Genomic DNA, 72,089 nt, shown 5'->3' with positions numbered 1-72,089 from the left:
TCAGGTCATGATCTCATGGCTTGTGAGTTCAAGCCCCGCATCAGGCTCTGTGCTGACAGCTCAGAGCCTGGAGTCTGGAGCCTGCCTTAGATTCTGCGTCTCCCTCTCTCTTTCTGTCCATCGCCTGCTTGTGCTCTGACTCAATCTCTCTCTCTCTTAAAAATAAACATTAAAAAAATTTTTAAACATTTTGATTAACTGTAAAACTCTATTTGAACTTTGTGTTCTAATAATCACATTATAGGTTACACATATAAATCACATTATATGTGTTCTTGGATGTTAAACAAAAACATTCTAAATGAATTATTATCATGTAAAATTTACCTACCGTGCTGATCCTTCAAACTTGAGTAGCCATTGGCACGTTACCATACATCTCAGGGTCGGTATGAGGGAGTACACACTCCCTGATTTTAATTCTGGTCAAAGTGACTATATAAATGACAAATTGATATCACTATAAATTCATGATCCTCATCTTTAAGTGGACACCCGTCACCGCCAAGTGTATAATGACAAATCCATCACGGCCCCACTCTCGAGCTCTGACCACCCCCCACCCAACCATCCTTCTGAACAAATGATCCTTTCTCACTCAAAAAAAGGAAAGTGACCCCATCAGAAAGGAACTTCCTCATAGTTTCTCTACGCAACTCACCCAGCTACTCGTATCTATCTCAGTCCCTCCTTCCTCCTTCTTGTCATCATATACAAAGTGTTTGTCCTCCTGTTGAAATGGTATGGACCCTACTTCCTCTTGCCTTCTCAAGGACCATACTCAAGGTTATCATCTCCCTAATCTTCTGCATCCTTGACCTCCCCATCTTGAATGGGTTCTTCCATACTGCAGGGAAGGAAACATTCTTCCTCTACCCTTCAAGGTCTTTCAGTTGGACTAAGAATATGATTTACATAAGACAGGTTCACAGTAGAATAAAACACATTTTTATTACATACATAGGGAGGCCTAGTATTGAAATTGAGACCCAAGGAAATGACCAGGGAAGGCAGGCAGTTGTCATACCTTTTAGACAAAGACATCAAATTTGTGAGGAATTAATAGGATAAAGAAAACAGATGTTTAGGAGCTTTATTTAGTAAGGAATTCCAAGTGGAATTTGGGTTGAGGTAGCAGATTAAAAAAAAAAAAAGTAGCAAAACTTGTTTCTACAGCTTTCTCGGCTTTAAATTTCCTATCCCGGTGGTAAGGATGTCTTTTTACTTCTTAGTACAGGGAGAGTATCATATGGGAGATTTATTTTCTGTTCTCAAGGGGACAGAGAAGAGTCTGAGTGTCTTTCTTGCACTGTTGTGCTTAAGTAACTTTTATTTGAAATAATAAGTATACCAAGGTGGCACATTTGAGGGTGGCCTGCCCTTGGCCCCTACAGTACCAAATATATTTCATTTTAAAAAGCAGTCAACGGGCACCTGGTTGGCTCATTTGGCTAGGCATCCAACTTGGCCTTGACTTAGGTCACGATCTCACAGTTTGTGAGACTGAGCCCCATGTCAGGCTCAGTGCTGAGAGTGCGAAGCCTGCTTGGGATTCTCTCTCTCCCTCTCTCTCTCTCTCTCTCTGCCCCTCCCTACTCATGCATGCTCACGCACTCTCTCTCTCCCTCTCTCTCAAAATAAATAAACTTAAAAAAAACAAAAATAATTTAAAAAGCCATCAAAACAAACAACCCTCCCTTGACCCCATCTGCTGTGTCAGCCAACTACCCTCTCCATTATTTCCATTCGGATCCAAAGTTGTTCAGAGCTGTCCCTCAGAGAAACTCCATTTTCTCACCTCTCCTTGACTTTTACAGTTGCCTTTACACTTTTTCATTAAAATAATACATGTACATAGTTTCAAAAATTCAAATATTACCCAGTATATTGAAAATGTAATCTTCTGCACTACTCTCTACACTCAAGTCTGCTGAGAAGGACAAATAACTTCAATGCTTTTTGCTTTGTCTTTGGATATTGGTATTCATATTTCTAAATAATTTTCTTACACTTGGTCTCACTGGACCCAGTACATAATCTTCTGCACATCGAATGTTTGACTCTTTGTTACATGTGTGAGAGACACCCATGTAGTTACAATCATTTTCATTACATGTTGTGATGTGTCACATTTTGTTCAATAAATATACCACAAGTGTACATATCCTTTCTTTCGAGATTGGTCATCAGAACTGTTTCTGGGTTTTTGCTCTATGGACAATGTTACCGTGCACATTCTTAAACATTTCTCTGGGCCCGTGGGCAAGATTTTCTCCACATTCCTAAATATGGAACACGGGAGGATCATGAGATATGCAACTTGAATTTTTGTATTCTTTACGAAGCAGAGTTCTTAATGTTCAATTAGCATTAGAGTAGTCAAATTTGTCAGTGGTAACTTTTATGGTTTGTGCTTTTTTGTTTATCGTTTGAGAAGTTGTTCCTCATTCTAGAATCATGAAAATAATTCCTCCACATTCTCTTCTCAAAGTTTCTAGTTTCTCCTTTCACATTTAAGTCCCCAAACCATCTATAGTTTACTTTGGAGTACTGTGTGTGCCCATTTCTTCAAATACTCTGATCTGGCTTCCATTTCCATCAGTCAACTGAACAGTGCTCTAGGGAAGGTAACTGATGGCTTCCATATTGCTTAATCCGATTCTCCTTTACAGGCCTTGTTACTTAGTAATCACTCAATAGCATATGGCCCAGTGAATTACTCCTTCCTTCTTGGAAAATCTTCTTGCCTTGGCTTCCATGATACCATATCCTCCTCATTTTTCTTGAGCATATCCAACACTCGCTTTGGCATGAATCCATTTCCTGCCTCACCTCTAAATGTTGGCATCCTCCTGGGACTCCTCCTGGCTTTTGCCTCTTTCAGCCCTGTTTTCCTATGCAGTCTCGTCTACTCTCGGGGCTTTATGCTGATGATCCCAAGCCTACGTCTTCCTCCTGAGCTCCAACCTTATATCCCCATTTGGATATCTCCATGGCAGTCCAAGGTATCACATCTAAAGCTGAAAGTTGGCCTTCTGTTCCTCATCCTGCCTTCCCCAATTCAGTAAATGTCACCTATTGCCCTGTCATATGCCACCTCTCTGAGGGTTCATCCTTGATCCATCCTTCACCCTTCACCCTGACATCCAAGGCAACAAGTCTTACCTAGTCTCACACTTGGAATCTGTTTGCTTCTCTGTATTGTCACTATTAAGCATTTACTATTTATCACAGATGACAGTAATGGCCCCCTAATAATTCTGTCTGCTTTAACTCTTATTCTCTTTCAATTTATTTCTCCAAATGGAAGTCAGACTGTTCTTACAAAAATGTAATTGGATCCATGTTAATCCTCTGTACGAAACCTTTCAACACTTATTATCGTCCTTAGGATGAAATCCCAATCCCTGGACGTGGTCGACAGGGTAGTTGGCATGAAATGGCCCCCACCTCTCTCTATATATAATCCAGCGTACCTTAGAGTCAGCCTGGAATACTCTTCTCCAGGTTTGTGGTTTGTGTTTTCTTCCCTCACTTCTCAGGATAAGTGTCTAATTTCTGACACCCTACCCCCATTACATGATCTCACACTAATATACTTTCCTTTACATCATCTAACGCATTTTGAGATGAGATGTTTGTTTGAGCACTAACTCATTATCTATATTCCCACCAGAACCTGAGTTCCTGGGAGCAGGGATTATGTCTATTATTATATATACGTTGGTGCCATTACTATTATTATTGTTATTATTATTATTCCCCCCAGGACAGCCCAGGCCAAGCACAGTGCCTTGCCCATACTAGGAACTCAATAAGCCCATGGTAAATGCTGAGGGCCCATGGAGGAAATGATGCCCCTTTTCTCACTGAGAAGGCTGCATAGTCTTGTGGGGTTCCCAGTGGATGTGACTCATGATCTCTGGGGGCCCTGATCGTGTTTCTAGGAGGCTGATGTTGGACGACTCACTCTCTCATGCCTCTGGCTCTCGTTTTCATCATCTGGAAGCTTCCCTGCTCTCGTCCATTACAGCCCCCCGCTCCACCCCATGATTCCCACTATAATCTCTTTTAAAGCTAAGATCTCTTTCTAAGGGGGAAGGCAGCAGAGAGGAATAAGTTTTCCCCCAAAAGAGCCTGCCCAACTATACAGGTTGTAAAGGCTGATTATTATTGTTACTTCATTGTTTTTTAATGTTTATTTTATTTTTGAGAGAGAGAGAGAGAGAGAGAGAGAGAGAGCAATCAGGGGAGGGGCAGAGAGAGAGGGGAGACAGAATCCAAAGCAGGCTGCAGGCTCTGAGCTGTCAGCACAGAGCCTGTGGCGGGGCTCGAACCCACCAATTATGAGATCACGACCTGAGCTGAAGTTGGAGACTCAACAGACCGAGCCACCCAGGCGTCCCAATTATTGTTTCTTTAAAGCAGAAATGTAATTAGTAGAGCAGTACTTAATTGTATCCAAGACCATGAGTAGCATATAATCCATTCACCTAAGACTATTCTTGATGATTTGGACACAACAATGCCAAGTTTAATACTATTCCAGCATCGCTGTGGTGTTATTGCCCCCTGGTGGTGATGATAATTACATAACTGTGTATGTTTGAAGAAGCTGCTGTTTAAGAGAGGTGCACAGATTTTCCTGGAGATGCTGGTATTTATTTCTCTCCAAGTTAAACTAGAGACGAAAGCATCAGAGTATGTTCTTGATAAAAACTTCTGTGTTGACTCCACCCACACCTCTTTTTAGGACCTACCAATCTACTCGTTTTGCTCCCCATGCCTTAGGAGACATTTTGTCCCGTCTTAGGAAGGCAACCACCAGAGCCATGAAACCATTTGGTCTCAAAGAACAAAGGGGACCCCCATTTTAGAGAATATCTGTGCAATATTCAGGGTCTTAGACATTCAGGAACAAAAGTTTGTCAAATGTATAAAAGTATACCACTGCTGACAATCAGACATGAAGTTAGGTACATTCATTGCATATAATAATTGCATGCTAAGGCAGTGTCACCTGTACACGTTTTCATGTCTCCGTGCATTTTCACTCCCCAAATCAGAAACTTACTCATGAAACACAATCCAACTGCTCACAACTATGCAACCTGGTTCCAGCCTTTAAGACAAAGTAGGGGAGAGGTGGGTATGGGGAACAATGTTTCCAATTGATAGAAAACGGTTTGGCAGAGTTGGAATAGACATACACACACGTATACACACACATTTACACACTGGTAGATATACCAGTTTTTGCTATATGTTCTTTCCAACGAGAGCATTTCCCAAAAGCTGAAGACGGCTGCATTTATCCTTAATGGAAACAATTCAATAAGAAATGACAAGCTGTTCAAAAAGCAGAATTAGCAGTGGAAACACAGATTCTGCTGATATCTGCCTTCCCATTTTTTTTTTCCTCCAGAGCACTGGATTTAGAATTAGCTCTGAGTCTGAGGCGCCTGGGTGGCTCAGTTGGTTAAGCATCCAATTCTTGGTTTCGGCTCAGGTCATGATCTCCCGGGTTCGTGAGTTCAAGCCCCGTGGTGGGCTTTGTGCTGACAGTGCGGAGCCTGCTTGGGATTCTCTTTCTCCCTCTCTCTCTGCCCCTCCCCTGCTTGCTCTCTCTGTCAAAATAACTAAATAAACTTTAAAAAAAAAAGGAATCTGGCAGCTCTGGGTCTGAATCTTGACTCCTCCCTTATTAGCTGTGTTACTTTCGGCAAGTTATATAAGACTTCTAAACTTCAAAATCTTCTCTTTATCTGTAAGATGGGTATAATAACACCTACCTCATATGCTTGTTGTGAAGATCTAATGTGATATTGTGTGTTAAATACTGTGCAAAATGTCAGGCTTAAGCATTCAAGAAATGGTCGCTGTTATTGTTACTATAATTATTCTTAAGATTATTCAAAACCTTCTGAATGGTCTCGAGGAAGACAATAATATGAAGCCAATCAAAGCTAATTCTTTGCATCCAGGAACAATATTCAGTCACTTACAAGAGATTATGAGTAACAAACGATTGACAAATCATACCCTTTCCTATGCTGCCCCTCAGTGGGGCAGGCAGAACTCTAAGATGGCCCCTAAAATCCCAGGACTCTGGTGGATACCCCGCATATCATCCCTTCTCCTTGAATGTGGTGGGCTCTGTGATTATGATGGGGTGTCGAGGTCATGATTCAGTTATGTATTGGGCCAAGGTGAAGGCATTTGCGGATATAATTAAGGTTCCACATTGGTTGATTTTGAGCTCCTCAGAACAGGAGTTATCCTGGGTGGGCCTGACCAAATCAGGTGAGCCGTTTAAAGGAGGGTCTACGGGTCAGAGATAGACGTAGTAGCAGTCTTTCCTGTTAGCCTTGAAGAAGCAAGGTGAAATGAGTTCCACAGCTGCCAGGAAGTGAATTCTGCCAATAACCACATGAGTTTGGGAGAGAATCCTGAGTCCCAGGTGAGACCTCAGCCAATACCTTAATTACAGTTTGCGAGATCCTAAACAGCAGATCTAGGCAAGGCATGCATGGACTCCTGACCCATGGAGACTGTGAGATAACAAATATGTGTTATTTAAAACCACTAAATTTGCGGAGATCAGTTACAGAGCCATGGAAAACTAACACACTCCCCAATTACTGTTAATAATTACTTGCCCAAAATACTGTCATGATACTCACTGATGTTTTAATTTCCCAAAGAACTGGGTAAAGAAACCAGATGTCAAGCATCTTTCTTTTAGTTCTTTGGTTGCCTCTTTGACTCAGGGATTACTTAGAAGAATGTTATTTAGTTTCCAAATATCTGGGGGCTTATCCAGAGACCATATTATCAGTTTTTCCCAAATGCGCCCAATATACTTCCATTTCTCCCCTCCTGGCCTTTGGGCTATTATTGCTGTCATACATGGTACTTTTACATACAACATAAACCCCACACGGCATTGTTATTATTTTTGCCTAAACACTCAATTATACCTTAAAGAAATGTAAACAGTAATAAAATCTCTTACCTGTTTATGCATGTAGTTACCATTTCCTTTGTGTAGATGCATATTTCCATTGGGTTTCATTTGCCTTCTTCCTTCAGGACTTCCTGCAACCTTTCTACAAAGGGGTCTGCTGGTGATGAATTCTTTCAACTTTTGTACACCTGAAAGGTCTTTGTTTTGCCTTCGTTTTTGTTTTCTTCTTTATTTATTTTGAAAGGGAGAGAACACAAGTCGAGGGGGCAGAGAGAGAGAGAGTGACTCCCTAGCAGATTCCACACTGTCAGCAGCGCAGAGCCTGACACGGGGCCCGAACCCATGAGCCATAAGACAATGACCTGAGCTGAAGTCAAGAGTCAGACACTGGACCGAATGAGCCACACAGGCGTCCCATGCCTTTGTTTTTGATAGATATTTTCACAGGGTATAAAATTATAGGTCACCACTTTTGCTTGCAATATTTTCAGATGCTTTCAAAGTACTTCCAATATACTTTAAAAGTTCCTCTGCACATAGTAGGTTTTCTTTCTCCATCTGCTGTTAAGATTTTCTCTTTATCACTGCTTTTTTAAAGATTTTATTTTTTAAGTAACCTCCACACCTAATGTGGGGCTTAAACCCACAACCATGAGATCAGGAGTCCTATGCTCCACCAACCGAGCCAGCCAGGTGCCCCCTCTTTATCATTGGTTTTAAGCAGTTGATTATAACATACTTTAGGGTAGTTTTATGTTTCTTGTGCCAGTTTCTTTGAGCCTCTCGGATGTGTGGCTTTATAGTTTTCATCTAATTTGGAATTTCTTCAGTCATTATTTTTTCAAATATCCTTCCTATCTTCCCCTACCCCTTTCTCTTTCCTCTCCTTTGGAAACTGCAATTACAGGTATTTTAGGTTATATGAGGTTGTTTCTGATGCTCTGTTTATTTTTCAGTCTTTTTTCTCTGTATGTTTCATTTGGGATAGTTTCTATTGCTATGTCTTCAAGTTCACTAGTCTTTTCTTCTGCAATGTCTAATTGCCCATTGCAATAGACTGAGTGCTTGTCTTCAAGTTCACCAGTCTTTTCTTCTGCAATGTCTAATTGCCCATTGCAATAGACTGAGTGCTTGTCTTCAAGTTCACCAGTCTTTTCTTCTGCAATGTCTGATTGCCCATTGCAATAGACTGAGTGCTTGTCTTCAAGCTCACCAGTCTTTTCTTCTGCAATGTCTATTTTCCCATTGCAATAAACTGAGTGCTGACATTCCCCTCTCCCACCCACCGCCTGCCCCAAATTCATATCTTGAAACCCTAACCCCACGATGGGATGGTTTTAGGAGGTGGAGCATTTGGGAGGTGATCAGGTCATGAGGGTCGAGCCTTGTGAGTGGGATTAGTCCCCTATACAAGGGACCCAGAGAGCCCTCTCACCATCTTTCCACAGTGAGGACACAGCAAGAAGTCTGCAACCCACAAGAGGGCTCTCACCAAAACCCAACTACGTGGGCACGCTGAGGTCAGACTTCTAGCTTCTAAAACCACGAGAAACAAGCCTCCTGTTCTTAAGTCATGCAGCCCGTGATGGTTTGTTACAGCAGCCTGAACAGACTAGTCCTAGCAGTAACCGCATTCAGTTCATTAAAAAAAAAAAAAAACCTCTCAGGGGACCCTGGGTGGCTCAGCCGGTTAAGTGTCCGACTTCAGCTCGGGTCATGATCTCACAGTTCGTGAGTTCAAGCCCCACGTCAGGCTCCGTGCTAACAGCTCAGAGCCTGGAGCCTGCTTTGGATTCTGTGTGTCTCCTCCTCTCTTCCCCCTTCCCCACGCATGCTCTCTCTCTCTCTCTCGAAAATAAATAAATATTTAAATTTTTTTTTTAAAAACTCTCAGACATTATAGTTTTGTTTCCAAAAGTGTAATTTGGGTCTTTTTAATAACTTTCATGTCTCCACTTAATATGCTGTCTTTCTTCTAGCTCTTTGAACACACGGAATGCAGCAACCCTAAATTGTAATGTCCTTGTCTGCTAATTCTAACATCTGCATTCATTTTAAGTCAGTGTGGACTGATTTATTTTTCTCGTAATTGTGGATCATATTTTCCTGTTTCTTTGCATGCCTGGTAAGTTTATTATTATTATTATTATTATCATTATTATTATTAGATGTCTGGTATTATCAGTTTTGCCTTGTTGGGTCCTGGGTAGTTTTACAGGTATCCTGTAACCATTCATTGTGACCAGAAACAGAGTCTCCCAGGACGATGTTACATCAGGAAAAAGGGAAGATGGTGATAGATATCATTTTCCAGAAATTCTTAAAGCTATCTAGGTATAGGATAATCATACCATTCTTCTGTGTCTCACTCTGTTTCCTTTTATAGAACAGATTGAGGAAAGAGGACAGGTGAGATTCCTCTTTTTTTCTTTTATGGCAACTTTAAAACGTTCTTTCCTTTTTTTTTCTCTAACAGAACAGAAACTAAAAGAATTTTTAAATTGTTGCTTAATTTAATTCAACCAGCGCCAAAATGATAAGAGAATAACAAGCTGAAAAATTCCTTCTAGCGGTATTCAGTGATATCACATCTATTCCGAATAATTGAAAGTGCAATTTGACTACGTTGCTTAGTGCCCTTTAAAAGTAAGATTCTCGGGCGCCTGGGTGGCGCAGTCGGTTGAGCGTCCGACTTCAGCCAGGTCACGATCTCGCAGTCCGTGAGTTCGAGCCCCGCGTCGGGCTCTGGGCTGATGGCTCAGAGCCTGGAGCCTGCTTCCAATTCTGTGTCTCCCTCTCTCTCTGCCCCTCCCCCGTTCATGCTCTGTCTCTCTCTGTCCCAAAAATAAATGTTGAAAAAAAAAAAAATTTTAAAAGTAAGATTCTCCTGGGACGCCTGGGTGACTCAGTCTGGCAAGCATCCGAGTCTTGATTTTGGCTCAGGTCATGATCTTGTGGTTTGTGAATTTAAGCCCCTCCTTGGGCTCTGTGCTGGCAGCGTGGAACCTGCTTGGGATTTTCTCTCTCTCTCCCTCTCTCTCTGCCACTCCTCCATTCACGCTCTCTCCCCCTCTCAAAATAAATAAGTAAGCTTTAAAAAAAAGTGTATCTTTGCTAATGTCACCAAATATCTCTCTCACTGTGGACTGTTCAGCACTTAGCTGGTAAATACTCAGTCTAATTAATAGTCAGTTAGGATTAACTCTAGAGGCGAACAAGAATAAGCTCACTGGGAAGGTTTTAGGCCTGCCCACCATGGATGGCTGTTCAATTCCTCCTTTTTGGTCTTCAGACACTGTGCTCAAAGGGGCCGATGGTGCTGTTAGCTGTAAAACCTGTCAGGGGAGAAGAATGCTCCCTGCTGCAATGTTTGCTGGGGCACATGCCTGTCTGAGCAGCATCCTGGGTGTGCCATTTGCCCTGAAATACAATATCATCCTCCGTTGAGTGCCAGGGAAACTCTACGAAGGGAATAAGAAACGGCAAGATCCACGTAGGCAAGGCAGACTTGGAAGCCCTGAATGCCACCACATCCTGGGCCTGTAGCTCCAAAAATTATCTCCCTTTCTGGGGCACCTGGGTGGCTGAGTTGGTTGAGCATCCAACTCTTGATTTCAGCTCAGGGCATGATCCCAGGGCCATGGGATCAAGCCCCACACTGGCCTCCATGCTGAGCATGGATCTTGCTTGGGATTCTCTCTCCCTCTCTGTCTCCCTCTGCCCCTCTCCCTGGCTCGTGTTCCTTCTCCCTCCCTCTCTCTCTCTCTCTCTCTCTCTCTCTCTCTCTCAAATTTAAAGATTTTGTTTAAAACGTAAAAAATTAAAAAAAATATTGTCCCCCTTTCTGACCCTCAAGCACTCCATACAATGGGTACAATAATACACAACCACCTCTAGAACAAAAACTAGAGTGCATGCCTCTCAGAGGGTGCCACCCAGTCCAAAGAGCAATGCTGCTGACATTAGGTGCCTCTCTGACCTTGTCCCTCTCTTGTCTCCTCGGCAACCACCCCAGCCCACACCCTCTCCTCCATACGTTCCAAGGATGCTTCAGCACAGAGCATTTTTGTTTCCTGTTCCCTCTCTACCCACCTACATCCCTAAGGGTCATTTCTGCTCTACCTTTCCAGGTGGTTTCTATTTCTTTCCAAGTTTGAGGTTTTTTTTTTTTTTTTCTGCATAGCACTTTCCACCACCTCCTGTGGTCTATGTCTACTTATCTGTTTGTTCTGCTGACCCTCTGTAAGCTCCATGAAGGCAGGGACTTTGTTTTGGTCTCTTCCTTACCCCTGGCACGTGGGGCAGTGGCTGATGCCCAATAAATGTTTGTTGAATGAATAAATATGCAAGCATTTAGAACAGAACCAGGCTAACTAGTGTGAGTGGATCTTTGGGAAATTGGCTTGACTAGACCAGAGTAGCAAGTGATGTTGGCCATAAATTAAAATGTGACACGTCAGGCAATTGGAGATATTATAGGGATCCGTGGGTATGGGGGGAGGGGCATATCTAGATAGCCATCTAGGAAGGTGATGAGGGAGGATCCATAACAATGGGGCAGGTGGGGCCTGAAAATCTCCCGAAAGAAAGGATTAGAAACAAGCCTTCAGCTGGTTCGGCGGCCCCCCCTTGGTTTCCGCTCAGGTCATGATCTCTCGAGTTTGTGAGTCAGCACAGAGCCTGCTTGCAATTCTTTCCCTCCTCTCTCTCTGCCTCTGTCTCTGTCTCTCTCTCTCAAAAATAAAACGAATAAACGTAAAAAGAAAAAAGAATGAGGGACTCCTGGGTGGTTCAGTCAGTTAAGTGGCCGACTTTGGCTCAGGTCATGATCTCGGGGTTCACGAGTTCGAGCCCCGTGTGGGGCCCTGTGCTGACCGCTCAGAGCCTGACACCTGCTTCAGATTCTGTCTCTTTGTCCCTCCCCCGCTCACACTCTGTCTCTCTCTCTCTCTCTCAAATAAATAAATAAATAAATAAACATTGGGAAAAAATGGAATTAGAAACAAGAGCCACTGGAAGAACAGAGACTCAACCGCAGATACCGCGAAGCGGCCCGCAGCGGGCTGCTGTCGGCTTCCCAGAGAGGGGGCCCGCACCGCCTTTCTGTGACCCACACGGTTAGCCAATATAGCACCCGGAAGCATGGTGACAAGTCACATAGCTAATCAAAAGCTGTCAGCCGCCCCTCGGGACGACTTACAAACCCGAGCTAGAGTTTGGCATTAGCACATTCCCCTTCCACGCTGGCATTTCTAACACAGACTTTCCAAAGAATGCCCATGTTGTCATTAGGTCCACAGCCTCTGCCCGAGTCCTCTGTTCTAACGGTCGGGACTATGAGAACTCCACCTGCAACGCACAGCCAAGAGGTGAGGCCCGACACCGACGTTTCCACGGGCCAACCATGGGCCCTGCAGAGCGCCTCACCCTTCACAGGTCCCCAGTCCACGAAATCGAGCCATTTTGGCACCGATGACACAGGTGCCCTCCTGGACGAAACCCGTTCAGGGCCAGGGAAGTCGAGGCACTGAGTCCCTTTTCCCAGGGGAGGCCAGCCGGGGGCACACCCAACACCTCGTCTGTCTGGGAGAGCTGTGACTTTATAAACAGGCTCAACGATCCCACTCCCTGTTTCTCTCTCCGTCTCCGTCTCCCTCCCTCCCTCTCCCGTCCCCAACGGCCAACGACTGTGCTTGTGCATGAGTCTCAAGTCTTCACAGCAAGAGAGAGAAATCCACAGCAGCCTCCCTGGGATGGTTCTCCTGGCAAGACTCAGCAGACTCCTCGGGGAGAAGAGCTATAATTTTGCTCCAAGTGATTCCGCGAAGCCCTCGCCCTCTCTCTGTAAGAGAACAGAGAACAGGCAGCTTGCTGTAGGGGCTATAATTGCAGAGCCTGTCGAAAGGAAGACAGAGGGCGGGAAGGCGAAGCCGGGAATCGTGGGACTCACGTGAACCCCCACTGTCCGTGCTCAGAAGGGCCTTCGCCACAGGAAAGAGCACGGGCAACATCCACAGCAGCCATGCTTGCATCTGGTTCGTGGTAGGTGACACGTGACACTTGTACTCTTTGTTTAGTTTTTCTAGAGCTTTGGGGGCCTGATGCGTCAGGTGAAGGCCGGCTGAACTGTCCTCACTGGTGTCAAAATGAGATGGAATCAAATGCGTGGTTAAAAAAAAAAAAAAAAAAAAATCAGGGGCGCCTGGGCGGCTCCGTCGGTTGAGTATCTGACGTCAGCTCAGGTCGTGATCTCACCGTCTGTGGGTTCGAGCCCCGCGTCGGGCTCTGTGCTGACGGCTCAGAGCCTGGAGCCTGCTTCGGATTCTGTGTCTCCCTCTCTGTCTGCTCCTTCCCCGCTCGTGCTCTGTCTCTCTCTCTCTCCCTCTCTCAAAAATAAATAAACATTAAAAAAAAAATAGGTCAACCTTAACTACCAAAATGTCGCCAAAGTCCTCTTCGCTCCCATTTACTGCACAATCACGGCAAGTACGTGAAGTACCTCCCGTGCCTTTTTTTCCTCAGGATTATTTTTTCCCAGGAAAAACTTACGGAGGTAGGTACCATTGCTCTCTCCTATTTTAAAGATGAGAAATAATTTCCCAAAGGTCAGAGGTCGGTCTCTCCAGAGCCCAGGCTCCTCTTGCCCTCGAAGGGTGGGAAGCCTTCCCGTACACGTGAACAACCCAAGAAGCTTCCTGAAAATACAGATTCCGGGGCAGCCTCTTCGGAGATTTCTGATCCTGTGCAGGTGTCCCTGTCGCCGGGAATCTGCATCGATGACCGGGCAGCAGCCTGCATTCTGAGACAGGTGCTACGGTACCTCACTTTGAGAACCAGGGCTCCAGGCAACTACTCAGCATCTCCTGGTCCGGCCCCTTTATTAGGAGAGTGAGAGCCCCCCCACCCCACTCCCGCCAACAATGAAATAACTTCCTGGAGGGTGGTCCACTAGCCCGGAGAGGGACCTGGGTCAGAAGGGAGCCAGCCCGCCCAGCATTCTTTCCACCGCATTCCAGTGGAGAAAATAAATCCAAGTCTCTCAGCAAGCTTTGTTCTCCGCCTAGACTTTCAGTGCTGCCAGCAGCCGAACTCCCCTGGAGCGTCAAACAATACGTTCAAGGCCAGCACGGAAAAATCACACCGCCAATCCGAGAAATCTCAGGGCTCTGTGCCCACGTCCTGCCAAAATTGGAAGCAGTGAAAATCATTTAAATATTACTTTTCTTTACTTGTGAGAATATCAGTGTGTGAAAATTGTCACGGGTAACCTCAGGAGTTGTTACAGCTTTCTAAAAAGCAAGCTCTCCTTTCCAACTGCCATTCAGTGAGTATTGTTTCTACTTTTACACATCCCGTTAAGCTCTCAGCCCCGTATTAGATCCACATAATACCTAAATGTGCTCCAGACCTGTTCTTAAGGTGGATGTAAATGGACGTCTCATAATTCTATGAGGTTATTACTGCTAAATTTACTGTTAAGGGGCCGTCCTCTGAGCTAGTACCCTGAGATTGGTGTTTTCTCTCTGTTTTTACCCAGTTTGTGTTGAACGAGCAAACGTCAGGATCGTTGGCTTCATGTCAAAGTTTGGCAAACAATTCTTCCCCTGTTTGGGGGCTTATTTATTTATTTCTGCATGCACTCTGCAAGAGCCTGTCATACCAAGTCCTTTATTTGTTTTTAATGTTTATTTTTGAGAGAGAGAGCATGAGCAGGGGAAGGGCAAAGAGAGAGGGAGACACAGAGTCCCAAGCAGGCTCCAGGCTCTGGGCCGTCAGCACAGAGCCGCACGCGGGGCTCGAACTCACGAACTACGAGATCATGACCTGAGCCGAAGTCGGACGCTTAACCGACTGAGCCACCCAGGTGCCCCTCACATCAAGTCCTTTAAAGGATCCCTAAGATGTGCCTGTCTTCAGCACTTTGGGGCAACTCCGTTCGTTCATTGCTGGTGTTATTACAAGCATCGGTACACAGGGAGCAAAAATCTCGATTATGCAAATGTGTTGCTGTGTCTTTTTTGTGTGTGACGGTCTTCTGGTCCAATTCTTTCTCCTTTCCTAGTGGTGGTTTTCTTTATCACACAACTGTTCATAGACAGGTTCGTGAGGTTTCTAAATGTGCTTGGTACTGTTACTGAGGCAACCCGTCCCAGCAGATGCCAGAGGTATGAACTTCAGAGGCCCCGCACATCTGAGCGACACGGTGTGTGTGTACAAGAGGGGACTGTTTTCCAGATACACAGGGTTTGGGTTGGAGTGTCTGACAAAGGAGCCCACAAAACCAGACCGATATGGGGTTTTTGAATTAGGTCTTTACATTCCAGAAGACGCTCAAAATGCCGCCCCTCTTTTCTGACAACCTGGTGCTCTCTTTTCTTTTTCCAGAAGCCGCAACGCTCCCTGTACTGCGTCCCAGGATACAAAACAGCACGTCGACACAGCAAGGTGGTGTTCCCCACCTCACAGCCTTCCTGTTGAACAGGGTGCTCCGGGCGAAGCATGGGGGGTGGGGGAGCGGGGGTTAGCGGCCCAATGAAGCCACTTAACAAAATGGTTTAGAGGCCTGGGAGTTCTGTTAGCTAATGAGATAAATTCCCCCTGTGTGGCATCTACTCCCCCGGGAGATTTTTGTCTTTCTGGAAGGGATACAAAGTCTTCCAGGCCATTAGGGTTCCACACAGTTATTTCAGACCCTTGTGGGAATTACTTTATCATTTTAAATCATAGACCAGCAAACATTTTCCATTAAAGGCTAGATAATAAATATTTTCAGCTTCGCAGGCCGTATGGTCTTTGTCACTCATGGCACAAAGGCAGCCCTAGATAATATGTAAACAAATGGGGCTGATTATGTTCCAATAAAACTTTATTTATGGACACTGAAATTTGAGCTTCGTATAATTGTCACAAATTACTAATTAATGTTCTTCTTTTTAAAAATTTTTTCCCATATTTTTTTTCACTGTTTAAAAGTATAAAAGCCACTCTTAGCTCATATGTCTGATAAAGACAGGCGTGTCTGTCTTTATCAAGATCTGGACTGTGGGTCATAGTTTTCCAATCCATACTTTAAGCCAATAACTGACTAATAAAATAGCAATAAAATAGAAATACCAACAGAGCCATCAGCTTCTCTCTCTCGTACCTAATTCTTAGCAAACACTCAAAAATGTCAACCATGGGGCTCCTGGGTGGCTCAGTTGGTTAAGCATCTGACTTTCAGCTCAGGTCATGATCTCATGGTTCATGGGTTCGAGCCCCATGTGGGGCCCTACGCTGACCATGTGAAGCTGGCTTGGGATTCTCTCTCTGCCCCTCCTCCACTTTCCCTCTCTCTCTCTCTCTCTCTCTCTCTCTCTCTCTCTCAAAAATAAATAAATAAATCTTTTTAAAAAATGTCAGCGGCGCCTGGGTAGCTCAGTCAGTTAAGTGGCCAACTTCAGCTCCGGTCACGATCTCCTGGTTCATGGGTTTGAGCCCCACATCAGGCTCTATGCGGACAGCTCGGAGCCTAGAACCTGCTTCGGATTCTGTGTCTCCCTCTCTCTGCCCCTCCCCTGCTCACGCTCTGTCTCTCTCTCGCTCAAAAGTAAATACACATTAAAAGAAATTTTTTTAATGTCAGCTATGATTATACTAATCAGTCTTTGGGACATGTTTGGGAATGAAGGTCCGCACATAATTTTTCTAGTCACTGCAACCTGAAACCTTGCAGCCGCCTGGTACCTACCCTACCCTCATGCACTAATGCTCTGAGTGCCACAGAGAGACACCTAACTCTGCCCTCTGGTTTACCCAGCATCCCTGAAAAGGTAACTATCTCAGAACGAACAGAAGAGGAAAAAAATCTAACTCCAGAGCTTGGGTGACAGCAAGTAAGGATTTTCTTTTCTTCCTCACCATAACCCAGTTACTCACAGACACCCGTCGTGCACCAGAGAAGAGGGATGAGAAGGAAGCTGGTCGTGTTCCTAGTTTGCAACTTTATGCGTAAAGGTCCTTCCCAGATGGGAGTAAAATGAACTATGGACTTCGTTGTCACTGCCTCCAACCCTAACCCTAACCTTAACCCTAACCCTAACCCCTAGCCCCTAACCCCTAACCCTAACCCTAACCCTAATTCTTTCTCCTTCCTTCCACTTTTCCTTTCTGTCTTCTGAAGTAACGGCTCAACATCCACGTGTGTTCTATACCTTTCCTACTCCAAGCGCGACCCTCCATCAGCAGTGGCCTGGAAGCTTGTTAGAAAAGCGGTCTTTGGGCCCTGCCCTAAACCTACTGAATAGGAATCTGCATTTTTGACAAGGTCTCCAGGGTGTGCACATTATAGTTTGAGAGGCACCCGTCCTTCCCATATCCTCAACCAGTCCTTCCAATATCCTCAACAGCCCAGAGAAGAAAGAGCTCAGGTCAAACCTCAGGCTTAAATTCCATAAAGAAATGGAAAGCCAGGGGCGCCTGGGTGGCTCAGTCGGTTAAGCGTCCGACTTCAGCTCAGGTCACGATCTCGCGGTCCACGAGGTCGAGCCCCGTGTCGGGCTCTGGGCTGATGGCTCAGAGCCTGGAGCCTGCTTCCAATTCTGTGCTTCCCTCTCTCTCTGCCCCTCCCCCATTCATTCTCTGTCTCTCTCTGTCTCAAAAATAAATAAACATTAAAAAAATTTTAAAAAAAGAAATGGAAAGCTGGCCGTCTTGAGATTATTCAAAACTGAAGAGGAAAACCAAGGCTGGTGGTCAAACTTTACAATGGGCAAGTGATGGGGCACCTGGCTGCCTCAGTCTGTGGGGCATGTGGCTCTTGATCTCGGGTGGTAAGTTCAAGACCCACCTTGGGGGTAGAGCTTACTTTAAAAAACTGGGCAAGCAATATGGCCCTGTTTTGTTGAAGATCAAAGGCTTTCTCACACAGCCTACAAAGTGGAAACAAGTTATCCAAGACCAGAGAATGCTCATTATGGGCCAGCAGCACAGAGCCTCAGTGCAGAGCTCCAGGGTGAAGGGGGACAGAGAAATGATATCCACATACCTCCCGTGGCTGGGGCTGGGGGTGACCGAGGTCACTTCACTGCAGAAATCAGGGAAGGATAAGCAGAGCAGAGCTATTCCTTGGTGTTCTGGAATATAAGGGAAAAGGCAGTGGTGTGCTGATGGATGTTTAAGAGCCAACTCCAGGGGCCGGAGGTGGGGAGGCAGAAAGCCCTGATTGGTAGCTTTTATCAGTTTTCACGGTGTCTGTATTCCCACCTTGACTGATTTCAAACTACGGAAGAGATGTCACCAGATGTGGAGTTGGAAAGAGACCCACAGTAGCACAGCACACAGATATGGTAAATATATTCAGAAGTGTAAGAGTGAATTGTTTTTTTTTTTAATTTTTTAATGTTTATATATTTTTGAACGAGAGAGACACAGAACATGAGTGAGGGGCAGAGAGAGAGGGAGACACAGAATCCAAAGCAGGCTCTAAGCTCTGAGCTGACAGCACAGAGCCTGACACGGGGCTCCAACTCACTAACAGCGAGATCATGACCTGAGCCGAAATCCGATGCTCAACTGACTGAGCCATCCAGGTAACCCTGTTTTATTTTTTTAAGTCTGTTTATTTTTTTGAGAGAGAGAGAGCAAATGCACGCAAAGGGGAGGAGCAGAGAGAGAGGGAGAGAGAGAACTCCAAGCAAGCTCCACACCATCAGCACAGAGCCCAGCATAGGGCTTGAACTCACGAGCCGTGAAATCATGACCTGTGCCAAAGTCAGACGCTTAACCAACTGAGCCAGCCAGGCGCCCAAGAGTAAACTGTAGTAAAATAATTAGGAACTGGTGAGTTGTGTTCGTTACCTTCATTTTAAATACAACTAATTTAATTGTATGCATTACATATTATTATTGTATTACATAACTTCATTTTTAATAATGATCGTATTTTAACAGCTAGGCCCAAATATTCCTGACAATCAGCTCTCATGAGGCAGTACACACAAGCTCTCGCACGTTGCTAGAAAAAGAGAATTTTCACAACTGTGGACCGCAGTTAGAGGATGCTTCCAGACACACTTGCACAACACATGTGGGTTCCACCCCACTTATTCACACCCATGTCCTATCAAGTCTCTGTTCACAGGTTGCCTTAAAAGAAAAAAAAAAAAAACTCACACAGCCCATCCTGTAAACTTTCACTAAACTTTCTCGAGAACATTTCTTTGGTGTCTTGTGTTGGCTTATTCTGGTTGAGAGTTTTTCAGTTTCCAGCTGGAACGTTTCATGTGACTTGTTACACCCATGAGTTCATTCTTGCAGAGAAAGAACCCCAAATGCCATCTGAGCCTTGTTTCAACTCTTCATTCACAAATCTGTAATGCTCCTTGCTCAATAATCCTAAGGCTTTGATTGATTTTCATCCCATATTTCCTCTTTTTTCTCAATGTTAGCAAAAGGAAAATTGATGGGCAACATCGTCCAACCAGTAAAGAGAGGCAGCGAAAGGAGTTTAAACGCTATAACCCAAAGAATCAGCACCTGTAACAGAACGGACCAGTCATTTCCCTGGAAGGATCCAGGATTTTGACATTTCCAAAAATTCTTACTAGGATTTTCCTGGTGTTGCTGATTCATGGGACTGAGTCAGGCTGTTGTAGGGAACCCTCCCTAAGGAAAGGGAAAAAAAAAAGACCTCAAGGCAACCTGGTTATACGCATATGTGACAACATCCATCACAACCCTGTAACATGAGACCACTTAATCAGACTACATATTTGTGTGTTACCGTATGTGGGAGACAAAGAAGTAAAAAATATATTTAAAAAACTAGGCCACCTGGCTGTTGGGAGCTCAGTTCTTAGGGTAGGAACCCAACCAAGCGGTGCTGGCTCAAATAAAGTTGCTTCCTGGAAAGAAAGGCCTCCGTGTCCCGACTCCCTGTGTCAGAATCCTGCCACCAGGCCACCTGGTTCCTGGTTCCAGATCCCTCGTTGACTAGCCTCCCCACCCCGATCTGAACCACTCAGTCTCTCTGAGCCTAGGTTTACAGCCTGTAAAATACGGAGTTGGTAGATGATGTCTAAGATCCCTCTCACTTTTTTTTTTAATTATTGAAAATTGAAAAAATAATCAAAAATAGGACAAAAGGGTGGGGGGGATCCAGGAAAGGACCTGTTGCTCAGTGCGGCAGTCTTCCTGGTCCACCTTGTCTGGTGGGTTGCGGCATTTTTTATTTAGTTCTCTGAGAACGCACTTCCTTACCATGTAGCAGCTCACAAAATGTGGCTTCCATAAAAATGATTTGCATGACCCATTTCGGGGCCGCTGAGCTGTGAGGGTCCCAATGCCCGCTTTTCTTCACTGTGCAGGTTTCTGTTTGTGTGACCGTCCTCCCCGAGGTGGGCCTGTGACACTGTCGTCTGAGGCTGTCCGGCCAGCTCCACGGCCCCCCTTCGCTCAGCAGCGGCCGGCCACACAGTCCCCAGCCTCCGCAGCACAGAAGCAGGAGGGTCCCACGGTGCCTTAGAAAGGGACAAATAACAGGTCCCGCAGGATGCTTAAGACTACGGTTCTCTGAAGACTAATCGCCCGGCAGTGAGCGCCCCTCACCCTTCACTTTTCAACGGAGAGGGCTGCAAGTTGCGTCCTAGGTGTGATTTAGACGCCTCCGGCCTTCCAGTTTCCAGTTACAAAAGTCCCAGGTCCGCTGATGCGGTTTATTGTGGCAACAGTTCCCGGCAACTGCCCAGACGCCGAGCGCCTCCAGCCCAGGCTTTCAGTGCGGCAGGTGGGAGAGGCGGAGAGTGCTGGGGCGCAGGGTGCAGGGGCGCTGGGGCGCAGGGTGCAGGGGCGCAGGGGCGCAGGGGCACCGGCGCAGGGCGCAGGGGCACGGTGCAGGACGCGGGGCGCAGGGGAGGGGGCGGCGGGGTGAGGTTCAGGGGCGCGGCAGGGAGCGACCCCCGGGGGCGCACCTGGAGGCCCAGCCGGAGGTGGAGCGCGCGCGGCATGGGCTGCGGACCTTCCCAGGCTGCTGAGGACCAGACACGCGTCCCCGCGCCCAAGAAGGGCTGGGATGAGGGATTTAAGGTAAAACCAACAAAACAGACAAGCAGGCACAAGGCCTTTTGCCAAGTTTGGCGGGGGGGGCGACTGGAGTGGGCTGGAGCTGGGTCCGCAGGGGCCTCGCAGCCCTCCCCGGTGGGTGGGCACAGGGTGGGCGGGATGGGAGCAGCTGTACCGGTGGTCTGTGTTTCACTGCTGTCGTGTCCAGGACCCCGCTGCTGTAGGACTAGCTTTGAGAGCCTTTTGTGTGTCAAGAACCTGCGAAGTTGGCCACACCCTAAAAAGTAGAGCCATGGGATCTGCACAGAGCTGGGGCCGGCGGGGATTCTCAGGGGAGGGTGGGAGATCCTGGGAGGTGCCTTATGATTACCCGCTTCCGGAAAGTGGGCCCTTTGAGAATTACGTAAGGGCTCAAAGACACGGTAGAGGCCTTCCATCTGGCTGAGCCCTCTTGCTTCCCACCTGAGGACCCTGGGGCCCAGAGACGAGAACGCCTTGCCTGAGGCTGCACAGCTTGTTTGGGGGCAGAGCTAGAGATAGAATCTAATTTTCAGAGTCTCATTCCAGTACTCTTTCTGCTCCCTCTCTCAAGGTTGCCATCCCGGTAATTCTTCTGCAGGCATGAAGGGGAATTTTTTCCAGGGTGGGGCATGGAGGGATGGGTTGGTCCAGACAGAAATGAGGTCCAGGATTTGGTCCCATGCTCACCACGGTCAGTATTCCACAAACCGAGCTGGGAAGGCACAACGGTACCCCTTGGAGAGGGGTCACCCAAAGGTAGTAATACCATATAACTGATCACCAAAAGCAGAATACTTTTAGGAGCGAAAAGGAAGGCTATTAATAAATTTGCCTGGTCTGATTTAAGCCCATATTGTTGGCAGAAAACCAGGATTTACGGTCACCCTTCCTAAAGGGCATTTTTGGAGCTACTGTCTCAAGAGCACACCTTTTTTTTTTTAGCAGACAATGTGCAAGGTGCCATTTGGTGCCACTTACAGCACCTACCGTGTGTTGGCGGGGGGGTGCATGAGCACACACACCCCCACAGCACACCTGCTGGGTTCTTGGAGTACATCAAAAAACAAACTGGAAGCTGGTAAAGGCTGAAACTCAGGCTTAGGACCTGGCGCCCTTGTGGATGCCTGTGCCCAGGTGCCTATCCATCTTGACACTGTTTTTTCTGCTTTTGTTGTTGTTGTTGTTTGCTTACTTATTTTGAGAGAGCGAGCACAAGCAGGGGAGGAACAGAGAGAGAGGGAGAGAGAGAGAATCCCAAGCAGGCTCAGCACCGCCAGCGCAGAGCCCGAAGAGGGGCTCACACTCACGAACCGTGAGATCGTGACCTGAGCAGATGCTTAACCCACCGAGCCACCTGGCGCCCCTGTTTCCTGCTTTCTGTTCCAGCCACCTCTGTCTGAGTTCCGGGCCCTATTCCCTCTTACTGGGTCTTCCTGCCTCCCCCGTGAGCACAGGGTACTCTCTGCCTCCCACACTGCCATCTGTCTTCCTAAGAAAAAATTCTCCGGAGCACGCAAAACCCTCTACCCGTGGTCCCACCAGGCTTTGTAATGTCGTCCTATCCAGCCCTGCACACTAGAGGACTCTCGGGTCTGCCAACGCGAGAATCTGCAAGGTTCGGTCCCACCAGTCACCGACACAGTCCATGCTGTTCCCCATGTCATTCCATCCTCCTGGAATGCCCTCCTCAGGCCCCATTCCCAGGTCCCCTGATGCAATTCCTGCTTGTCCTTCAGCACTGAGCCCAAACACCACCGCTGTGCCACTCGCTTCTCACACAGCAAGTGTGTGTTTAAAGCTCCTCCTCCCCCATAGATTTACGGGCTTCTTGGAAACAACTTGGTCCTCTTACTTGCTCATTACTTCTGCTTTGATTAATATGTAGGAATACATTTTTCTCCCTTTCTCCAAAAACTGTACGAATATGATTTAAAATGTTAACCCATTGCGCTTTTCTCTTTTTTGCGCGAAAAAATCTTTTTTATTTACTTGACTGGTGCGATTACACTTGAGACTTCCAGAGAAGGACATTTTCACCATTTGTGTTTCTTATCTGGCCATTATCATTTGTTTCATTTCAAGGTTATTACTGAAAATGACTGTTGCACAGAGCAGGAGACAGTGATGAGAAGCAATCCTCTCTGAGTGTCAGATATGCTGGGTCCCTGGAAGCCAAGCTTCCCTGGGTTTGGGAGGGTTTCTGGGTCTCTTCCTGAATTCCCTGGGCATGAAAGTCATCGCCTCTCTCCTGGGTTTTTTTTTTTTTAACGTTTATTTATTTTTGAGACAGAGAGAGACAGAGCATGAATGGGGGAGGGTCAGAGAGAGAGAGGGAGACACAGAATCTGAAACAGGCTCCAGGTTCTGAGCTGTCAGCACAGAGCCCGACACGTGGCTTGAACTCACGAACCGCGAGATCATGACCTGAGCCGAAGTCGGACGCTTAACCGACTGAGCCACCCAGGCACCCCATCTCCTGGGGTTTTGACAAGTCTCCTAACTGGTCTCCCTGGGTCCTTCCTCCTCTGCCCACCCCCACCTGTGCTCCAGCTCCGGGCTTCGCATGACCTCCAGAGCCATTGTTCTAAAATCTGGTAATGTCATCCTCTGCTAAAAAAAAAAAAAAAAAAACAGTTCCTAAATCATTAGGTAGGCACACACACCAGGGGTCAAAGAATGTGACTACCTCAGTTATGATTTCTGGGTTCACTGTTTGTTTCAGCTGTGTGACTTTGGCCAAGTTATTTAACATCTCTGTGCTTTGATTTCCTTATCTGTAAAATGAGGGAAATAATAAGAATCACAGTTATGCTACAGAGTTGCCACAAAGGTTGGTGAATTTAATTCACATAAAATGATCACATCAATGCCTGGCACAGAATAAGTGCTCAATATGAGTCAGTACAATTGTTATTACAGTGATTTATGTAAGATAAAGTCCTGACTCCTTAGCACATCTTACCAGCCATCTTTTAAAAAAAATTTTTTTTTCAACGTTTATTTATTTTTGAGACAGAGAGAGACAGAGCATGGACGGGGGAGGGGCAAAGAGAGAGGGAGACACAGAATCGGAAAGAGGCTCCAGGCTCTGAGCCATCAGCACAGAGCCCGACGCGGGGCTCGAACTCCCGGACTGCGAGATCGTGACCTGGCTGAAGTCGGACGCTCAACCGACTGAGCCACCCAGGCGCCCCTTACCAGCCGTCTTTGAGCTGCCTCCTGGCAAATTCTCCAGGTTCGTCTCTTCCCACACTCATTGCTGGTCAAACCTCACTACTCGTGGCTCCCCAAATCCATTCCGTTTCTATCTCCATGCTTTTGCACCTGCTGTCTTCCCTCCTTTCAGACCTTTCCCCGTCCCCATCCTCCGTGCTAGGCCACATGCAGATGCGTACCCATCTTTCAAGACAACTCAAGACCACTTTCCTGACCCTGCTCCCCACCCCGCTAGGCTACCACACTGGCAGACCTTATACCTTCTCCTACCATATTTCAAAACATCGTATTGTATTTATTCATGTCTGTGTTTGCTTCCCATCCTGAGTTGTTATTATCTTCTTGAGGACAGAAACTGTTCTTTGTCTCTGCAATCCCCCCTGCTTACTACAGGGACTGATAAAGACCAGGCACTAATGACCATTTCTTGAGGGACCCGGTGTCCCTCCCACTCCCTCCGATCCTTGGTATCTTCTTGTCTCCTAGTTGCATAACTAGACCAACGACAGTCAGCAAGGAGTAAATTCAGTATTAAAATCACCTGAAAATAGGGGAGTCTGGGTGGTTCAGCATCTGACTCTTGACTTCGGCTCAGGGGGTGATCTCAGCTCAAGCCCCATACCCGGCTCCGTGCTGACTGTACAGAACCTGCTTGGGTTTCTCTCTCTCTCCTTCTCTCTCTGCTCCTCCCCTGCTCACGCTCTCTCTCTCCCTCTCTCTCTCTCTCTCTCTGTCTCTCAGAAATAAATTTTAAAAAATAAAAGTTAAAAAAATTATTAAAATAAATAGCCTGAAAATAGACTCAGGGTCGATTCACGCATATACCTCCTTCCCCACCCCAAGTGGTAGACTTTGGAAATCTGATCCAGCCAAGGCGTAATCACTAATGAAACGCTCTCTAGCTACCAGACAGTGCTATTTTTGCTAACTTCCTAAATGTACAGGCTGAACGTTCAGTGGTTCACCAGTGTCTTTAAAATGAGATGTACAGGTTTGCGTGCATGAAATATTTATGTGTCTTAGTGGCACAACTTTTAAAATATTCCGAATCAAACTTGTCAAGACTACTGACTTTGTCTTCACTTTTACCCTAGTCTAACATGGCAGGTAGACATGATAATAAAATAATGCATAATAAGAAAAGTATGGGGAACTTTTCTCAATGAGGGAAATGTTCTGTATGATGAACTCCGAGTTTCTGTCTTATTATGAAAGGGAACAGACTAGATTGGAATAGACAATCCCTAAGGACCCCTCACAGTTTCCCCCTAACCTTTGACAAGAAAGTTCTGGCTTATCATCAGCAAAAGGGACTAAATGACTTCTTCAAGTCCTAATTTTTAAAACAGGGTATTTTTGAGTGTTTTTGGAGGGTTGCTAGTTGTTACAATATTCGTTAGACATAAACTAGAAAATCAAATGCTGAAGAATGCATTTTTTCCTATATGTCTACAGACAAATATATTTATAAAATACACCTGCCAATAATGTGATTAAGATTTCAGTCCAAGGGAGACATGACAGATGACTCCCTCCAAACTATTTGGCAAATGTGTTTCCCAAAAGCTTTAGAACAGAACCTATAACACTTCCAGACCGAAAACAAATATATGAAACACAAACAAAAAACAGCCCTGTCTGTAATTAAAAATAATACCTTTTTTGGAATGCTGATGATTCCCATGCATAACTGTTAGCTTAGAATTCACAGCTTTTCAATTCTAAAACTAATAAGATGGTATCCCCAAGACAATGAAGCATAAAATAGAATTGACACAAAATATAAACATATCGAATCTCTACTTCTTTTTTTTAATGCTTATTTATTTTTGAGAGAGGGAGACACAGCACGAGCAGGGGAGGGGCAGAGAGAGAGGGAGACACAGAATCCGAAGCAGGCTCCAGGCTCTGAGCTGTCAGCACAGAGCCCGACGTGGGGCTCGTACTCATGAACCGCGAGATCATGACCTGAGCTGAAGCTGGATGTTTAATCAACTGAGCCACCCAGACGCCCTTCGAATCTGTACATTTGCACAACTTCATCTCCAGGAAACAAAGCCAAACCTCCCACCCACCTCCTGATCCCCTCCACGGCAGATAGACTTCTCATTGGTGTGAAAATATAAACCCTGCATGCATAGAAAGAATAAGAAAACTGTTTTTGCGATGCCCCCGAGAGGCATAGGTATAATTAATTTGTCAATATTTCTGGCCTCTGAACTGTGTCTGTTCTCAAGTCTAGATTATGAAATTGGGTTAAAATTTCCAGAATGTGTTGCACATAGATAAGATATTTGAAAGACATGCTTAGTTTTTCAGAGAGAAAAACCTTACATTTCTGCTCTAGAAACTGAAGCCTGGTATATGTTATCTTATACCCAAAGATTGTGCTTCATTTGCTGCCATTTAAGCTTTGGTCACTAACAGAGCTTGAAGGCAGACGGGATCTAAGTCAGAATAAAGGGGTTAAGATTCTTGGTAAGGCCTGGATTCCTCACTTTGATGAAACCAATGAGGGTCACATAATTAAATGTGGAATTTAAATATATTCTGACTTGTGGGGTGCCTGGGTGGCTCAGTCGTTTGAGTGTCTGACTTCAGCTCAGGTCATGATCTCAGGGCTCGTGAGTTCAAGCCCCACATTGGGCTGCTATCAGCGAAGAGCCTGCTTTGGGTCTTCTGTCCCCCTCTCTCGCTGCCCCTCCCCCCTAGCGCGTGTGCTCATGCTCTCTCTCTCTCTCTCTCAAAAATAAATAAAAATTAAAAAAATTAAATCTATTTTTCTGGTTTGTAGATGACAGAATATCTTTGTGAAAAGCCGCCTTTTAGATTGAGAATATTCGTGTGTGCTCTCAGCTGCAATGTGGACGTGTTTTTGTTTGTTGTTGCTAAATTTTCCAAGGTCTCTGATGGGAAACGTTAGATGGCAAAACTCGTCCCTATGTGTAACTCAGTGCCCTGCTATGTTCAAAAAACGAAGGCCTGCAAGACACAATGAGCTTGTGAAATTGCCTGCTTCACCGCCATTGCAGACATCGGTTTTCAATAGTTTATTTGGAAAGGAGGTCAAGAATACCTAACGTGATCTTTGCTCTTTTTTTAAAAAAAGTTTCTTTATTTTTAAGAGAGTGTGAGTGGTGGAGGGGCAGAGAGAGAAGGAGACAATCTGAAGGCGACTCTGCACTGACAGCAGTGAACCAGATGCGGGGCTCAGGCTCATGAACTGTGAGATCACGACCTGAGCCACAGTCGGACCCTTAACCAGCTAAGCCACCCGGGGCTCTGTGATCTTTGCTCTTTCCCGTCAGCATGGACTATGAGCACCTGAAAAAAAACCATCAGAGTCTCCTCGTCCTTTGTTATATGTAACAACATATATTTTTATATATTATATATTTATATATATATAATAACAATATATATTTTATATATCTGTAAATGTGTGTGTGCACATGAGAAAGACCCTGTCTGATATAGTAAGATTATTATTATATAATAAAATAATAGCACGTAATATACACAAAGACTTTTCCTGGGTCAGCTTACCGTACAGGGACTACATGGCAGTAACTGTGTCTATGAAGAAAGACAAATGGAGAGAGATAGAAAGAGCACATAAGAGCTCTGATACTTTCTCCGTAGGCCATTGGTATTTCGGATCTGTCGACTTTTTGTTGGCCGACTTGTTTGTTCAGTTGGTCGTGTTTTCATACTTTCCCATGCAGCCCTGAAGCACAGAGCTAATTAACCCCCAGCACAATGAACTGATGTTGATTAGCTGCAGCCAGAATGTTATGTAAACACAGTGATAAGGAGCTACGTGAGTCTCCCCATGAACATTCGAACACTCGAGAAACCGTCATTGAATGACAGGAACCTGAGGGTGGGTGTTGGAGCCGCCAGGACCTGGCTACTGTGGTTTCTACTTAGCCTCTGAGGGATTTCACAGCTCTTTGGAGAGCTTTCAGAAAGTGAACAAACGTGCTTAGGTGTTTAAAAATCTGTGTGATTTTTATTGTGAGATTACCAAGGGTTTAATGCTGATGTCCTATTTGTCCCTCCTTTAAATGGAAGAGCTGGGGGGGAGAGGGTGTCTGCTGTCTTCCTTTCTAATGTTTCTTCCATCCCTTTCCCCCAGTTTCACTGCCACTGTCCTAGGTCACGTTCCATCAGAGCTCACCTGGACAATTGCAATCATTGTAATTGGCCGCCCTGCTCTGTCCCTTCCTTGTTTCCTTCAGCCCCCCTCATTTAAATGAACCCCAGTGATCTTTCTAAAACACATGACTGATCATTTTATTTTACTTCCATACACAAAAACCCTACAAAGGATTCCTGTTGCATTCAAAATAAAACCAAGCCCCTTTACTCATCACAAAAGACTTCCCTTTCCCACTCAGCACCCACCCCGTTCTACCTCCATCTTTCTGCTCCCCTGGGATAATTCAAGTTCATATGCTCACAATATTGTTTCGTACCCATCTTTGTGTGTGCTTAACCTCTCTGTCTACAATGACAATTTCTCCTTGCCCACTGGAAACTCATTCATCAAGAGCCAATTCAAGCATCTTCTTGAACACCTTCTGCTGCCCCAAGAAGCTACAACCTGGTACAAGTGTACCAGGGAATTACTGGGAACCATGGGGCCTTGGAGGTACAGTCCTGGGGACCTTCTAATACTCAGGGGAGAAGAAAATCACCCCTTGGATCAACAAACATGAAATCAATAGACATGAGGAGAATAACCGGAAGGCGAAACTCTGTAGAAGTTGCTTATGTGCTTAGGTCTCCTGGGGACACTGAGGGGGCTTCACTGGTATGTGTGATGGAGAAGAGGTTGGCTGATCAACCCAAGCAAGGAAGGAAAGGCCAGCACTAGGAGAAAGGGGGCAGGGGAGTTAGCGAGGATCGGAGAAAACTTTTCCTGAACATACCAATATTTAGAACACGCGGCCTCTCCAATAGCCTCTCCAATAAATGCCAACTCTTTAAATTGAATTAATTTAACTTTTTGGAACACTCACTACATTTTTCTTCTTTTTCTTCTTTTGCTGTGGGACTATGAAAAATTTGACATGGGCCAGCATTTTGGAGTCAGTGGTTTACTAAATCACGTACGGACCCTTTTTACAGTGTATTGACGTATTTACAATCAGTGGAACTGGTATGGAAGAATAGAGATTCATAAAAGGAAGGGGTGGGATTGAAAGTCAGTGCAAGATTTATGGAGGGCCCTCTGGAAACACATATTAATAGAAAATGTGTACATCTTTAGATGTAGGGATTTATTCTCATGGAATGATGGGGTGAATTCACACTGATATATATATGCACATATATTATGCCAGCATAGTTCATTATATTGCAGACATATACAGAAACGCATATAGAAGCATATATAGAAACAACCAAGATAGCCGTCAGTAGGAATTGGTTGAATAAATTATAGTATATGATATAATAGACTACACTACAGTCATCAAATAAATGACTACTCCCCACCGTTAACTAGAATGAGGTAGACCTATATATATTGACGTCAGCAAATGTCCCTGACATATCCTTAATGGAAAAAACAGGTCATGGAAATATTAAATACCATTTAATATAGAACTTGATGTATATTATTTATATATAGCTTTCTTAAATATAATCCACATATTATACAATTCACAGTTGTCACCACAATCTAATCTAATAGAACATTTTTATCCCGCCCACAAAAGAAACACTACCCATTAGCGGCCAACCCCTACTTCCTAAGCAACCACTAAATCTACACTCCGTTTCTATTAATTTGCCTATTCTGAGTGTTTGGTAACTGGAACAGTCTTCGCGTCTGGCATCTTTGACTCGGCAGAATGTTGTTAAACGTCATCTCTGAGCAGCATGCAATAGTACTTTCTTCTTATTGCCAGATAAAATTTCCTGGTCTGGACATATCACATTTTATTTATCCATTCATCAGTTGATGGGTGTCTGGGTTGTTTCTACTTTTTAGATATTTTGAATGTGAATTCTGAACATTTGGGTGCAAGTTTTTGTGTGGATGTATGCTTTCATTTTGTGTGGGCGTATATACCTAGAAGTGGAATTTGGGGGTCATATGCTAACACTCTGTTTGATTTTTTTTAGAAATTCTCAAACTGTTTTCCAAAGTGGCTGTACCATTTTACATTCCCACCCCACTGTACGAGGGCTCCGATGTCTCCACACCCCCGCTCACACTTTCTGTGTGTGTGTGTTTTTTCATTATAGTCATCCTGATGAATGTGAGGTCGTATCTCATTCTGGTTTTGATTTGCATTTTCTTAATGTCTAATGATATTGAGCATCTTTTCATGTGCTAATTAGCCAATTCCAATTTGTTTTTAAAGATTATATTTCTTTGAGCAAACACATCTAAGAAGTAATATACTAAGATGTTATTAGTGTAGAGTATGGTACTTATTTTTAACTGTGTTACTGTATTATTCAGGGTTCTACCAAAAGAATAGAACCAGTATAATGGTTGACTGGATGGATGGGCAGATGGACAGATGGATGGAGAGGTAGATAGATAGATAGATAGATAGATGTATTACAAGGAATTGGCTTATGCAGTTATGGGAGCTGGCTAGCCAAGTCCACAATTCACACGATAGCATAGGTGGTCAGAAAGGACCATACTGGAGATGAAGGTACAGTCCACAGAAAAAACTTCTTCCTCAGGAAACATCAATTCTACTCTTAAGGCCTTCAATTGATTGGATGAGGCCCATCCAGATTATCGAGCATAATCTCTTTTACTTAAAGTCAACAGATTGTAGACCTGAACCACATCTACCAAATACCTTCACGGCAACGATTAGATTCATGTTTGATCGGATAACAATACCATAGACTAGCTTAGTTGACACAAAACTGATCAACAGTTTCCTTTTATGTTATTTATTTCTTCAATGAGTCTCTATTACTTCTTTAATCAGCATAAGCAATAAAGACAGTTTCATTTAAAGAAAACTTTTTTAGGGGAGCCTGGGTGGCTCCGTTGGTTGAGCGACTGACTCTTTGTTTTGGCTCAGGTCATGATCTCATAGTTTGTGGGTTCGAGCCCCATGTCAGCCTCTGTGCTGACAGCGCGGAGCCTGCTTGGGATTCTCTCTCTGCCCCTCCCCCACTCTCTCTCTCTCACACACAAAAGACAAAAAAATTTTTACACAGCAGTATCTTTCCTCTTCACACTTGATGAACATGTTCAGCTTGGCGTCCTCCGGGGTGCTCAGTATAGTAGCTTGTACCTGATAGATTTCTAGTAGATACTATATTAACTTCTATTGCTGCTATAACAAATGATCACAAATTTGGTGGCTCACTACCACACAATTTTATTCTCCTCCAATTCTGGGGGTCTGAAGTCCAGAATCAGTTCCACTGGGCTACAGTCAGCTGCGCTGGGGATAAAGTTGGTGGGTTGCCTTCAGGAATGAGCTTTGGGGAAAGAATCCCTTTCCTTGCCCATCCTGACTTCTAGAGCTACATTCTTTCATTCCTTGGCTGGTGACCCTCCCTCATCCGCTGCTGGTAACATCCTCGAATGTGTCTCTGCTTCCCTGGCACATCACCTTCTCCACGTCTGTAGCCACATCTCCCTCCGCCTCCATCTTTTAAGGACAATTATGGTTACACATAGGTCACCTGGATCATCCAGAATAATCATGCCATCTCAAGGTCCTTAGATTAATCATATCTGGGGGCAGCTGGGCAATTCCTTTAAGCATCGGACTTTGGCTCAAGTCATGATCTCACGGCTCCTGGGTTTGAGCCCCGCGTCGGGCTCTGTGCTGATGGCTCAGAGCCTGGAGCCTGCTTCAGATTCTGTCTCCCCTCTCTCTGCCCCTCCCCCACTCACCCTCTGTCTCTCTGTCTGTCTCTCTCTCTCTCAAAAATAAACACACACTGGGGCGCCTGGGTGGCTCAGTCAGTTGAGCGTCCGACTTCGGCTCAGGTCATGATCTCGCGGTTTGTGGGTTCGGGCCCTGCGTCGGGCTCTGTGCTGACAGCTCAGAGCCTGGAGCCTGCTTCGGATTCTGTGTCTCCCTCTCTCTCTGCCTCTCCCCTGCTCATGCTCTGTCTCTATCTCAAAAATAAATACACATTTAAAAAATTAACGATATCTGCATGTGTGGTAACATGTACAGGTGGCTGGGGCTAATCAGCCTACTGCAGATACTCGTAGGCTAAATATTTGCAAAGCAGACCTTGTGACATTGTTTTCATTTTCCAAGAAACTGTTTTCTAAGAAATGTTGACTCTCATGGAGCCATTCCCTCTTCACAGGCTGATGTCGGTGTGACTTATTCGGTGGAGAACCGCGGGCCCCAGATTGGAGCTGAATTACCCAAGGACCCTTTGAGCAGCCCCGAGGGCCTGGAAATACAGGCTCGGTTGGGAAGTTTACCTGGAACCACAACAGAAAGTCCCCCATTTCTTAGTGAAAGAAACAGAGGAATAAATTCAGGTAACAGCCCCCATGTATATTAATCTCTACAAAACACTATCTCTCTACATATATTGTAAAATGTAGGGGCGCCTGGGGGGCTCAGTCAGTTAAGCGTCTGACTCTTGATTTCCACGCAGGTCATGATGTCACGGTTCATGAGTTCGCACAGGTCATGATCTCACGGTTCATGAGTTCGAGCCCCACATTAGGCTTTGCACTGACAGTGGGGAGCCTGCTTGGGATTCTCGGTCTCCTTATCCGTCTGCCCCTCCCCCATGTGTGCTCCTTCTCTCTCAAAATAAATAAATATTTTTTAAAAACACATATATACGTTATATAAAGTATGATGTATGCTAGCAACCCTTTTATCACAGTTTTGTGGGCGAGGCAGTGCTCCAAATAGCAAAATCCCTATTTCTGAGACATTAGGATGTAGCCTTAAGCCTTCATTGTGTGCGTACATAATGCTAACCATTACTCTTCTTGTAGATCAAGTAACTAAAACTATCTTACTTTTTTTTTCTCTCCCTCCCCCCCTCCCCACTTTTTTTAACTAAGAGCCCTTACTGGTGGTTGGGAACAGGCCTTAGGAGGAGTCACACAGGCTTTGGTTAAATTCCTGTAAACTTCCACTGTTGTTAACATGTTTCCAAGAGAAAGTTCTACATTTGAAAAAATAAATAAAACCTATGTCAAACTGTTTCCCCTGTGTCTCCTATCCAAAGCATCGGCGAATATACAAAACAAACAGCTTCCAAAATCATAAAAGAAGTAATCATGACCTGGTGTGCTCCTTGGAAACTATTTTGATTTTTCCTACGGTTGTTTCTGCTTTACTTGAGTTACCCCCCCCTGGTGTTGATTTGAGAGCTCCCGTTTATATTTCATCAGCCTCTGAAACCAATTGAGTTCAACAGAACTCGAGCAAAAGTGTTCTGTTTTATTTGGGGGGAAGCCTCGTGTGTCATTCCTCGCGGCCGTTGTTTCTTCCCTAGCTACAAGTTAGAGCTGGAAAAGAGATGGGTTAGTAAGTGAGATTCTTTTCCTTGGACTTGGACGGCACAGTCTAGTTATGATAGTTTTCCTATTAGCCCTCGTCTCGTGGTTCTGAGGTGAGGTCTTCGTGAGCTCAGAGAACGAGGTAGGAGGCTGGGGATAGAGCAGGGGGCGCCTCTCCTCTCTCTGTGTGTCTCTCTCTGATGATTCTGTGGACGGGAGCGCCGTGAATGCTCAATGTCTGTGGCCCTAGCAGACTGCAGACTGTCGGGCGGGAGGGGACACCTGGGTGCACCCTCCCCGTCAGTCCAGCCAGCAGGGTGGAGCCAAGAGACACGAGCCTGGGGAGGGAGTGAACCAGCAAAGCAGTGTTCCCCAAATGTGTTGTCGATTAGTTTCCAGAAAAGACCTTGCCCCAGAGTGCAGAACCAATGCCCCGAGGCTTAGATTTGTCCTCTGCCCTGTTCCTCCTGTGTCCTTTCTGCATCCTTGCCCTGCCCGGCTACAGAACGCAGTCGATTAAAACTTCAGGTTTCACTCTAACACTTCTCGTTTCTTTCTTCTTAAAAAAAAAAAAAAAAAACTTACTGTAAATAATTTCAGATTTAAGTAAAGTTGCAAAAACAAAGAATGCCTATATTCTTTCCCCCAGATTTCCCAGATGCTAACATTATACCACATTTGCATGTGATACAATTGTACCTATCATAGCCCCCCCCACACACACACACACTCACATACTCTCACACACACACTCTCACACATGCTCTCTGTCTCTGTCTCTCACACACACTCTTTCTCTCACACACACTCACACACCCTCTCTGGCACACTCTCTCACACACACTCTTTCTCTCACGTAAACACACATACACACTCTCTCTCTTACACACACACACACACACACGCCTCTAGATTGTTTCTAAGAGCAAATCGCAGACATAATGACACTTTACTCCTAAGCACAATATGTGTTTCCTAAAACAAGGATATTCTTTGCATAATCACGGGTACAGGGATCACAATCAGCAAATTACCCCTTACGCAGTACATCGTCTCATCTGCATATTCAAATTTTATCAATTGTCTCACAAATGTCCTTTGTAAATAAATTTCTGGTTCAAGATCTAATCCAGAATCACACGTTTAATTTAGACATAATGTGTTTTTCTCCTTTAATCCAGGGCCAGTCCCTCAGGTTTTCTTTGTCTTTTATCGGATTGATATTTTGGAGATACAAACCATTGCTTTTGTAGAAAGTTCCTCAGTTTGTGTTTGAGAATTCCCCATGATTAACTTCAGGTTATGCATTTTTAGCAAAAATATCAAAAATGACATTGTACCCCATTTGTACATCAAATCACAAGCTACATGGTATCTATATTTGACATTTATTCCTTTTTTTTTTCCTTGCAAACACTTTTTAATGTAGTTAAAATCAAAGATTTCTCAATCTTTTCTTTTATTGAATCTGGATTTTGAGTCATGTTTAGAAAGTTTTTTCCTACACCAGAGTTTAAGATGAATTCACCTACATTTTCTCGTATGACTTCGCTTTTGACAAGCTTATGAAGAGTTTCCGATCTCGTGAAAAAATGCTAGTGTATATGCTGACTGCATAGGAAACATAACTATGTTCAGTTTGGTGTCTGATTTTTAAAAGTAAAATTTGATATATTAACAGTGGTAATCTCTGAATGCTAAGAGTATGGGCATTTTTCTTTTCTTTTTTCATTCTTTTCTATCCAAGTTTACTATGTAACCATGTATCACTTTCATGATCAGAAAAAAGCATAATGTCATTTTCACACATTTCCCCAATGGTCTTCAGCATCCCAAGAAATCATGAGAACTAGTTGAAATGACCATGATAGCTCAGGGTTCTCTTTGTAGGCTAGCGACTGTCAATGTCAAGGCAAATACTTTGGTGGATTCAGAAAAATAATGGATCATGCAGTGGACCTCCTTCCATGACCTTGGGAAAGGAGTTGGGGGGGGGGGCAGGGTAGCAGAGAACACAGATGTGGAAGTCGGATATTCTTGAGTTCAAACCCTAGTTGATTCTCTTCCTACCCATGTCACTTTAAGCGAGTTAATTCGCCTCTCTCATATAGTTTATTTGTACAATAAGGATAACAGTACCTCTCTCACAGAATTCACAGTGTTATAAAGTCTATAAAGTACCTAATAGGGTGCCAGGCACGTAAATGCTCAGTAAATAGTAATTGTTATTATTTTGGCCCTTCCAGGTAAATCCACCTTCTAAAAAAAAAAAAAAAAATCCATCTAATTCTTTACCTCTAGCTTTAACTTCTCTCTGTGGTTTCAAGCTTCTAGGTTACATACTTCAAAGACATGCTTTACCACTCGGTACCAAAATCTGTATACAGCTCTTTACAGTGGGAATCGAGTCTATTCCAGACACACGCAAAGGTAGAAGGGAGACACAACACTGGACAAGAAATGAGATTATAGGCGATTTGTTGAAGTTACCTGCAGTGGGCAGTTAGAGAAGTCTCTCGTAACAAGAAGGCAAATATTCTGAAGTAAGAGACATCTGGCTCGTGTGTATGTGTGCATTTTTTCTCTCTTCCCACTGCAAACTCACAAAAACTGTCTTTGTGAACCAGCGAGGTTAGAAATTTTCATTAAAAGACTCCGTCCACTAGACGGAATCAACGTGGTTACAGTGAGCACTTCTTGATGATTACAAAATAGAAAATAGCTCATTTCTGAAGACTCATTGCACCTTTATTTCATGATGTGAGTCCGGAAAAACAGATGCTTGCTTATTTGGAGCACTGGGCGGTTTGTAATGGGGGGATGGGATCTCTCTCATTAGTGCAGTTTATAAAGGCTCCCGGAGACACCGTTTCGGTGCCATTTTTAGAATCATTAATAAAAATTTAGCTGACATCACTTCAGTTCTGATTTGGTTCAAAGACTCTTTTCAAAAAGGCATTACTTTTACTTACATAGATATAGCAGATGGCGTAATTGTAAGCTCAAGGTTGCGGAACTAGAAGTCTCTTGGCAACATCGCACTGTTTATCCTTTGTATACAAAGCATAGAAACCAAACTGCAACTCACAAGAGTCACTGAAAGAAGATCTCCTGCCTTGCTGTGCTCTAGCTTGGTAATTAGTGTCGAGAACCCATGTAGTCCTACCCCAGTGTATAAGTGTTGTTACAACAAAAAAAGTAGTACATAGCAGCACATGAAAGACTTTTTGTTATGTTAATATGGGGCTTGCTAAGCAAACCGTATATTATGGTGATGTGTATCCTCTAAAAGAACGTGAAGACTTTCAACTTCAAAGGATTCAAAGATTTATAATAGAAACAGATATGTAGGTAAGAGTGTTCACCCAAGATTTAATGAAGCGCACGATTTATGAGGCATCCATTTAGCATCCCATTGATAAAATGTTCATGCTTAAATTCCTATTTCTTTTTTCTTTTCCTTTGGAAGACCTAGTGACCGGTGGATTAATCCATAACCCCCAAGCCCCCGAGACCCGAGAGCGACAAAAGTCATCAGACATCCTGGAGGAATTAATTGGTCAAGGAATAATACAAAGCCACAGCAAAGTACTTAGAAATGGAGAATCTTATGATGTCATGGCAAGTATCCCTTAATTAAACATTAGCTATAAGCTAATAGTTCTAGTTTAGTTTGAAAGGGATAGTAATAGTTTAAAATAGTAATAGAATGTGATTGATCATGAGTTACGATTTCCAAAGTCACAATGCAGATTATAGCATTTATCTAAGCCAGGTTTCTCTCCCATCAATTCTTTCACCCATCTCCACATCATCCTTTTCCACGGACTCGGGAATTGCCCTAATCATTTTTTTAAGCTTATTTATTTGCTAACTAACTTGGATGTAAATTAAAAAAATAAATAAATAATTCATAGAAAATTTTAAAAAAGAGAAGTTTATTTATTTAAGCAATCTCTACTCCTAACGTGCGGCTCAAACCCACGACCCTGAGAGTAAGGGCTGCATAGTCTATGGACTGAGCCAGCCAGGCACCCAGCAACTGCCCTAATCATTGATGATAAAGGAATCCAGTAAAACATACCTTCGGTTTTACTGAAATTGAGGGACAGTAAGCCATTGAATAACATGCCTTTGTTCTTTGAACAATTTTTATTAAGCATTGCCTGTGGACTAGGTATTGTGAATATAAAACTGAACTCTGGGGCGCCTGGGTGGCGCAGTCGGTTAGGCGACCGACTTCAGCCAGGTCACGATCTCGCGGTCCGTGAGTTCGAGCCCCGCGTCAGGCTCTGGGCTGATGGCTCGGAGCCTGGAGCCTGTTTCCGATTCTGTGTCTCCCTCTCTCTCTGCCCCTCCCCCGTTCATGCTCTGTCTCTCTCTGTCCCAAAAATAAATAAACGTTGAAAAAAAAATTTAAAAAAAAAACCTGAACTCTGATTTATCTAATAAAAAATAGGCCTAAATGCCAAAGCTAAAACAGATATGCTTACACATTTATATATACACCTATATGTACACATTTCGATATTGACCCTAAGGTCAAACAGGAAGAAATGAATACGGTCATAAAACTCCTCACACTCTTCTTTTTCTTTGTTGATTCATCTTGACTAATCGGTTGTAGTGTTTCCCTAGCGTGAGCAAAATTTTTACTCTGATTTTAACTGGTTGTGGCCGAAGTCTTGAGTCCTTAATTTTTTAATAAGTTCTGTCTAAACCTGTAAAGACGATGGCAGGTGTTGTTTGTTCTGCTTTCTCGGGTGTTCATTTGTTAACAAAGCTCCCAAGCAACCCCATCGCCTAACGAAGGTGGAAAGAAGAATTAACAGAGAAAAGAAGCCTAGGGAGAGACGAGTGGGAAAGACAAGGAAGACACAGACAAGATGGAAATGGGGACCAGAAATAACATCGAAGGCTCCTCAATGGCCGCCCATCCTTGTCTTGTAGGGAAAACAATCGACTGCGGACAAATAGACACATTATTTAAATCAAGTATGCCACCTAGACCAAGTCACTTAAGTGTTTGAACAAAGGTAATTTCCTTCTCTGCGTGTAGGAATTGCTTAAGACTCATGAATAAAAACCAAAGTGGCATTTTCTCTTGAAGAAGAAAATACATCCTGCAGAAGGTATTTGGGGAAAAGAGAGGAAATCGCTAAACCTCACGAATGATGTTATCAGGCTGCGAATAATCAGAGGGTGTCGGGGACAGGGGAAGGTAAAAATAGATTATATAGTGGAAAAGATAATGCCAATATAATGACAGTTCACATCTGTGAGATGCATGGCACTTTAGAGTACAGTATCTTATTTGAAAGTACTGGAAGATGGGTCTTTAACATGGAAAAGGAGGGGGAGAGATTCTTTTCCAGCTATAGGTGAGTCTCTGGGGGTCAGAAAAAAGGAAGGTGTGTCAAAAGAAAAAAAGACAAGAGAACAATTTGGAGGAGGATAAATTGTGGAAACTTTCAGTCGCTAAGCGATGCCTTCTTCAGGGAAATGCTATAGAAAATTGATGCTAACCGCAATGGGAATAGCATTAAAATATTTTCCAGTGATTCAGACGCCAGAGATGGAGTCCAGACTGAGACCTTACAAGGGCACGACAAGGTGAATTAACATAAGCCACCTTGTGAAAGAAATGTATCTGAAAAATGAAAACTACAGGCTTGACTTTCAATAACATCATTAAGTGAGCCGAAGATGATGAGTGTGTTCATATTCTGTAGAAATGGAACAGTTGTCAGGAGCCTAGTTGGACTGTTCTCAAAAGGATTTCAATGTGACAGGACCGCAGAGGTAGGTAAGAATAACACAGCTCTTTGCTTTTGTTTTTTGCTTTTTGCTCCGCACTTGGGCCACGATGTCCCCACATAATCTAGATTTGCAAAAAGCCAGCGCAGTAACGCACAGCTGTATGTTTTATCACCTAGAGCAGTGGTCCTTAACCTGGCTGCACATTCGAATCACCTAGGAAGCTTTCGAAAACCCCAGGGGCGCCTTGGTGGCTCAGTCGGTCAAGCATCCGACTCTTGGTTTTGGCTCAGGTCGTGGTCTCACAGTTTGTGAGTTTGAGCCCCACATGGGGCTCTGTGCTGACAGTGAGGAGCCTCCTGGGATTCGCAGGGTGCCTAGGCGGCTCAGTTGGTTGAGCGTCCCACCTCGGCTCAAGGTAACCATCTCACGGTTCGTGGGTTCGAGCCCCACATTGGGCTCTGTGTTGACAGCTCAGAGCCTGGAGACAGCTTTGGATTCTGTGTCTCCCTCTCTCTACCCCTCCCTCCCTCGAGCTCTGTCTCTCTCCCTCTCTCAAAATTAAATAAACATTTAAAAAATATGTTTAAAAAAAAGAAAAGAAAGAAAATCCCAGTGCCTGGGTCCCCCTGGTACCAGTGGCTGGGGATGGCTTCTGGCCGCAGTGCTTTCGAAAGCTCCCAGGTTATTCTGGTGGGCAGCCCAGGCCAAGAATCACTGCTCTGACTTTTCTACCAACATACACAAAGCCCTCAAATTCATTATAAAGCTGGAAAGTGTTAAATCTTTTGAAATGAAATCCCCCATTGTGTGAGAATTCTAAAAGATTCCTGAAAATGTAACATACTTCCAGGCAGAGGACAAAGAGTATCCCCAGGAACACAGGGAAATGAGGGAGAGGTATAATTGCTTAGCGTCACAGGTAAAGTCTCTTACGGTTCAGCTGTAGCTGAGAACATGCATATATCAGACACCAGGCGCCTTCATATTTTGGCAAAAGTTTTGAGCCAATGTGAAAAGATGAGTCGTGAATACTGAAAGGGGAACACACTAAGAACAGAAGTATTATTGGATAGTTAATGCTTTTCCTATCCAATATTTCATAATATTTTTTAGAAAAAAACAACGGATGATAAAATTGGCTAAAAATGCAAACCAAAGGGATGTTAGTAATGTCAGCAGGTATACAATGTGATGAAGCCATGTAACACGGTTTCTTCATTGGTCCCCCAAAATCTTTTAAATCAAATATTATGGGGGGAAAAATAGAACAATAAATGTGAGAATACTTTAAAAACAAGACTTCTAACATATACCATTAGTATAAATACCAGGGAATGTTAGATCTGTACCTTCTTTTTTTTTGTTTAAGTTTATTTGTTTTGAGAGAGAGAGAGGAGGGGAGGGGCAGAGAGAGAGGAAGAGAGAGAGAATCCCAAGCAGGCTCCGCCTTCGCAGCCTCTGCAGTGCTAAGCCCGATGCGGGGCTCAAACTCACGAATGGTGAGATCATGACCTGAGCGAAAATCAGACAATTAACCGACAGGGCCACCCGGGCGCCCCAGATCTGTCCCCTTCTTTAATTTAGTTCTCATGCAGAGTGAAAAATAAGATGGGATGCTGAAAAGTGAGGTCCTCCATTCATCTGCTGAATTGGGGGACCCCCCTGTGGGTCAGTCTCTCCCTGGAGGTCCAGGGAAGTATCTATCCACAGGCCCCCATTCGTCTTTTTTCTTAATTGTTATCATTTGCTTCTTGGCAAGTACTACAACAATTTCACAGTGCCCCTGGGGTAACATGCTTTCAAACAGAGTCATACTAATAGAATTTACTCCAAGTAACTCAGAAAGAATTAGATTGATATAATTAATTATAATATATAATGATATAATATTAACCTAAGTATCAGACTAAATGAATTTTTTAGTATATTTTTAAATATTCTAAAGAGACTTAAGTGGCTGTATCATAAATGTATATGGACTTTATATGCACATGTCACTGTGTGTCTGGATTGGTATAGATCTCTACAAGAAGTGTAATTGGCTCTCATTTACCCACATTGGTATTATCCACTTGAGGTGTCTTTTATCCCAGACTCGGTTTTTCCCTGCCCCTTAGCCTCCAAACACAAGACTCCGATTTCTCTGTTGACTCATTCTGTCTCTGGCCAAAGTGTATCCCCTTCTCTGGGCAACTTTTGCCCTTGGTAAACTTCAGTGCAGTTAGGGAGTCCATCTCTCTTGCATCAGAGTCCCTACCATTACTCGTTGAACCTCACGGGGAGTTTTTTAAGGAGGAGGAAGTGGGCTGGGTAAGACTAATGTCAGCTGATGCTGTGACCTTGCTGGGAGGTCTCACGGGGCTAGAGCAAGAACGGCAGGTCTCCTGGAAGCTTTGGCCCGTTCTATGCACAAGACTTTGGGGAGGGAACATAGCCACGGTAGGTTTACCTGTGGATCAACAGCTAATTAGGGAAACTCTGAGGGCTACATGGTGGCCACAGGAAGTAATATATACAAGCCAGGTTGTCTAGAAACAAGATCCAAACTTCACCACAGCATCTTTGGGTGTGACAGTCTTCTGATGGTATTCTTAAAGGAAATAATTGAACTAGTAACTTCTACAGGTTTAGGGTTTTTATAGGGAGCACCCTCTCTAAGCATCATGCAATTATTGTTATTTTTAAGTGCCAACAGTTGGTAACGCCTGACTTTATAAAATCCAGTGGGAAAGAGTACAGATATTTTCCCTCAGGTCTTCCAAGGCTTTTACTTCAAATGTCAAACTCGGGAAAGGATGAGGGTTGCCCAGGTTGGATTAACTTCCAGAAGCGGGAGGAAGTACTTGATTTCCTAGGCATCATTTTGAGCTAAAGCCACAGGAAGAGTCCACCCAGACCGGAAATCCCAAGTCTCTCAGAACCACTCACCTACTCCTTTAGTTAAGATTCAGACTCCTGTGTCAAGCCTCATGGAGCCTTTCTTCACTGAATCTGGGATTACCATTTCACGTTTTTAGCCTTCTGTGAGTGAACTTCCCTAAAAAACTGTTTTCATACTAATTTCACAGTATCTTTAGTTGAGCCACTCCAGCAAGTACATCCCTCTTTGCGGCAAATGGCTTTTGCCAGGAGGGAGCCTAACAGCCAATTGTCATATAAATAATACAGTGATGGGGGAAGGGGAACTTGCTTTGACAGACATTCCACGGTTTTCGTGTAGTGAAAAACTTCTCACCACATAAAACTGTAAGTGAGCCAGAGCTTCAACAAATGGTTCCCTCTAAACGGCTTTCTGAGAAGCATGGTTCTTAAACCTGGAGGGAACCTTAGCGGTCCTCAGCCCCCTCACTATTTTTACATGTAAGAACATGAAGTCCGAAGAGTAGAGGTGTCTTGCCTCAGGGGACACCATGGGTATTAGAGGTCAATCCGGATTAAAGCCCAGGCCGCCTGCTGGCCCATTCCTGCCCTTCAGGACAAATACTCTATCTTGGTGATGATTCTGTGTGCTGTCATTGAAAAAAGTCACTGCTTGGGGACACCTGGGTGGCTCAGTTGGTTAAGTGTCTGACTTCGGCTCAGGTCACGATCTCGTGGTTCATGAGTTCGGGCCCCACATCGGGCTTTGTGCTGACCGCTCAGAGCCTGGAGCCTGCTTCGGATTCTGTGTCTCCCTCTCTCTCTCTCTGCCCCTCCCCAGCTCGTGCTCTGTCTCTCTCTCAAAAATAAATAAACATTAAAAAAGAAAAGAAAAAAAAATCACTGCTTGAAGACATTTACAGACATTTCTCCAAAAAAAGACATCCAGATGGCCAACAGACACATGACAAGATGCTCAACATAACTGATCATCAGGGAAATACAGATCAAAACACAATGAACTATCACCTCACACCTGTCAGAATGGCTACAATAAAAAACACAAGGAACCACAAGTGTTGGTGAGGATGTGGAGAAAAAGGAACCCTCCTGCACCATTGGTGGGAAAGCAAAATGGTGCAGCCACTGGGGAAAGCAGTATGGAGATTCCTCCAAAAGTTAAAAATAGAACTACCCTATGATCCAGTAATCACACTGCTGGGTATTTACTCAAAGAATGCTAAAACACTAATTCAAAGAGATCCATGCACCCCTATGTTTATACCAGCTTTATCTATAATAGCCAAACTATGGAAGCAGCCCAAGTGTCCATTGATGGATGAATGGATAAAAAAGTGGTAGGGTAGGGGCGCCTGGGTGGCTCAGTCGGTTAAGCGTCCAACTTCAGCTCAGGTCACGATCTCGCGGTCCGTGAGTTCGAGCCCCGCGTCGGGCTCTGGGCTGATGGCTCAGAGCCTGGAGCCTGCTTCCGATTCTGTGTCTCCCTCTCTCTCTGACCCCCCCCACCCCGTTCATGCTCTGTCTCTCTCTGTCTCAAAAATAAATAAACGTTAAAAAAATTTTTTTTTAAATTCCCTTTTAAAAAAAAAAGTGGTAGGGTATATAATATTATATATATAGATGGATTGTTACATAAGGAATATTATACAGCCATAAAAAAGAAGGAAATCTTGCCATTTACAATGACATGGTTGGAACTAGAGAGTATAATACTACGCAAAATAAGCCAGTCAGAGAAAGACAAATACCATACGATTTTACTCGTGTGGAATTTAAGAAATGAAACAGACATGCAAGGGGAAAGAGAGAGAGAAGCCGAGAAACACTCTTAACTATAGAGAACAAACTGATGGTTACCAGAAGGGAGGGGAGGGCATGGGAAAAACAGGTGATGGGGATTAAGGAGGGCACTTGTGATGAGCAGCAGGTGATGTAAGGAATGGTTGAATCACTATATTGTACACCTGGAAGGAACATTACACTGTATGTTAACTCTACTGCAATTAAAATTTAAAACTTCATTAAAACAGTCACTCCTTTCATTGAATGAAATGGAATTACCATTTCCCGAGTGATTACTGTACAGTCCTTTAAAAAAGAAAATCCTGTGAAATAAGTATCATTAAACCCACCGTTTAAGTGACAAAAGCGAGTTCACAGAGCTTAAGCACTCACGCAAAGCACACCTTGGCCAAGTCAGGACTCAGACCGAGGTCTGTCTGAGTCTTGACCTGGCATCTTTTCCTAACATGCTAGACTGCCTCTCTGATGTGTGTTCTCGGGACCAGCAGGCTTGTAGAGTAAAGAGACCCTTTCAGATATTACAATGGATATCAGTGGCTCCTTTGCCTTTAAAAGTCTTTGCAGAAATTACCTAGAACAATCAGTTTACTTATAATGAACTGGAAAGATGTCATAGAACTAGAAAGATGTCCGTAGCAAATTCAGTAAAGAAGGCAAATTGCACAGCCTGTAGAGGGTATCCTTTCATTTACGTTTGGTTTAGCATTACAGTTGTACTGCACATACATATGTCCATAAATATATGTGTGTAGAGAATGCCTGGAAACACACATACCAAATTCTTTCACATAGTTCATGCTGATGAGTAGGACTGGGGGCCAGGGGGTTCAACAGAAGACTATGCAGTTATTTACGTGTCACGTTACTTTTTCCTAAGTGATGTACGTTATAGAAAACTAATTTTTAAAAAGAAAAAAGTGTACATTAAAACTTTCTTTATAAACCCTTCACGACACTTTTCCTTTTTTATAACTAGAAGTTGTCATCAGAAAGTCACTATCGCTGCTTTGAACTTTGGAAAGGGTAGTCAGTCACACGAAATAGTTGGGGATTTTTCCTCCCGTCCTGAAAACATTCACAGAGTCCTGACGGCAAAGGCCAGCCCGAGGCTGCTGCTCGGGTTAATTTTCTCCTGCATGAGACCCAAAGTACTCAAAACCCATCTCGATCCCAAGGGAAAGGTGTTTCCAGCTGTGGCATATTACAAAATTATCAGGTTTCACTTTTGACCTTGAACTAAGCATTCACTCACCACTCGTCTGCCCCCTTTTCCCACCTGTGTTCATTCTCCAGAACGTTTTCTTCTCGTGAGCCTTCTTCCAGCTCCAGAACGTTGTTGCGTTCTTTAATGCGTTTTAGAAAGAGCCTGTCTTTCCTTCTAGGCATCTAATAGACCTTTTTTTCTCTTTTCGAAGAATTAGTTCTGTGGTGACCAGCGTTCACATCGTGATTTTTAAATCTACCAACGTATCTGTTCAGATTTTTAGGATCGACATTTTTACACTGTGTTAATTCTACCTCTCCCATCTCTCTCCTCCACCAGTGAATATGTCTGTTTCTCCCTTTTGTTGTTTTTTCCCTTTTCTTCCTCCAGGCAAACGTGACCGAGTGGCCTCTGAGAAAGCCTCCAGCCAGGCTGAAAAAACTTCAGCTCAAAAAGGAAGCAAAGGCTTTCACAACGAACGATCTAGAAGAGAAGGTGCGAGCGGAGGAGATGCACAAGAAGGTACCTGAGCTCTTGTGTCACTGTGTGCTACCTGCTGAAATGAGCCCACGTAGGCCTTTCCTGTCTGCAGCTTGAAGATTCAGATCCAGTGTCTTAGTGACCTGTGCTTCCTAGGCAGGATGCTTAATTTTACTTTAATTCTCTTTGTGTAGTGAAGGAGGGAGGCAACATCTTGAAGCTGGCTGAAGTATTGTCTCATCTGAACAGCCTAAGGAAGCATTGTTCAATTCTCAGAATGAAGTATGGAGCTTTCTTCATTGGAAGAAGAAAAGCTTCATTTGGGGTGGGGATGGGAGGGGGGCGTGGGTGGAGGATAGAGGCCGAGAGGAGGCCGTGCAGACCATTAGACCAACACCTGTTCCATTACCGCCCCGGGTCCCCATCACCCTCTGTCCCCCATCCTGCTGGGAAGCAGCTTTCACAGCTGTGGTCTGACAGCCTTTGTCTCCATCCTTTTACCTGGCCTCTCAGGGAGCAGGGACTCCCCATTCAGCTCCACTAGGGTAGGGAGTGTGCGTGTGTCTTTAATAGTGCAGTAAAACCTTGGATTGCGAGTAACTTGTTCTGCCAGCGTTCCGCAAGACGAGCAAACGTTTCTAATGAACTTTAACTTGATAAACAAGCCGTGCCTTGCAATATGAGTCGTACCTGAACGTCACACGATCACAACTGAGCCTGTGGTTCTGAAATTCGCTTTGACGTACAAGTGGATTACCAGCCTGTTTCCGGAACGAATTATGCTCGCAAACCAAGATTTTATGTAGTTCCTCAACACATGTTTGTGAAGTGACTGAATAATGAAATGGAAAATCATACAGGTTAATTTCAGGCATATTAATGAGAACTCGGAGGAAGTTATTGGGGCTCATTTTCATTCTTTAATACCGCTTTTCAGACTAAAGAAGAAGAAATAAGAAAAAGGCTAAGGAGTGACCGACTTTTGTCCCCAGCCAATCATTCAGATGCAGCTGAGCCGGACGGGGCTGAGGTTCTGTTTGTCAAAGGACCTCACGCTGTGAGTTCCGCTGGGTTTGAGTTTGAGCCGTCTGACCCGCAGGGAGGAAAGCCTTTGAAAGGGAAGAAGAGTCATACAGCATCGAGTGATAGAAACTTCAGTTATGAAGGATTTGGGTTGGTGGAATCAGATGTGTCTTACAACCAAGCAGATGATGTATTTGAATAAGCCATCTTATGTGGATTTCATGAAAAGACATCCATTCTCCCTGATTGTGACAATTTTAGTCTGTCTCGTGTTTTTCTGGAGGCCTGATCTCACCCCACTGGGATTTGCCATGGGTTTAGGAACGATTGTATAATGTGCATGGGCTGAACTTGGCTGAGTCAATTCAATATCTATGCTAGCTAGCAAAAGGGGGGGAAAAAAAACCCAGGAAGATCTGACTGGCTTCCACATTATAAAGTTGGCATTCTCTTCCAGTGGGGCTTCAGACGCTATGAAGACATCTTTATGAATACTTTCCAGCTTACGTTAATGTGTTTGTGCCAGATGAAACCCTTCTTTTTGGCTCCTGCCCGTTGGCTATGTTCACCCTCTGAGGGTCCCTTCAGACAAATTGCACAGATTTGTATTACGTGTTTGAATGATCTGTATGCTTATCTGTATGTTTCGTTATTCTCATTCTGTGTTGTGAAAGATGGAAAGCAATATCTTGAAGCTGTTTGAATTACACTTTCATCCATACAGCTTAAGGAAGCAATATCCAATTCGGAGAATTAAGTATGAAAAAAGACAAACTTCACTAGGGTCTAGGGGTGGGGGATGTCCCAGAGGGGGGTACACTGACAGGAGGCCCTGGGCCTAACTCCCACGTGGGAGTCTGACGGGTCTACATTCTTTTTTTTATTTATTTATTTGTTTATTTATTTTGAGAGAGAAAGCGTGTGTGCAAGCAGGGGAGTTGCAGAGAGAGAGAGCGAGAGAGAGGGCGAGAGAGAATCCCAGGCAGGATTCCCAGGCCCCATGTGGGGCTCAATCCCATGATCCATGAGATCATGACCTGAGCTGAAATCAAGAGCCCGGCACTTAACCGACTGAACCACCCAGGCGCCTCTGATGAGTTTACATCCTGAAGATCTCCCATCCATTTTCACACATTTCCCCTCACACCACCCTCCTGTCATTCAACTGGATCTCTACAAAAATTTCCTTGGTCCCTATACCACAGTCCTCTGGTTAAAACCCTTTCCTGGCTGCCTTTCGTGGCCAAAGCAGAGTCCAGAACCTGTGACTGGTAAGGATCTCTGCTTTCACAATTCACTTGTGCTGAACTTGAGCCCCTCAGACTCATCACACTGCTTCTCCTCCACTTCAGGGTCTTTGCACGTGCAGCTCCTCTCTTCCCCTCTCTCCCTCTCGCCGCTGGAGCCGACTAATGCCTTCTTGTTGTTTGTGTCTCCACTCAGACCACTTAGTCCAAAGCTCCCGGTCTGGGTTGGTGCCGCTCTCTTCCAGTTGACTTTCGGCACCCTGGCCCACTCACCTCTGCACTTGCCACCCACTTGAAATCGCCTGATAGGTTTTCAGGTCCACCACGAAATATTTCGGTTTTAGCAGAGCAGGAGATGAGTGTCTTGTTCACAGTTGCATTTTTTTGTCCCTCCGAAGGTGAACGGCACATCATAAGTGCTGTGTAAATATTTTGTTAGTGGATGCGTCGGTGTCCCCACACATCTCCCAGAAGCAGGACAGCCCCCAAAGATGGGAACCAGTGGCTGGGGACAGTGCAATTTGACCGGAGGACCACGAGGCACCTGCTGCTTATGCATTCCCTTTGGGATATTGTAGGATTCGGGATCCGGTAGCCAGGTATGATGGTGGTATGATGGAGGGACTTCTTTCAAAACCCATTCCGGAACCCAAACCTTTAAGAACCACGATCTCCATCTTACAATGTGACCTGCAGAGCCCTGGTCCAGGGCAGTCTGTGTCTCCATTACCTTATATGTTAATTCGGGATAACCGCTTCCATCAACCCAAATGAAATAATGGGTCTAAAAGTACTGTGGAAACTAGAATATGCCATAATATTATAGAATGCTATTTATGTAAAATCCCAGGTGGCCGACATGATGTTTTCCATATTGTCCTGAGATTTTTTCTGGCAGCTATCTTGTGGTGACATGTGATAATCTTACAAAATATTACAGTAGCTGAAATGATTGCAGTAGGCCACTTCGAAAGGATTTAGGTATCATTCAGATCTCTGTAAATAAAAAAATTTTAATGGCCCAAATATACACAGAGTGCAAATGTGTAGTAATTGATTTGTTTTGTTTTTAAAGTTTTCTGTCTTTAATTTTGAGAGAGAGAGAGAGAGAAAGCACATGTGCGGGTTGGGGAGGGGCAGAGAGAGAGGAAGAGAAAGAGAATCCCAAGCAGGCTCCCCACTGTCAGTTTGGATCCCAAACCCTGAGATGATGACCGGAGCCAAAATCAAGAGTCGGACGCTTAACCAACTGAGCCACCCAGGTGCCTCTGTAGTAATTGTTGTATATTAAATCCCCCAATTTGATAAATATCCCACTAATACTTTCTCTTGAACTTCTATAGTGGCTTGGGTGACACATTTGTTGAGTTCAAATATATGCACTACAGATGTGAACATCATCGCTGATAACCTGGCTTGGAAAGCTTTCTACATAGAGTTAAATACAGCGGAGTAACACATCCAGAATGACTAGCCATGTATTTTCTTAGCAAGAAACACTTTAACAGGGTGGGAAGAGAGGTGATGAAAATAGACACCTGGGTACAAGGAACGGCTCTTAAACTCTAAGTATATTACTACTCACCAAACAGACTGAGGCTTTACAGACGAAGAAACAGGCTCAGAGGCTCTAAGGACTTTTCACCTTCACGAACCCTGGCATCAAGGGGGTCCGGCTGGGGTTTGAATCCTCCCACTGCCTCCAGAGCCGTCAGCCCATCCTGGCAACGTACTATTTCTTAACTTCAAATGTAAATGTGACTTTTTCCCATGATCCTCTTTTTGTTTTCATTTTTTTTTTTATTTAAAAGGATGATTTACACTGAAGAGTAAGAGAAAAGAAAGAGATTTCTAAAATATAGCCTCTGGGATCACGTTAATTTTATGTGTTGAGAATAACCTAATTGGTTTTCTCCTTGCTGAAGCAGAAGGTTTTGAACAGCTGCCAGGGTATTTCAACTCAAATCCAGCTACAACCTTCAGGAAATTATGAGTCAGGAAGACAAACTTAGGTAAATGTCCCTATAACCATTTTAATTGGGTGCAACAGAAAAACGCCTATATCGATTTCCTTGTGAAAGATGGTCTGGTCCAGTCTCATAGGAGGTAAACTTGATGTTTAGTAAACCCTCCAGTTTAGGGGGAGTGAACAAAAAAACCCTTATGGATAATTTATACCTAAACTAATATTTAAAAGGTATATTTAAGGGGCGTGTGGGTGGCTCAGTCAGTTAAGCATCCGACTCCGGCTCAGGTCATGATCTCGTGGTTCATGAGTTCGAGCCCCACATCAGGCTCTGTGCTGACAGCTCGGAGCCCGGAGCCCGCTTGGGATTCTGTGTCTCCCTCTCTCTCTCTCTCTCTGCCCCCTCCCCAGCTCGCGCTCTGCCTCTCTCTCTCAAAAATGGATAAACATTAAAAAAAAGTTTAAAAAAATAAAAGGTGTGTTTAAAATATTTCACATATGTTGAAAGTACTACACGTTGTAAGATTCTTATTTATGTTAGATCAAAAGTGATTGTGCAATCACAGTAACAAGAATAGAACTTATCGCAGTGTTGCTATAGCGACTACCAGTAATTTATGACTGAGCCTATTTCTGTGTGTTACTCCACTGCTAGTAAACAGCTAGTATTTGAAGTCGTAATTACCCGGTAAATACTGCATTTTAAAGCTGTGCGGTGCTTTGGGGTGTCAGCAGATAGATCGCTTTGCCCCCACATAACCTGTAGACACCACACCTTTTTCTAGAGCATCTTGGGTCAGGAAAGGGCATTATTTTAAAATAAACTGTGGGAGATGACCGTTATGGGCTCTCTGTGTCACTTGTGTTTGCTGCCTCCCCCCCCCCCCTTTCTTTTAAATTACCTAAGCAATGTGGAATTACAAACACTGAAAAAGCTAAAACGCAAAAAAAAAAAAAAAAAAAAAAAAAACCCACCAGGAAACCAACGTGCTTCCCTCCAGCTAAGAAACTGCTGGGAGCATTTTGCTGTATGTATTTCAACACGTTTTTCCTGGCAAAAGTGGACTCGTGCTACACAAACTCTTTTGCAACTTGCTTTTTTTCACTCAACAACTTCTCATTCTGATTCGTAAACACATCTACTTCCGCGCTGTCGTTTTTAATGATGCAACACTGTATGGTTTTCCTCTTAGGTTTCTAAGCGTTCCCGTAGCTAAAGACGGGAAGAACGCATGCTCAGTCTCTGTTTTTAAAAGGTGGAGAAGTCAAAACATCTTGAACATTTCCCCTGTGAAGACGACACAGTCTGAACACCTTGCAGGGCAGAAACTGCCCTGCTGGTTTCCCTGGCTCGAGCTCTGTTCCACGCCCTTCCCCGCAGGATGGTCAGTGCAAAAGAACACAAGATCAGATGCAGCCAGTTTTACAGACCCACCTTCAGACTCCACTCCCGACTTCGCCTCATCACAGACGCTGTTCAGCACACGGAGACCTCAAGTCTGCTTCAAAAGCCCGTGTGCTAAAGAGAAAACAAGACTGACAATTACATCTTATATCCGAGTTGGCTTTTCGTGGATCAGGAATAAAGATGAGCTGCATTTGCAAAGTGTTGTGGACAGGAGAGTGTTTGCAGCTAAGGGTCTGAAACTTTTTCTCTCATCATTCAGAACCAAGAAATTAGTCTTAAAAATAAAGCGACTGGCTATTTTAAGCACAGAATGCATTCATTCCAAACAGTAAGGTCATGAAAGCTGTACTTCAATTCCTACGAATTTCTAGTAATTAACACATAAATTTTCTCTCTGTGTCACACAACTCAATCCCTAAAGCAAACACAGTGTATCGTCTAAAATGCATATGAAAACAATTCATGCTTTTTCCTTGCTTAAAACAAACAGCAATGCTCACATGCTAAGTGGGAGAAAGACGGTAGGGAGATTTGTTCACCAACCCTCCAGACTGGTTTATGCCAGTGATTTTTGAAAGGGCGGGCCTACGCCAGCCGACTCCATCTTGTTCTGTGTCCTTCACGTAGACCAGCCTCCTCCCCTTGAGTAACCTTCCTCTCACCCATTCAAACTTCCTGATCAAAACACGCCCAGCGACCTGCCTAGCAGGACTCTGACCCTTCCCCAGTCAATCGGCTGAGGCCACGCCCCTTCCCCAGCCAATCGGCTGCCCCTAGACCCCTATAAAACCTTTGTGCTTCTGAAACTTGCTCTCTCTCCCTGGTATCTGCGTCGGTGCAGGTAGGGGACTGAGCTCGAGCTAGCTCGAATAAAGGCTCTTTTGCTTTTGCATTGGACTCGGCTCCCTGGTGGTCTTTGGGATCACGAATTCTGGGCATAACAATTTTCAGGGTGTACCCCTTCCCCACCTTGTAATAAAGGCAAGTTCTCAGGTCCCACCCCAGCCCTTCTGTATCAGATGGTGGGGCCCAACGTTCTGGGTTTGCTCAAGCCTTCCAGGTAGTTCTGATTCTCACCGAAGTCTGCCCTGTTCTTTCACTCCCTTGTAGGCACTCAGTTCAGGCCACTTTCCAGCAGGCTCAAGGACCCCTACCCTCTAGCATCGAGTTAAATACTTAACAAGTCAGGGGCGCCTGGCTGGCTCAGTCGGTGAAGCGCCTGGCTCTTGGTTTCCGCTCAGGTCATGATCTCACGGTTTGTGAGTTTGAGCCCCACGTGGGGCTGCGCACTGTCAGTGTGGGGCTTGCTTGGGATTCTCTTTCTCCCTCTTTCTCTGGCCCTCTCCCACTTGTACTCTCTCTCTCTCTCTCTCTTTCTCAAAATAAATAAATAAACTTAAAAACAATACTTACCAAGTCAGTGATATTTCTTCTAAAACCTACTAATGCCATTTGTACTGGTCATTATATTTAATTTTTAATACTTCTCTATTTTAAATAAAAATAGTCTGTAATAAATAAATAAAAATAAAAATGGTCTGTAAAGAAATAGATAAGATTGTAAAAAAAAAAAACACTTCAAAGGTTCTACGCTCACATCATTTCATAAAATGTACAAATTTCACCCTCCAATTAAAACACCTAAAACTTTGGCTCTAGATAATGCATGACAGGTGTGGTTCATGTTAAGAATTCCAATCATGCTTTGTTGGTGTTATGCCAAAATATTTTCAATGAAAATTTATGTAACTGTTTTAAGTTAAAATAAACTGCTTACCGTATAGATGCATTGTTTCTTAAGACTTTCTGTCAAATTGACTATTTTTTATTAACTAATAATCTTTCAGACCTGACTGCATCTATTATATTTTATTTTTTTAAGTTTTTTAATTTGTTTTGGCGGGGGGGGGGGGAGCAGGGGAGGGGCAGAGAGAGAGGGAGAGAAAGAATCCCAAACAGGCTCTACACTGTCAGTGCAGAGCCCGATGCAGTGCTTGGACTCATGAACCAGGAGATAATGACCTGAGCTGAGATCAAGAGTCAGACACTTAACCAACTAAGCCACCCAGGCACCCCTACATCTATTACATTTTGAAGGAATTAGGATCAAAACTTTTTTTAATATTTTTTTATTTAAAATCAGTTCATTCTCACATGCCATTCAAAATTGCTGAAAATATTTTTGCTGAAAATATTTAAGGGGATTTGCGTTTCCAAAAAAGCTGGAAGAGACTGCTATTAATTAATTAATTCATCCCTGTTATAGGAGGTTTGGGTTAGTTTCAATTTCTCACTTTTATAGGTTATTATGAATGATTCTGCAGTCAACATACAAATGCTAATTTATGAAACTAGTCTTGAATGCCTTCAGTTTTATCTTCTAAGCTCTATAACATGGAAATGTTTGTTTTGCATCTTGTGTCTCCCATTGCAGAAAACTTGGCGATGCAGGAAATGGCCATTTGGACAGAAATACCATGGCACTGACTGAGTGCTTGATTAGTTCAGATGGCTTGGAACCATTTGGGTAACTCTCCTAGGAGGGACACTTATTCCTTTATCCCTCCACATTGCTGTGACCTGTGCGGTTTACATGCTGGAATTCTGGACCAGAAAAAACAATCGAATTGATCGCCAGCTGCAGCAGCCGAGGTAGAGAAGTTCGTGTGGACTTGAGTCCTCGGCCCATGGGGAACAATTGCTGGCCTGCGAATCGGTTGCTAGAAAGACTAACATCTCCAATGTGACGTGCTGTAGGGCGAAAAGGAAGAAAGTGAAGCCCTGGGCAGATGGCCTTGGAGTATTGGCTTGGCTGAAACATTACATTCCACTGTCTGTAATAGAAAACTCAGAGGTTAAATATGGTCCATTCATTGGCAATTTCATGCTGCTCAGCCTGATAAAAGTCTGCTATTTCATATGCTCAAGGGGCATAGCAGGGTGCGCACAATATTCCCAGCTCAGTGGGGGACACCAGGACCTTCATGGTGCCCCCTGGAACCTCCCAACAACCAGCCAGCTTGAGCCCTCCCACATCTCCAGTATAGCCCCACATCACCTCAACAAGATCAGTGAATACTTTTCAATTTGCTTTTCCTCCTTCTTCATCTGTTCTTTTTTTTAAATTATTTTTTAAAATTTACATCCAAATCAGTTAGCATATGGTGCAACAATGATTTCAGGAGTAGATTCCTTAATGCCCCTTACCCATTTAGCCCATCCCCCCTCCCACAACTCCCATAACCCTCAATTTGTTCTCCATATTTATGAGTCTCTTCTGTTTTGTCCCCCTCCCTGTTTTTACATTTTTGTTTCCCTTCCCTTATGTTCATCTGTTTTGTCTCTTAAAGTCCTCATATGAGTGAAGCCATATGATTTCTGTCTTTCTCTGACTGACTAAGTTCACTTAGCAGAATACCCTCCAGTTCCATCCACGTAGTTGCAAATGGCAAGATTTCATTCTTTTTGATTGCCAAGCAATACTCTATTGTGTATATATATATATATATGTATACCACATCTTCTTTATCCATTCATCCATCGATGGACATTTGGGCTCTTTCCATACTTTGGCTATTGTTGATAGTGCTGCTATAGACATGGGGGTGCCTGTGTCCCTTCGAAACACCACACCTGTATCCCTTGGCTAAATGCCTAGTAGTGCAATTGCTGGGTCATAGGGTAGTTTTATTTTTAGTTTTTTGAGGAACCTCCACACTGTTTCCCAGAGTGGCTGCACCAGTTTGCATTCCCACCAACAGTGCAAGAGGGTTCCCGTTTCTCCACATCCTCACCAGCATCTGCTGTTTCCTGAGTTGTTAATGTTAGCCACTCTGACCACTGTGAGGTGGTATTTCCCTGATGATGAGTGATGTTGAGCATTTTTTCATCTGGTTGGCCATCTGGATGTCTTCTTTGGAGAAGTGTCTATTCATGTCTTTTGCCCATTTCTTCACTGGATTGTTTGTTTTTTGGGTGTTGAGTTTGAGAAGTTCTTTATAGATTTTAGATCCTAACCCTTTATCTGATATGTCATTTTCTAATATCTCCTCCCATTCTGTCAATTGCCTTTCAGTTTTGCCGATTGTTTCCTTTTCTGTGCAGAAGATTTTTATTTTGATGAGGTTCCAGTAGTTCATTTTTGCATTTGTTTCCCTTGCCTCCAGAGATGTGTTGAGTAAGAAGTTGCTGCGGCCAAGATCAAAGAGGTTTTTGCCTACTTCCTCCTCGAGGATTTTGATGGCTTCCTGTCTTACATTGAGTTCTTTCATCCATTTTGAGTTTATTTTTGTGTCTGGTGTAAGAAAGTGGTCCAGGTTCATTCTTCTGCATATCGCTGCCATTTTCCCAGCACCACTTGCTAAAGAGACTGTATTTATTCCATTGAATATTCTTTCCTGCGTTGTCAAAGATTAGTTGGCCATATGTCTGTGGGTCGATTTCTGGGTTCTCTATTCTGCTCCATTGATCTGAGTGTCTGTTTTTGTGCCAGGACCATACTGTCTTGATGATTACAGCTTTGTAGTATAGCTTGAAGTCTGGGATTGTGATGCCTCCTGCTTTGGTTTTCTTTTTCAAGATTGCTTTGGCTAATAAGGTCTTTTCTGGTTCCATACAAATTTTAGGATTATTTGTTCTAGCTCTGTGAAGAATGCTGGTGTTATTTTGATAGGGATTGCATTGAATATGTAGATTGCTTTGGATAGTATCGACATTTTAACAATATTTGTTCTTCCTATCCAGGAGCATGGAATCTTTTTCCATCATTTTGGGTCTTCTTCAATTTCTTTCATAAGCTTTCTATAGTTTTCAGTGTATAGATTTTTCACCTCTTTGGTTAGATTTATTCTTAGGTATTTTATGGGTTTTGGTGCAACTGAAAATGGGATCGATTCCTTGATTTCTTTTTCTGTCGCTTCATTATTGGTGTATAGGAATGCAACCAATTTCTGTGCGTTGATTTTATATCCTGCAACTTTGCTGAATTCATGAATCAATTCCAGCAGTTTGGTGGTGGAATCTTTTGGGTTTTCCATATACAGTATCATGTCATTTGCGAGGAGTGAAGGTTTGACCTCCTCCTGGCCAATTTGGATGCCTTTTATTTCTTTGTATTGTCTGATTGCAGAGACTAAGACTCCCAATACTAGGTTGAATAACGGTGGCGAGAGTGGACATCCCTGTTTTGTTCCTGACCTTAGGGGGAAAGCTCTCAGTTTTTCCCCATTGAGGATGATATTAGCATTGGGTCATTCATATATGGCTTTTATGATGTCTAGGTATGCTCCTTCTATCCCTACTTTCTTGAGGGTTTTTATCAAGAAAGGATGCTGTATTTTGTCAAATGCTTTCTCTGCATCTATTGAGAGAATCATATGGTTCTTGTCCTTTCTTTTATTGATGTGATGAATCATGTTAATTGTTTTGCAGATATTGAACCAGCCATGCATCCCAGATATAAATCCCACTTGGTCGTGGTGAATAATTTTTTTAATGTATTGTTGGATCCGGTTGGCTAATATCTTGTTGAGGATTTTTGCATCCATGTTCATCAGGGAAATTGGTCTATAGTTCTCCTTTTTAGTGGGGTCTCTGTCTGGTTTTGGAATCAAGGTAATGCTGGCTTCATAGAAAGAGTTTGGAAGTTTTCCTTCCAATTCTATATTTTAGAACATCTTCAAGAGAATAGGTGTTAACTCTTCCTTAAATGTTTGGTAGAATTCCCCTGGAAAGCCATCTGGCTCTGGACTCTTGTTTTTTGGCAGATTTTTGATTACTAATTCAATTTCCTTACTGTTATGGGTCTGTTCAAATTTTCTATCTCTTCCTGTTTCAGTTTTGGTAGTGTATATGTTTCTAGGAATTTGTCCATTTCTTCCAGATTGCCCATTTTATTGGCATGTAATTGCTCATAATATTCTCTTATTATTGTTTTTATTTCTGCTGTGTTGGTTGTGATCTCTCCTCTTTCATTCTAGATTTTATGTCTTTGCGCCCTTTCCTTTTCCTTTTTGATCAAACTGGCTAGTGGTTTATCCATTTTGTTAATTCTTTCAAAGAACCAGCTTCTGGTTTCATTAATCTGTTCTACAGTTTTTTTGGTTTTGATAGAATTTAATTTCTGCTCTAATCTTTATTATTTCCTGTCTTCTGCTGGTTTGGGGTTTTATTTGCTGTTCTTTCTCCAGCTCCTTAAGGCATAAGGGTAGGTTGTGTATCTGAGATCTTTCTTCCTTTTTTAGGAAGGCCTGGATCGCTATATACTTTCCTCTTATCACCGCCTTTGCTGTGTCCCAGAGGTTTTGGGTTGTGGTGTTATCATTTTCATTGACTTCCATATACTTTTTAATTTCCTCTTTAACTTCTTGGTTAGCCCATTCATTCTTTAGTAGAATGCTCTTCAGTCTCCAAGTATTTGTTACCTTTCCAAATTTTTTCTTGTGGTTGATTTCGAGTTTCACAGCGTTGTGGTCTGAAAATATGCATGGTATGATCTCGATCTCTTTGTACTTACTTTGGGCTGATTTGTGTCCCAGTATATGGTCTATCCTGGAGAACATTCCATGTGCACTGGAGAAGAATGTATATTCTACTGCTTTAGGATGAAATGTTCTGAATATATCTGTTAAGTCCATCTGGTCCAGTGTGTCATTCAAAGCCATTGTTTCCTTGTTGATTTTCTGTTTAGATGATCTGTTCATTGTTGTGAGTGGGGTGTTAAAGTCTCCTAGTATGGTATTACTATTGATGAGTTTCTTTATGTTTGTGATTATTTGATTTATATATTTGGGTGCTCTCACATATGGCACATAAGTGTTTACAACTGTTACGTCTTCTTGGTGGATAGACCCCTTGAGTATGATATAATGCCCTTCTGCATCTCTTCATACAGTCTTTATTTTAAAGTCTAGAGTCTGATATAAGTATGGCTACTCCAGCTTTCTTTCGTTGACCATTAGCATGATAGATGGTTCTCCATCCCCTTATTTTCATTCTGAAGGTGTCTAGGTCTAAAGTGATCTCTTGTAAACAGCATATAGATGGATCTTGTTTTCTTATCCATTCTGTTACCTTATGTCTTTTGATTGGAGCATTGAGTCCATTGATGTTTAGAGTGAGTACTGAAAGATATGAGTTTATTGCCATTATGATGCTTGTAGAGTTGGAGTTTCTGGTGGTGTTCTCTGGTCCTTTCTAATCTTTGTTGCTTTTGGTATATATATGCATATATATGTACGTATATATATTTTTTAGTCTTTTCTCCCCTCAGAGAGTCCCCTTAAAATTTCTCACAGGGCTGGTTTAATGGTCACAAACTCCTTTAATTTTTGTTTGTCTGGGAAACTTTATCTCTCCTTCTATTTTGAATGACAGACTTGCTGGATAAAGAATTCTTGGCTGCATATTTTTCTGATTCAGCACACTGAATATATCCTGCCACTCCTTTCTGGCCTGCCAAGTTTCTGTGGATAGGTCTGCTGCAAACCTGATCTGTATTCCCTTGTATGTTAGGAATTTTTTTCCCTTGCTGCTTTCATGAGTCTCTCCTTCCTTGAGTATTTTGTGAATTTGACTATGATATGCCTTGTTGATGGTCGGTTTTTGTTGAATCTAATGGGGGTCCTCTGTGCTTCCTGGATTTTGATGTCTCTGTCTTTCCCCAGGTTAGGAAAGTTTTTCACATAGCCCTTCTACCCCTTTTTCTCTCTCTTTATCTTCTGGGTCCCCTATGATTCTGATGTTGTTCCTTTTTAATGAGTCACTGATTTCTCTAATTCTTAAATTTTTTCAGTGTTTATTTATTTTTGACAGAGAGACAGAGCGTGAGTGGGGGAGGGGCAGAGAGAGAGGGAGACACAGAATCCAAAGCAGGCTCCAGGCTCTGAGCTGTCAGCACAGAGCCCGACGCGGGGCTCGAACTCACAAACCATGAGATCGTGGTGACCTTGGCTGAAGTCGGACGCTTAACCGGCTGAGCCATTCAGGCGCCCCTGATTTCTCTAATTCTTAAATTATGCTCTTGTGCCTTCATCTCCCTCTTTTTTTCCGCTTCATTATTCTCTATAAGTTTGTCCTCTCTATCGCTGATTCTCTGTTCTGCCTCATCCATCCTTGCCGCCACTGCATCCATCCATGATTGCAGCTCAGTTATAGCATTTTTTATTTCACCCTGACGAGTTTTTCCTTCTTTTATCTCTGCAGAAAAGGATTCTAATCTATTTTCGACTCGAGCTAGTATTATTATTGTGATTCTAAATTCTGGTTCAGACACCTTGCTTGTATCTGTGTTGCTTAAATCCCTGGCTGTCGTTTCTTCATGCTCTTTCTTTTGGGGTGAACGCCTTCGTTTTGTTATTTTGAAGGGAGAAAAGGAATTAATGAGGTAGAATAATTAAAATTAAAAAAGAATGAAAATTTTTAAAAATTAAAATTAAAAAATTAAACACACAAATCTAATAAATGATGCTAGATCTTAGGTGTGTTCTTGGTCTGGGTGTTGAAAATGGCTTGACAGATTAGAGAAAAAAAGGGGGGGGAGGAAATTGTTTGAGAATTTGAAAAAATGAATACACTGAAGTAGACTACAATGAGATGATGGGAGTAAAATAGAATTTGAGAAAATTTACACAAAAGTAAAGAATATAGTAGAAAAAAATTAAAGAAAAATATTTTTAATAAAAATTAAATATAAAAATGATGTTTTCCCTTTCTGTATTCAAGAAAAGAAAAGAAATGAAAAAGAAAAAAGAGAAAAAAAGAAATCGCTTGAAAATTTGAAAAGTGAGTACAATGTAGAAGACTAAAATAAAATGATGGAAGTAAAATAGAATTTGAAAAAATTTACATAAAAGCCAAAAATATAGAAAAAACTAAATAAAAATATTTTTAATAGAAATTGAAAGTAAAAATGAAGTTTTTCTCTTTCTGCATTCAAGCAAAAGAAAAGAAATGAAAATGAGAAAAAAGAAAAAGAAATCGTTTGAAAATTTGAAAAGGTGAATACACTGAAGTAGACTAAAATAAAATGATGGAAGTAAGAATTTGAAAAAAAATTACACAAAAGTAAAAAATATAGTAAAAAAAATAAATAAAAATATTTTTAATAAAAATTGAAAATAAAAATGAATTTTTTCTCTTTCTGTATTCAAGAAAAAGAAAAGTAGTGTAAAAGAAAAGAAAAAAAGAAAGAAAATTGAATAGATGGACCTGCTAACAGATTGAAATAGGGCTGAAATTACTTCGTTTTCCCCTAGAAGTCAGATTATGTAGCGCTTTATAGTCCATAAACTAAGCTGGCGGTGAGACTTGTGTTCTTGAAGAGCGAGGTTGGCCCAGTTGGGCAGGGTTCAGTGTAATGTCTCCATTCTCCACTAGATGGCACCACTAGCCTACTGGGGCGGATAGTTGCGGTGCTCATAGGTGGGTATGTGCATGGTGGGAGCGGTGAAAATGGGTCCACCCAGCTACCCAGTCTCTAGTATTGGAACTCTGTTCTCCCCGATCAGCAATCGCGCACCCGTCCTCTGTCTTCAGCTCACATCCACTCCCCGCTTTCTCACTCTCCGTGACCAGGCCCCGGGCACCTGTCTCCCGAGTTTTGTCTCAGATGGGGCTGTTTTCCCGGCCCCTTACTTCTGAAGGCCTGTGGCTTTGACCCGTTCTGCCCCTCTGCGGGAGGGTCTCACCGAGCAATGGCCAAATGCTGGCTGCATGCAGGAACGCTTGCTGGACCCTGCTGCAGCCGGTGCCCCGAGACTGCGGCCAGGTGCCAGCCTGCCCCAGCAAAAGTTTGCAAGATAGCGTAGCTGCAGCTTTTCAGGAATTATGGAAAATCACAACACACATCTGGCACCAGGCTTCACCCTTAAGGACCTTGTTCCAGCACCAGCGAATGTGGCCGTTTTCTGGGGTCTGCTGGGACCAGAGGACCTCAACAGTCTCTACCAAATGTCCTTCCAGCAGTGGAACTTCTTTTCCCCGTGTGGTCTGAGAACCTCCCGGACCCCACTCTGTTCCTGGGGATTCGCTCTTCCCACCAGAGCACCGCCAGGTATCGAGCTGCGGAGTTGCAGCCTTTGCGCTCCCCTTGTTTACAGTCTTAATGGAATTTAGACCCTCTCCTTTCTCTTTCCTCCCTTTTTAGTTTAGTCCCTGCGGCTATTTCCAATTTTCCACTTTCTCTCCAGCTGCTTTTGGGGAGGGGTGCTTTTCCCGTATTCTACCCACCCCCCCCCCGAGGCTCCATCCTCTCTCTGCCTGCAAAAGCAGCTCCCTGCCCTCCGTGACTTCTCGCTCCCCAAGTTCACCTCTCTGCGCCACGTACCTGCTGAATTCTGTGGTTCAGGTGGTGCGGATTGTTGTGTTAATCCTCCAATCAGCTTTCTAGGTGTGTAGGATGGTTTAGTGTTGGTCTGGCTATATTTCATGGATGTGAGACACACAAAAAACTTCCATGCTGTTTCGCCATCTTGGCTCCTCCCCCGTTCTTCATCTGTTCTTAAGCTGAATGTCTAAGAATGGTTTTAGTTACTACTCCTTCTAACTCCCAGGGTTGTTTTGTTTGTGTGTGTGTGTGTGGTTTTTTTTTTTTTTGAGATAATTTAGTACTTTTGATTTAATATACAGAATCTGTATACTTATATACAGATTCTCAGATATAGATATATCACAGATGTAAATATCTCAAGTTTCATTGCCCATGATGGTTTCCTGTCATCTTCTTGCCTTATCTTCATGTCTCTTTAGGTTTGTGATCTGATGAGAACATTTGCTTGAGAAAATTCCTCCTTTGGGGCCACTTAAGTGATACAGTCTCTGAATTCATGCATACCTTCAAGTTTCTTTGACGTGTGAAATGGGATATCTTGGCTGGGTATAGGATTGTGGCTTGTAGTTCTTTTCTCTGAGAAGTCTGTAGATCTGAACCTCCTGACTTTCATTTTCTAGCATGACATATGAGAAGTTCATGGCCAGTCTGATTCTTTTCCTTTGGGAAGTGGTTTTGTCTTTTTGTCTGAAGATTTTATGATTTTCTTTCTTTTTTGAATTCAGGAATTTTATTGGCATTTTCCTAGGTGTGTGTCTTTTTTCATACACACAGTCTAGAAATCAGTATTCTCTTTCAGTCTATAGGCCACCAATATTTGTTTAACTTACAGAAATGTTCTTTTATTATTTTTTAAAGTATTGCCTCTTTTTCTAGAGCTCCATTATAGAATTAGGTGTTTAGGCCTGTCCTCCAAGTCTCTTACCTATCTATCTATCTATCTATCCCCCTCCCCCTTGTCATTGAGATATTTCTTGGACTTGCCTTCTTAAGTACACTAATTTGGGTCTTAACGGAAAATTTGTATTTATCTTTAGAATTGCTTAATTGATAAATTATGGTTTTGGTTTTTTTTTTTTAGCTTCAGCATTTCTTGTCCCTGTTGCCAATGATTCCCTCAATGTGATGTTATTTTCCCCTACTAAATTGTTGTCTGTCTTCTCCAGCAGCTTCATTTCCTTGGGCATGTATTCTATTTGTTACAACTTGTCATTCTGTCTTTGACTGCAGACCATCCTTAGGTGGGATTTGTTGTTGCCATCACTCTTGTTGGATGTCCAATGGGAGCACCCAGGTAAGATTGTTTAAATACCCTGGGAGGCAGCAGTGACAGGAAGAGGGAAGAAAACCAGTTTCCATTCTAGGGAGTTCACGGGTAGAAATCAGGCCACAACCCCCAATGTTGTATGTACATGGGCGAGAGTTCCCTGACGCTGGTCTCCGTGTACGTTACCAATCTCATGGGCAAAGAGGGATTAGTTAATCCTATTAACTTTTTAACGTTATAGAACCCCAGTAGCCAGGCATGCTTTGTTAGCTCAGATGGTGATCATCACAACTGGCTCCCTTTATCTCCAAAAGCTTCATCCTTCCCAGTATCTACCACTGTCAAATGTCTGGTCTCCAGGCAATCGTCCTGCCCTTGGGAGAGACAGTCTTATTCTAGTTCTCTCTGCCAGAGTCCAACAAAACCTAAGACCTTGCCTTCCTCCAGCTTGCTACGGACTCCAATAGCTGTTTGGCTTAGAAAACCCATAGACATGAGGGTAGGAGTAAAGGGAGAGAAATGAACACAGTTCGGTGGCCCTGTTCCCCAAATGTTTCTGCATCCTCTGACAGAGCTTGTATTTTTGTATTCGTTTTTTCTTATTCTTTGATGATAGAGAATCTCTCACTCACAAATGTAGTTTGAATTTTCCCAAATGCCTCTTTAATATATGCCAAAATGGATATGGTGTTTCTCTCCTCTGCCCTACTAATGGAACGAACTATACCAGCATCGTTGCCAATACCGACCAATACTCCCACTCCTGGAGTAAACCCCTAGCCAAGTCATTTCATAGTTAGGATGCTTTCAACTAAAAATTATAAAAATCCAAGCTAGCACCATTTTAAACACTAAAGAAATGTATCGATGTATCTTGCAAAACTGTTATACGCTAGCACAACCACAATATTGACATTGATACAGGCAAGATACAGGATATTTCCATCAGCACAAGCATCCTTTGTACTGCTCTTAATTTTTAAAATTTTTAATTGTGGTAAACACACACACATAATATAAACCTTACTATCTCAACATTTTTGAGTGTACAGCTTAATATGTTAAGCATGTTCACATGGCTGGGCAACTAGCTTCACTCTTGAGTTCTATTTACTCCAATCTTTGGCAAATATTAAACATTTACTTTTCACCTGGACCTGTACTAGACTCAATGGCAGGGTGGGTATATCATCAGTAATGTTTAAAATGGGGTTGCTGATTACAGAAAATGTTAACAAACTAGGGTGGGGTGGGGTAGGGGGAAATACACGTACACGTGAAAAAATAAAATGGCGACTGCACGTCCCAAAGGCCAAATTGTAGAATAGACAACTTCTGTCTCATCCTTGCCTCCTTTTCTTTTATCCCTTTGTGTGCCTGGGCTTCCCTTTTATGACCTTCCTCTTTCTTTTATCTCTTCTCTAGATATTTCAGAAACCAAACTCTGTGAAATTTATTACCTCTGGCGAAATGCCAAAGTGATTATCTAATCAGAGTGCCCGAAGGACTTTTCCGTTTTTCTGCACCTGTCATGAAACTTACTAAAATCACGTGGAAGGCTTTCCTTAGACGCTTCATCCGTATAGCCATTTGCTTTGGTCTGTGTCCAGCAGGTGGCGCTGAAGGATAGTTAATTGAAGCCATTATGCCTCTCAATAGTACCCTAAATATCTACTGGGTTTTAGAGCATTTTGGCTTATTCTACTCGATTGCATAATAATCAAAATCTTGGATAGTCTATCCCTTGACTCTTTCACTCCTGGATTTCCAACATTCTTTTTGCCCCAATTCTTGGCAATTTCAACATCTGCGTGGATACCCTTCCCGCATCTTGACTTCTCAGTTCCTTGACTTCCTTGTATCCTTGATCCCTTCCCATTAAACAACCTAGGACATTTTCCTTTGGGCTTCTTTTCTTTCTTACCTATATCATGGTTGGTGATATCCAGTCCAGTGGCTTCGAATACCACTTACATGCAGATGACTGTTGACCTTCTATCCAACACCAATGTCTTCTCTAAGACCAGGCTCCACCTGAGTGTCTCATCAGCATCTCAACTTAACATGTTCCAAATAAGAGCTTCTCTCTGCTTCCCTCACAGCCCTTCGCCTCTCAATGAACGGCATCTCCACCTCCATGGCTTGGGCCCCAAATCTTGACGTCACGCTTGACTTCTCTCTGTCTCTGCCATTTTCTGTCCCATACAGAATATATTGTATGGGATCCTGTTGGCTCTTCTTTCAGAATATATCCAGGGTATGACCACTTCTCACCATCTGTGTACCACGTCCCTCTCCAAGCCAGAGCCACCTCTCACGGGGACGGCTGTCATGACTTTCCAATTCATCCCCCAGCCCCTGCCTTGTCTCCTTCCCATCTATTCTGAAGACAGCAGCCAGCGTGACTGTTAAAACATAAAAGAGATCCTATCCTTTTTCTTTTCTTTTTTTTAATAAAGTGTATTTATTTGGGGGAGAGAGAACACGCAAGTCGGACAGAGAGAGGGTGACAGAGAATTCCAAGCAGGCTCTACGCTGCCAGCACAGAGCCCCAGGTGGGCTCGAACTCATGAACTGTGAGATCATGACCCTAGTGGAAATCATGAGTTGGGTGCTTAACAGACCGGACCACCCAGGCACATCCCCCTCATCCTTTTCCTAATTGACATTGCCAAGAATTCCCATCTCACACCCAATAAAAGCCCAAATCATTACAGTTGCCTGCAAAGCCATATACAAGGATGCCCCCACCCTACACCAAGCTCTCTGGACCTCATCTTCTAGTACGTTCCCCACTCACTCTGCTCCAGTCTCACTAACACCTCTCAGTTCCTCAGCACCCCAGGCCTGGTCCCATCTCAGACCAGTTGTGTCTCTTTCCTCTGCCCAGAAGGATCCTCCCCCAGCAATGGCAGGGCCCCTCGGCCACCCTCTCCCCACCAATGAGGTCTTCCCTGAACCCGTGGTGGAAAATCACAGGCTGGCTACCCTCATAATTCTCTAGCCTGCTTCTAGCTTTCTTCTTCTCCATAATGATTTCAGCACACACACACACACACACACCATACACATACAGATACCCATCTGGTTTCTTGCCTGTCTCTCCCCAACTAGAGTGTAAGGTCCATGTGGGCTGAGACTTGTGTCTGCTTTGTTCACTGTTGTCTCCCCAGGGCCGACAGGAGCGCCAGGCACAGGACCAGCCCTCCATACACGCTTGCTGAATGACGAGTGAACAGATAATTATTCTGGACCACATTAGTGGTCGAATCCCAGAATGTGTCTGGACACACAAATAAATACCACCTACCACTCGTGACAGACAGTACTTTGCCCTTCCGAAGTACAAGCTCAGGCAGATCAGCAAGTCCTTTCAAGGTCAAGGCTTTCCTGAAAGGAAAGATTAAAACTCAGAACAAACCAACTCACATGTCTTTGTAAATCATTTCCCAACAAATGCTCTGCCCACAGTTCCCTTTCCTGGGGCCAGCTATCATCTGAAGGTATAACTCCTAACGGCATAAATTCTGCAAAGCTGAACGCAGTGGCATGTTTTATAAAATACCAGCCAGCGACAGAAAAATATCGTCATCCTTACAATCATCTATAAATGCAGGGTTCCCACCACCCCCCCCCCACCCTGCCCGCAGCCCAGCCAGTATTTTAGAAACCTGAGAATAGATGACTGTAATTCATTTTGTTTGAATGACACTAAATTTCTTCTGTGGCCACTTAAGTGTCTTTAAGCCCTAAGATACTGGCATTAATCTTAATAAAAGGAAGAACCTTGGATCTCTATCCTCCAAATGGCAGTGTGTCCTACATTTCAAATGTGAAGGGTGTTACCAAGCCGTTTCTCTGACTTTTTGTCACTGAGATAATTGCAGTTATATTTGCTCAGAAGAGTGAGACCACACCCAAACTCTCTTTAGTCCTGATGAGACTTGAAATGCTAACACCTTTCTGGAAGGGCGGAGTAAGGATTAAGGGAAGTGGCATTAATTCCCGGGCAGAGAAGACAATGGTCTCAGGAAATTCTTTCAGGAACTCTACCTGTTTTCCATAACGTCCAGCCTTGAAAACATTTTCCGGGTCCTTCTGATATGCCCACCCCCCCCCCCATCTCATGAGCGAATCTGTCTTTTCATTTTTAGTATTTTCAGGCCTTAAGGGAAAAGTCACCCGCCTCTTTGCTATATAGTTTGTCCTTGACTAGCCAGCGTTTCCTGTAGCAAATGTTCACTTAGCGTATATTTTGTGCGGGCCGCTGTGCTAGCTCTTAAGATGAAGATAAGGAGAATAAATTGAGCTCTATTCCTAGGGGCTCACAAGGCATTAGAGGGATGTGCAAATAGATCATCAAAATGCGAGGTGATGATTCCAAATCAGAGCACAGACGAGGGAGGAGAGGCAGTGTATTCCTGACGGGCTCTGCGATGGTTTCGTGGAGAAAGTGACATTTAGGCAGAATCTTGACTGATGAGTGGGAGTCCACCGAATATAGAAGCAGGAGGGAAAGACTTCAGGCAGAGGAAAGGATATGCAAAGCCTGAACGTGTGAAAGTACCACGCAGGGCGGCGGAACACGGAAATGTTTGCTGTGCCTGAGCCCGCGATGCCGAGGAGAGAGAGACGTCCCGAAGCACTGAAGAGTCTGTGTGCCCTGCTCCACGGTTGGGCTCGATCCCGTAAACACGAAAGGGTTTTAGGCGATGGGTGAACTCACCCAGGGTTGTAGGGTGATGCCTCCAGTCCCGGGCTCCCCGAGGCGTAGGCCAGACCAGCGGCCGCGGCCTCACCTGGGAACCTGGTAAAAACCCAAGTTCTGGCCCCCAGTTCAGATTTCAGAGTCAGAAATTCAAAATTTCTGGTCATGGAGCTTGGAAATCTGTATGGTATTAAGGCGTCCAGCTGCTTCTGATCCACATTCAAATGTGAGACACACTGTCCTAGTAACAGTTTGGGAGAGACAGATTGAATCTGCACAGATTGTTCCAAATCGCTCAGGCCCGAAAAAAGAAAAAGCCAGGGGCGTGAGTTTAAGCGGGACAGGATGCATTAGAAAGACCTTTCTGAAGGTTTGGCAGGAGGTAGGCAAAGGATATCTCCAGATACCCAGTTCTCAAATCTCACCAACTACCCAAATTGGGTGGCTTTTAAAAATTGTGACTTCCGGATCCTGCTCCTGATTTACCAAACAGAATCAGTATCCTCTTTTGGGCTCTTCTTCCTCCGCTGTACTTAAGTCTTCTCTGTACTTTGTGTTTTCCGTTCATGGAATCTTCCCTCTTGCTAACGTTGTTCAACCTCTTGCACTTTGGGGGGATTTCTGGCAAGTGCCACTTGCCTTCTTTCTAGGGGAAGACAGCCTTACAGCATCAGAGCTGGGGGTTGCGGGGGGGCTGTCGCTATGCAGAGACCCGTCCGTGGCTCTCGATTCTGGCCACTCACTGAATCCCCTGAAGAGAGTTATTTTTTAATGTTCATGTTCGAGGGGCGCCTGGGTGGCTCAGTCGGTTGAGCCTCCAACTTTGGCTCAGGTCATGACCTCGAGGTCCACGAGTTGGAGCCCTGCATCCGGCTCTGTGCTGACAGCTCAGAGCCTGCAGCCTGCTTCCGATTCTGTGTCTAACCTCTCTCTCTGCCCCTCCCCCTCTCATGCTCTCTCTCTCTCTCTCTCAAAAATAAATAAACATTAAAAAAAAATCTTAAATGTTCATGCTCAGGTTCAACCTCAAGGAAAATAAATTAGATTTCCTGGGACTGAAGTATTTCTCAAATGCCCCCTCGGTGATTCTAACGTACAACTAGCACTAAAAACTGGCAAGTGGTCCAACAGCCTTGTTTTAGGGAGAAGGAATCCAAAAAAGAGAGATCCTAGGGCCCACGTAGGAGCCTGTCACATAATCTGGGTCAGATAAGGGCATAGTCAGCTACATTAAAATGCTGAGGAGGTGGGGGTGGGGGTGAGTACCAAGAAAAGATCATTACATTTCATAATGAGGACACTGCTGTTGGACTTCAAGGCACAGATGGCCGCACAAAGCCAACCCATAGACTGTTGCTAAAGCGATGAGGGAAACATTGAAAACAACCTCAAAAGCTAAAAAGAAACAATAAAAACTTACCAGGAGTATTCAAACAACAACAAAAAAGAACCCCCTTCATGTCCTGCACTTGGAAAAAGAGACAGGGGCAGAGGAACGCACGATTCGGGAGTGATACAATCCATGTGGCTCCTGACAGCTCTCTCCTCCCCCAAAAGTGTTACTGAGGGAAGAACACGAATGAGTCAGCAAAATCTCGAGCCTTCTCACTAATGCCTTCCAATCCGTGGAGAAGTAGACCAAGGGCATGGAAAGGCTTTCCCAGAAAAACTGTGGAAAAGTCTTCCAGATTAGACGCCTTTCTCTCTGGTGGGGTCCTGAGAGATGCTAGAAAGACACAGGAGGGCTTCCCACCCTCCAAGACATTGTATTGAGTTGGGGTGATGAGCTCAACCTTACTGAGGTTGGTTGTCCCCCTGAGTGGGTCGAGCGGACTCTGTTACATAGGAAAGAATCTCAAAACACTTTCAGCACTCATGCGCCCTGGCTCCGATGTCAGCCCCAGTCTCCATGTCTCTTCCTGCCTCCAGCCTACAGAAAAACCGAGCTGAAAGCGACACCTACCTTAACATTGGAAAGACATAATAACCTGGCCTCACGATCAGGCAAGGAACCTGTCAGGTAGAATCCATTACAGTGCAGAAGAGCGATTAGACGTCTGAGAAGAGTTGTCTGTTTAAAGCATGAGGAATTTCTGTCTGCTCTACAGATGATTCTGTGGCTAAAGGCAAAGCTACACAAAACTAAACTAAAAGAGGAGGAAAGTGAAAGGAAAGAAGCTGTAGGGAACGGACAAAGAACTTCATCTGGAAGAAAATATAAGCCGAGAAACAGAAGTAGATTTCCCACGAGTGCATCATGATATAGAAGAACTTCTTTTTTTTTCTTAATTTTTTTAAAGTTTATTTATTTATTTTGAGAGAGACAGAGAGAGTGCCAACTGGGGAGGCACCGAGAGAGGGGGAGAGAGAAAATCCCAAGCAGGCTCTGCACTGTCAGCGCAGAGCCTGATAAGGGACTTGATCCCACGGACCATGAGGTCATGACCTGAGCCGAAACCAAGAGTCAGATGCTTAACTGACTGAGCCACCCAGGCACCCCCTCTTAATTTTTTTTTTTAATGCCAGAAAGTTCTAACACTCTTCAAGGAAATAGTTTTAGAAGAGTGGTGAGCTTCAATCCAGAGGAAAGGACTGAATACAGGTCAGGTGGGGTTTTATGATGACAATGAGTAAAAAGAGGAAAGACATAAGTTTGAGGGTTTATCTGAGAAAAGAGGGGAAAGTATTATTTTTATTATTTCAGTTACGATGAGATGGAATCCTTGAGCATATTTGTAGGCTAAAGAAAGCAAGGCATCAAATGAGTCTCGTCAGTCTTAAGAAAGAAGGATATTCCGGCACATGCAACCGTGACAGAACCTTGAGGATGTTATCAAAGAGAAATGGGCCAGTCGTGAAAAGGCAAGGGCCATATGATTGCACTTACGTGAGGTATCTGGAGTAGCCAAATTCACAGAAGCAGAAAGCAGAATGGTGGTGGCCAGGGGCCAAGGCGGGGGTGGGGGGCAGTAGGGAGATGATGTCCAAAGGGCGTAGAGTTTCAGCTTTGCAAGATAAAAAGTTCCAGGGATCTGTTGCACCACAATGTGAACAGAGCTGTCACTGATGCACACTTTAAAATGGATAAGATGGTGTATTTGATGGTCTGCAGGGCTTTTTTTTTAAGTTTATTTATTTATTTTGAGAGGGGTGGGGAGGGAGAGGCAGAGAGAGAGAGAGAGAATCCCAAGGACGTGATGCCCTGAGAGCTCGCAGAGCCCGACCTGGGACTCGAACCCATGGAACCAGAACTTTGAGATCATGACCTGGGCAGAAATCAAGTGATGGGCTCTGAACTGACTGAGCCACCCAGGCACCCCTGTGACATATGGGTGTTTTTTTTTTACCATAATTATAAACAAACAAATAGAGAAAATAGTCTTAAAGTCCAAATAGCCACCTTTTGTCACCTCATTCTCAGGGCTGCTACTCATTTGTTTAGAATGATCTCTATTCTCTCTGATGGGAAGAAATCTTGAGTCAACAAAAAGGAGATAAAAGCCAAAAGATGCAGATAGAGCAAATCACCCTTTGAGCCCCTGGGTTATACCTGAAACAATAAACCTTTGGAATTTTAGTTAGGAAGGATAATAAAAGCCTTTTTTTTTTCCTTAAAGAAAGGAGGAGGAGGAGGAAGAGGAGGAGGGGGAAGAGGAAGAGACAGGCAGAATAAGAACTAGGAAGAGGAAGAGGAAGGGGAAGGGGAGGGAAGAGGAAGGGGAAGGGGGGGAAGGGGAAGGGGGAGGAGAAGGAGAAAGGCATTCTACTGGATCCAGCCTGGCTTTTAAATCCTTCAGGCCACAATGTAGGAAATGAATTGGACTAAGTCATTTTTTAGACAATAGGTTAATAAGCTTAATAATAAGTTAATAATCATAAGTTAATAATAGATCACAAGTACTCTACCATAACTTTTTTTTTAACGTTTTATTTATTTTTGGGACAGAGAGAGACAGAGCATGAACGGGGGAGGGGCAGAGAGAGAGGGAGACACAGAATCGGAAGCAGGCTCCAGGCTCCGGGCCATCAGCCCAGAGCCCGACGCGGGGCTCGAACTCACGGACCGCGAGATCGTGACCTGAGCTGAAGTCGGATGCTTAACCGACTGAGCCACCCAGGCGCCCCTACCATAACTTAATATGCATGTAGCTCGGTACGGTAAGTGTTCACTGACTGGCGTGGCCTGGTGGGGGCGCAGTTTGCTGTGCCATCTGGACAGGCCGGCTGGGTTCATCAGCAGTGGTCTCCGCGTGGAGCAACGGCTTTGCTTTCCCGTTCGTAACTGGTCCGA

The 72,089-nt window shown here is 43.8% G+C and overlaps 1 protein-coding gene across 1 annotated transcript; it reads left to right on the top strand.

Annotated features, from left to right (window-relative positions):
- The first annotated feature begins 20,878 nt into the window (after positions 1-20,878).
- On the top strand, positions 20,879-47,822 carry STMND1 (stathmin domain containing 1). The gene is made up of 5 exons (XM_043590760.1): positions 20,879-21,031; positions 32,564-32,744; positions 37,195-37,346; positions 45,763-45,894; positions 46,790-47,822. The coding sequence occupies exons 1-5, from the start codon at positions 20,951-20,953 to the stop codon at positions 47,075-47,077; spliced, it is 834 nt and encodes a 277-aa protein (XP_043446695.1). The 5' UTR covers positions 20,879-20,950; the 3' UTR covers positions 47,078-47,822.
- The last annotated feature ends 24,267 nt before the right edge of the window (positions 47,823-72,089 follow it).

Source organism: Prionailurus bengalensis, chromosome B2 (assembly GCF_016509475.1).
Source record: "Prionailurus bengalensis isolate Pbe53 chromosome B2, Fcat_Pben_1.1_paternal_pri, whole genome shotgun sequence".
Lineage (NCBI taxonomy): Eukaryota > Metazoa > Chordata > Mammalia > Carnivora > Felidae > Prionailurus > Prionailurus bengalensis.
This window is presented reverse-complemented; position numbering and strand designations above follow the sequence as displayed.

What these genes read in the sequence shown, in the direction of transcription:
- STMND1 (XM_043590760.1), top strand. Translation starts at nt 20,951, where the DNA reads ATGGGCTGCGGACCTTCCCAGGCTGCTGAGGACCAGACACGCGTCCCC. An exon ending in GAGAATCTTATGATGTCATG is followed by an intron (nt 37,347 to 45,762) that starts GCAAGTATCCCT and finishes TTCTTCCTCCAG; the next exon opens with GCAAACGTGACCGAGTGGCC. An exon ending in CGGAGGAGATGCACAAGAAG is followed by an intron (nt 45,895 to 46,789) that starts GTACCTGAGCTC and finishes ACCGCTTTTCAG; the next exon opens with ACTAAAGAAGAAGAAATAAG.